Raw genomic sequence first — 57,996 nt, 5'->3', positions numbered from 1 at the left:
TCCTTTGGACACGCTCCAGTTTCTTAATGTCCTTTTTGAATTGTGGCGTCCAGAACTGGACACAATATTCCAGGTGGGGCCTGACCAGAGCAGAATAGAGTGGCACTATTACTTCCCTTGATCTAGACACTATACTTCTATTGATGCAGCCTAAAATCGCATTGGCCTTGTTAGCTGCCGCATCGCACTGTTGACTCATGTTCAACTTGTGGTCTACTTGGACTCCTAGATCCCTTTCACATGTTGTCTCCTTTAGCCAGGTGTCCCCCATCCTATATCTGTGCATTTCATTTTTTCGCCCTAAGTGCAGTACCTTACATTTCTCCCTGTTGAAGTTCATTCTGTTTGCTGTGGCCCAGCTTTCTAGTCTATTCAGGTCATTTTGAATGTTGATCCTGTCCTCTGGAGTATTAGCAATTCCTCCTAATTTGGTGTCATCTGCAAATTTGATAAGTATGCTTCCAATTCTGTCATCCAGGTCATTGATAAAGATGTTGAATAGCACTGGGCCCAGAACAGAGCCCTGTGGGACCCCACTGGTCACTTCTCTCCAGGATGAAAAGGAGCCATTGTTGAGCACCCTTTGGGTTCGTCCGGTCAACCAGTTGCAAATCCACTTAACAGTTGCCTTGTCTAGCCCACATTTTACAAGCTTGTTTGCAAGAATGTCATGGGGAACCCTGTCAAAGGCCTTACTGAAATCAAGATATACTATATCCACAGCATTCCCTTCATCTACCAAGCTGGTAATTTTATCAAAGGAAGAGATCAGGTTTGTCTGCCATGACTTGTTTCTCTGAAACCCATGTTGAGTTTTTGTGATTATGGCATTGGCTTCTAGATGTTCACAGATTCTCTGTTTAATGATCTGCTCCAGAATCTTTCCTGGTATGGATGTCAGACTAACTGGACGATAATTGTTGGGATCCTCTTTTTTCCCCTTTTTGAAGATGGGGACAACGTTTGCCCTCCGCCAGTCTGCTGGGATCTCTCCTGTTTTCCAGGAGTTTTCAAAGATTATTGCCAATGGCTCCGATATTACATTTGCCAGTTCTTTTAATACCCTTGGATGTAGCTCATCTGGTCCCGGAGACTTAAATTCGTTTAGATTAATAAGGTGTTCCTCTACTATCTCTTTACTTATTTTGTGCTGGAATTCCCCTATTCTGTCCTCTGCTCCATTATCCTCAGGTTGAGCACCCTTTGCCTTTTCTGAGAAGACGGAGGCAAAGAAAGTGTTGAGTAATTCTGCCTTTTCTCTGTCCTCTGTTAGCATTTTGCCATCTTCTGCACGCAGTGACCCTACTGTTTCCTTCTTCTTCCTTTTGCTGCGGACATATCCAAAAAAGCCCTTTTTGTTGTTCTTAACCTCTCTAGCAAGCCTGAGTTCATTCTGCGCTTTAGCTTTTCTGACCTTATCTCTACACTTGCTAGCTATTTGTTTGAATTCCTCTTTGGTGATTTCCCCCTTTTTCCATTTCTTATACATGTTCCGTTTAAAATTTAGCTGAGCTGAAAGTTCCTTGGTCATCCATCCTGGGTTCTTGCAACACCTCCCATTTTTCTTTCTCACTGGAACTGTTTTAATTTGTGCCTTTAGTATCTCCTTTTTTAGAAACTCCCATCCATCTTGAACTCCCTTCTCTTTTAGTATTCCTGACCATGGGATCGCCCCCAGTATTTCTCTAAGTTTACTGAAATCCGCTCTCCTAAAGTCTAGGATGCGTGTCTGACTATGCCTGGCTTCTCCTTTCCACTGTATAACAAACTCCAGGAGAACATGGTCACTTCCACCTAAGGATCCCACCACTTGCACCCCATTAACCAAGTCATCCTTGTTGGTTAGAATCAGATCTAAAATAGCTGATCCCCTTGTTGCGTCTTCCACCTTTTGGACCATGAAATTGTCTCCAAGGCAAGTGAGGAATTTACTAGACCTTGAGGATTTTGCTGAGTTTGACTTCCAACAAATATCAGTGTAGTTGAAGTCACCCATCACTACTACATCTCTCCTTTCTGAGTGTGTGGTCATCTGTTCTAGAAAGGCACCATCCAATTCCTCCGTCTGACTTGGGGGTCTATAGTAGACTCCCACCATAACATCCTTGTTGTTTCCCTGCCCTTTAATTTTTATCCAGATGCTCTCCACCTGGCTTCCAGGATTGATGTCCTGGATCTCTTCACTGGTGTAAATGTCCCTGACATATAGGGCTATTCCTCCTCCTTTCCTGTTTGGCCGGTTTCTCTTTAAAAGGTTATACCCCCCTATTTCCACATTCCAATCATGAGACTCATCCCACCAGGTTTCAGTGATGCCTATTATATCATATTTGCTTTGTAGTACTAGGAGTTGAAATTCATCTTGCTTATTTCCCATGCTCTGTGCATTAGTGTAGAGGCATCTAAGACCATGTGTTCCCTTTCCTTGCTGCCTGTCCAAGTTCTTTTTCTTCCCACTGTTGGGCCCTTGCACTATTTGTCTTATTCCCTCTCTGTCAGTTTGACTATCTTCTCCAGCCTTTTTGCCTTCCAGAATACTGTCTCCCTCCCCCACATAACTCAGTTTAAAGCCCTCCTGATCAAATTCTTGAGTGTATTGGCAAAAATGTTTTTGCCAACTGGCGTGAGATGCAACCCATCCCTTGCCAGAAGTCCCTCCTCATGGAACCGCAGCCCATTATCTGAAGTTATGTCATGTAGACGATGGAGTGAGCTTATTTTCTGCTGCTCCAGAGACTAGAACATGAAGCTTCAAATTACAAGAAAATATATTTCACCTAAATATTTGGAAGAACTTCCTTACTTTAAGAACTGCTCAACAATGGCTTGGGGAAGGGTGGATTTTCCATTTTTGGAGATCTCCAAGCAAAGGTTGGATGGGCAACTTTCAAGAGTGTTTTAGCTGTGTATTCCTGCATGGCAGAGGATTGATGGTCCACATGGTTTCTTCCAACTCTTAAGATTCAGTGATTCTGTATTTAAGATATAATGTGGTTATCGTTTGAGATGGTGCAAAGATTACCAGAGCACTCAGGTACTATTGTGCTTGCTTTGCTTTTATGAAACATTCTTTGGATGCAAGAATCCACAAATGGCGGTGTGCTTGTGTAGTCAAGTTATTCAACACTGATAGAAAAATGAGACAGTTTTGTAAAAATAGCCCTAGAGCAGATAATGTGTGCAAGCTTCAACAATTGCTTATGTCTATGTAGTTCCACTTAATGAAGTAACTCTTCTGAAGTTACTACAGTATATGTGATCCTACGTATTTTAAGTGTTAGGTTCAGAGAGACTTAATGCCTTTGTAAGAATCCTTATGACTGAAGCTTAACCGCTTCAACTTAGAAAACCACATTTACAAAGTAGAAAGCATTTCCATTTCAAAGCTGATTGTTTAAATGAAACACATGCAGAAAAAGGAGTGCTAAGTATATATCTGTACAAAGTAAAGGTAACTGTCTCTCAACCTGTTTTGAAACACTAGCTGCTCTGCAGAATGCAAGGCTCATGATATTATTCCCCATCCCCCAAACTTTAATTTTTGCAAGGAAATTCTTATTATTTCACGGCTCCATTTGTTTTGCTTCACCACATATTTATTATATTGTGTACAAGTCAACAGCCCAAGTCCTGACATGCTAAGAGAGCTTGGAAAGGTACTTTCAAAAAGCAGAATATTGTGACAAGCTGGAGGAGATCCAGCCAATCGTAACAAACCTAATTTATATTTGTCTCTGGCTGACATGAAGAGAAATGCAATATGTACCTGCTCCGAGACATTATATCTATTATTATTATTATTATTATTATTACTATTATTATTATTATTTGCAGGTCTATGACCATAAAAAGGTTAACAAGAACTTATTATTATTATTATTATTATTATTATTATTATTATTGTCATTGCCATCATCATCATCATCATCATTGTCGTCATCAATATCTCATGTGTTCAAAAATAGGTTCTGAAACTTAAAGAACCAAGTTTAAATTCAGATCAGGTTAAGACAAGTCAGTGTCCACAGAGTCTTTTGAAGCCGCCACAGTTGTCTATTTTTGGCTTCCACAGCAGCAAAGCATTACGGTTTTCAGCATTCAGCCTGGTTTCTTCATGAGATGCACCTCACAAAACAAATCAAGTGCTTTTGCCAGTCTGTCCTTGGTCTGATTAATAGCAGCACATTCAACACATACTCAGTCGCAGTGTTCTCACCTCAACATTATTTGGGTCAGAAACAAACCTGGATTCAAGGTTGGAGGGCTCTATCACACACACCAACTCACACCCTAATTTTTGATTGACGTCAGAGCCTCTGCTCTGATTTTACAGTTTCCCAAAAGATGCTACATTTAGCCTAAGCTATAATGATGACCCCTTTATTCCCCTCCCCAAGAAAAGGTTTATGAGAACAAGTTACGCAAATACACTGATTCCAAGTACAGAAGGTGGGCAGAGTGACAGCTGAAACTTACTTCAATACTGGTAGAAAGATGTCCTCCACTACACCTCAGCTTTGTCCTCCAACTTTCCATCTCTCAGCTCTGGCTAATGGCACAACCAGCCCTGGACAGATTAAGAAAGGTTGGGGACTGGAGAGTGCCCACCAAGTATATCAGCATTACTTTAAATGTCTGGGTAACCTTTAGGACCATTGGCACCTATGTAAACCAGTAATAACTGAGAACTCCAGGTTTGGATGAATCAAGAGGGTTTTATTTAGAAACCACACAGACACAATAGCAATTCCCAATGACACAACATTCAGAGCTAACCAAAATGGAAATATGGAAACTGGATAGCAGTCTGAAGGGCTTTTAAGAAGGACGATAATTTGAACTGGCAAAAAGCCAGCTTTTCCACCACCAGTGGAGCTTTGTGGCGTTCCTGCACTGTGCAGCATATAAATGCCATGCCGCCAGAACATCACAAAGCTGTCTGCTGTGTGGTTGGGCGGGCAGCTTCATGGCGGCTTCCTGCCAGACTGGGGGCATGTGTCATCTAAACAATACCCTCCCCCAAGCCACTGGGAAGCCTCTTCAAAGGAGCCGTCTGTTTTGCCCTTTAGTGTTCCTAAAGATTATTGTGATCTCTCAAGAACATGCTGGCTCCACATGTGAAATATGAAAATATGGAGACCCCAAATGTAGTGCAGGGTATGCAGAGTGTGGTAACACAGGGCAGAATAACTATTGCACTACTGTTGTTTGACATACAGTTCCTATCAGTCCTGACCATCATAGCCAATGAGGAGGGCTAATAGGAGTTCCAGTCTAAACACACTTAAGGACCACTGATGCTCAAGCCTAGACTAAAGAAACAATATCCAGCTCACTCTCTCTGTCACTAATTTCTGCAACTATTACCTTATAAAGCTCTAACAAGTACTACTTCTTCTTCTGTTCATTTGTATCCCATCTTTTGCCCAATAATGGGACTCAGAGCTGCTTATGGCATGCTAAATTCAGATTAAAACTATACAAAACCATCAATAAAAAGTATAAATAAAAAGATACTTACAGGATAATTTTTAAATTTTATGAAGTTAAAACCATTGCAATTCATTAAAGTACTACACACAAACCAACAAAAGAACACAGCATAACATTAAAAAGCCCGTTCCAGTCAGCTTCTGAAAGCCTGACAGCATAAGAATTTTTGTCTTGCTGGCAGACGGAAAGCAAGGAGATGTACATCCTAGCCTCCTTTGGGAGGGAGTTCCAAAGTCTGGGTATAGCCATCAAGAAGACCCTCTCCCTTATTCCCACCAAATGATCCTCAGATATGGAGAAGAGAGCATTTTAATAATGTTTAGTGGCCTTCCTGGGCCATTTTAGTCCAAGAAAAGCCAACAGGAAATGCCTCTCCTGGACCTACAGTGGACCCTCGATTTATGTGGGGGATCCCTTCCGGACCTTCCTCCGCATAAGAGAAATAAAGTGGGACCTCAAGTCCCATTGTTTTCAATGGTGGTGCACTCCTGCATGCACAAGCTGTAGGCACACATGCCAGGGGCTCATTTAACAGGGGCTCGCCATTTGTGTGACATCAAGTCCGCATATAGTGAGTCCATGTATGGTGCGGGCACGCTGTATATTGGCCAAAGGGCCCCCAAATGTGGTGGAAATGCCCTAGAGGGTATTCTGAGGCCAAAAGATTGGGGGAAATTTGCAAATTTTTGTTCACCAGGGGGCTCCAGTCATGAAGGAAATGCCCTCCATGCTCCATACCTTCTAGAGCAGCATTTGGCAATAGCACTTACATTTGTATACCGCTTCATAATGAACTCAGCACTCTCTAAGCAGTTCATAATCTGTAAACCCCTTCTGTTCTCTCTATACACACTGTCTCTAGGTAAACTCATCAGTTCTTTTGGTTTCTCCTATCATCTGTACGCTGACGACACTCAGCTGTATCTCTCCACCCCTGACCTTTTGACGGGGCTTGAACAGCAAGTTTCTTCTTGTCTGACTGCCATCTCTCAGTGGATGCGGCTTCGGTGCTTGAAGCTCAACATGTCTAAGACTGAGCTTCTCGTCTTTCCACCTAAACCCACCCTTCACTATTCCTTTTCTGTTTCTGTCGACGACACTTCTATTCAACCGGTTCATCAAGCCCGCAGTCTTGGCTTCATTTTTGACTCTTCTCTGTCATTTATTCCCCAGATCCAGGCCACCGCCAAGACCTGTAGATTCTTTCTCCACAACATTGCCAAGATCCGTCCATTCCTCTCAATCTCTACTGCCAAGACTCTAGTCCATGCCCTAGTGGTTTCGCGACTAGATTATTGTAACCTCCTTCTAACAGGGCTTCCTCTTTCACACCTCCATCCTTTAATATCTGTTCAGTATTCAGCTGCCCGTATTGTCACATCCGCTCGCCGCTTTGACCATGTTTCTCCTCTTTTATCCTCCCTTCATTGGCTCCCCTTCCCCTTTCGCATCCGGTACAAGCTTTTGTTACTGACTTTCAAAGCCCTCCATGGGTTGGCCCCTCCTTACTTATCTGACCTTCTTTCTCCTTACATTCCTACTCGCACCCTCAGCTCTGGTAGTCAGGGTCTCCTGTCACAATGTAGGACTACCACTGCCCCCTCCCGAATTCGTCCCTTCTCGCTTGCTGCCCCTTACTCCTGGAACCTTCTTCCCCCACATGCACACCTCATCACTTCTCTGCCCAGTTTCAAAACTGAATTAAAGACTATATTGTTTAGAGAAGCATTCCCAGAGGTGAGACCCTCTCTGACCCAGGAAGCCTCCTTCTAACCATCCATTAAGAAGCCAAGCCCTTCCTCCAGTCCATCTGCCTTGGTCCAGGCCTCGGAGGTGGAAAAGATCTGCTGGACCTGATCCTATTCCCCACCACCACTCCCTTCTCCTTTTGTGTCGTGTCTTTTAGATTGTAAGCCTGAGGGCAGGGAACCGTCTGACTAAAAAATTGATGTACAGCGCTGTGTAAACTTACAGTGCTTTATAAATAAAGGTTAATAATAAATAATAATAAATCAATTGTCCCCAACAGACTGGGTATTCATTTTACTGACCTCTGAAAGGATGGAAGGCTGAGTGGGCCTTGGAGCCCTGCCTGGGCTCAAACTCACAACCATGTGACTACAGTATTGACATTTAACCACAGTGCCACCAGGGCTCCTCTAAGAGAACATTTGGGGGAATACTGGAGCTAAAATACAAAGTTTTAATTTTTTTTAAAAAACTCCTAGGGGGCCCTTGAGGCCACAAAAATGGTCCTGCATCCTGCACTTTGCTCACAGGCTGCACTTTGCTCACCCCTGAGCTACGGGACTCTGTAGTCGCCTCTCTCTAAAGTATCATTCTGTCTGGTGCTAACATTTAGCACTTCACCCCAAAGTGAGAAACAGCAAAGGCAAAGACAAAAAAAGAGTGAGCAAGCGAGAAACTGCAAAGTTCTATCCTGGGCTGATCTCCCAGCGAGAGCAAGGCTGGGATGCCAAACCTGTAGGAGGAGGCCTTGTGTGTGGGTGTGCTAGGAGTGCTTTTGGACAGGGACTATAAGGGAGAAGGATGAAGAGAGACAGTCAGCCTGTGGATCAGACTCACTCTCACACACGCGTTCTTTCACGGGTGTATCAGTCAAGCTCAGAAGCTGAAGAATAACCAGATTCCAAAGCTCACACAGACACCGCAACCATCTGCTAGGTTACAGAAGGAGGGCTGGGAGCCAGGACATTGGGTTCCATCCCCAAATCTGGATGGGAGAGCAGTTTGAGTTGCTAGTTTAGAAGGGGTTTTTGATCCAGATCAAAGCTGCCAAAAACAGTTCCTCTGGATTCAGGACTTTGTGCTCCACACTTCTCTTGGAAAGAGAACAGACAGAACAAAGAGGAAGATGCTGCAGGGCGCAAAGATCTCTTCCATGGCTGGGACCAAGAGGTAAGAGAACTTCAGCGCCAAGGACAGGGTCACAGGTAAGACTCTGTTTTGTACTGGATGAAGAATAGCAGGATCAGGAGAGAACTCATTTCTCAAGAATTCTGTAGCTGAAGTCTGTAAGTGTCCTGGTGTAACAGAGAAATCAAAGGCAAAAACAAGTAATATGTACCCTTTGCTGAGATCATTTATACAGTAATTTCTCAAACGATGGAGCTATTCCATTTAAATTAAGGATGCAGTAGCATGGAGTCGTGGTTTGAGTGTTGGACTACAACTCCAGAAACCAGGGCTTGATTCCCAACGGCCATGAAACCTACTGGGTGATTTTGGGCAAGTCACACTTTCTCAACCTCAGGGGAAAGCAATGGCATACCTCCTTTGAACAAAACATCCCAAAAAACCCCATGATAGGTTTGCCTTAGGGTTGCCATAAGTCAGAAACGAAGGTGCACACAACAACAACAACAGCAACAGCATTCCACTATAATGTGGCTGCTGACATCTTGTTAAACAAAGTTGGAAAGTTTATCCTATGCTTTAATATGACATTGCATCACCTCTTCTGTATATATGTCTCAAATAATTTGCACTGTCCTTTTTGTTAATTTGGGGTGCACAAATTCTGGGCAGAGAGCTGGAAAGAGTACTGAGGTGGCTGAGGAATCAGGACTGAACCCCTGATATTCTTGAGGCACAGATGAAATGCTTTCTGGTTAGGACTGAGGTCACTATTTTTCAGCCCAACCCACTTTCTAAGATTGCGGTGCACAAATGAAATGTAAAGATAAAGCAAGGAATAAAATATTTTTTAAATTTCTAACATCATTTATATAACATAATTTATCACTTACATTTATAGCTCCTCCAATAACCTCAAGCAGGGTACATGGCCCTCTTCTTCTCCACTGCACCTTTGCAACAGCCCTGCAATGTAGGTCTATCTGAGAGACTGTGACTGTCCCAAGGTTGCTTTGTGAATTTCATGGCCCAGTTTATATCCATCATGTTTTATCATTTTTTTAAAAATCTATGCGTTGTGGAGCTTACAGTGCAAGTTTTAACACAGGATGGGGAGGCAGGAGGAGAGGAAAGATAAGGGGAAAGGACTAAGGATACTTTTAAAACCAGGATATTCCCAGATGATTTTTGTTTTAATGGCTCCTGGTTCATTCTCATTCTGCAGCTGCATAAGTCAAGAACATCAGGAGCCTGACTACATGAGAGTAAATTTTTATCTAGTCCAGTATTAGGTGCCCAGAGTAAATGTTAAGATGCTCAATGAAAGACGGTCTACAAATGGAGTACAAGGGCAAACAGTTTTCTCCTGCTGTTTTTCTGGAGGTGTCACAATCACGGCACTGAAGGCAATTGACAGACATTATGTCCAGTAGTCTTTAGACTTCTGTACATCATGCAAGTACCATCTCTCCCAAAAGGCCTTCCAGAATGTAGCAGAGCAAAAGAGAACATCAGATTGTGGCAGGGCTTGGATTTAATTAGTTACTTTTTGAGGTAACATAGACCCAATGTAATGTCATGACTAAGGAGAAAGTGACTTTATTGGAGCAACAAGGAACAGTCTTTAGTTAAGTACCAATGTTGCTTTTTAAAAGGTAATTTTCAAGGTATGTTAGCCAGAATTTTTCAAACTGAATACAATTCTCTTATCAATACTTTAGTTTTTTTTATTCTAGAAAAAAAATAAGTAATTGCATATAAAATGCAATATACAGCAGAACAAACAACACAGTGAGTTATAATTCCAACCCTACAACAAGTAATAGCAGTGAAGACTCTAATGAGAATGAATTGCCTTTCAAAGTAATTTTCTAAGCTCTGGGCTGCATGCAATGGGAGTGGGCAAATGTGCAAGGAGCCTGGGACAATCAATTTCCTTTGCACAGGACACACTGCTGTGTTGTGGTGCACTAAAAGTCACGGCTAATGTTTTAAAAAACGGGGGGGGGGGGGGGTCTGGGAGACTGCAGGAGTGGGGTTCAGGGACTATATACTGTATACAGCCCAGCCCTGGTGCATGGTAAAAATGTATATGATTGTTTAGCCATTAAAGCTATTGTGTTCCAGCCTTGCTGTCTACCTTGAAAATACAGTACATTTGTCCCTCCATATCCGCTAGGATTAGGGGCACAAGACCCCTGTGAATATGGAAAAACCCCAAATAACAAAAATACTATGTTTTTACATGACAGGACACCTCTCTAGGAATCTCTAGGTCCTCCTCCAGTGCATCTCTGCTTCAACGTCCGACAGACACTGACCATAGAACTGCCCTGGAGGAGCTACAAATGCCTAGTAGAGTATTCTCTCCAGGAATCTCTAAGTCTTTGGGTGCAACTTTTAGTTAAAGTTGACCATAGAATTACACTGGAGGATCTAGATATTCCTAGAGAGAACATATTAATCAAATCTGTGAATAATCAAATCCTCAAATATGAAGGAATGAGTGTACTTATATCCTCACATAGCTTGCTTTTTAGAGATACAAAGTATGAGAGCAAGCTGAGATATCTTAAACCACGGCTAATCTGTGTCAAGCAAGGCTACAGGATTCAGACACATGTTCATCAATTGTGGGGGGGGGGGGTGTCCTAAAATGAGTTAAGGGAAATTGTTTTTTAAAAATAACATTTCAGTGGCTAAATTCTTCATATTTTAAGATCCTGAATTAATCCATAATTTTAGATCTTGAGAAAACTATACTGCTGCGTAAGAACATAGGAAGTATTGTATCAGTTAGAAATGTATAAAGATGTCCAAATACAGTACAAAATTAATTCAAGGCCACTTCTCCAAGACACAAGGATGAGCATTACTAGGTAAATCAGTCAACCACATTTTATCCTGATGTGGCTTTCCTTCTCTCCTCTCCAGATCTATCACAATGTGCCATTCTGCTCCGATAATCTGGATTTGTGTTGCTCTATTGTGTCAAAGTATCTGTGCTCAGCAGTTCCCCATTCACAATCAGCTGCACCATCATGAGCGGTATTGGTACCAGACCGGAGTGGATCAAATCCCAGTTATCAGTGAGTTGCTTCTGAGGAATGTTGTTTTGGAACATATTGTACAAACAAGATCATAGAATTGTAGAGTTGGAAGGGACACTAAGGGCCATCCATTCCAACCCCATTCTGCCATGCAGGAACTCACAATCAAAGCACCCCTGACAGATGGCCATGCAGCCTCTGCTTAAAGACCTCCAAGGAAGGAGACTCCATCACTCTCTGAGGGAGTATGTTCCACTGTTGAACAGCTCTCACTGTCAGGAAGTTCCTCCTAATGTTGAGGTAGTCATTAAGGCCTGTTACAGACAGCCAAAATAAAGCTGCTTCGAGTCACAGTGGAGGTATGGTGTTTCAATGATGCATGCGTCCTAAGACTCCAGAAGCCACACCAAAGCCACGCTCCGGTCCTTAGGGCTGGAGCGTGGCTTTGGTGTGAGTTCTGGACTCTTAGGATGCATGCATCATTGAAACACCATACCTCCACTGTGACTCGAAGCAGCTTTATTTTGGCTGTCTGTAACAGGCCATAGAAAGCTGAATTAGGTCTAAAGTCTATTTCACATTTATTGTCGACACAACTGTAACACTTTAATACCACTTTACCAGAGGTACAACAATAATAATAACCACTTTACCTGGCATGCCTTCAGCCTACAGAATTCTGGGACTGTAGTTCAGTGGGGCATTTATGATTCTCTGTCAGAAAGCTGTAGTGCCTCACCAAACTACAAACCCTAGGAGTTCACAGTATGGTGCTGTGGCAGATAGTGTAGTAGGGTTGTATTGTGTTGGTGAAAGCTAAAGTAAATTCATCCATGTTAAGAAATGATGATAAGCCTACAGCAAATACATTGACACCACTGTGTCTTGCTTACTAAGCAGTTCCAGTACCAAAAACAAAAAAACACAGTATATGTTTTATGCACACAGAGCCAAACAGAATTTCTAGACACTGTCGGTAGTTCTGGGTTGCAGAACCTTTGGCTCTCAACACATTTTGGATTACAACTCTTTACATTTCTCCTAATATGGAGAGTCCTGTGGGGCTGCTTGGGGTAGTAGGCCAAGACACCAGGGAGCAAAAATTCCTTCTTGCTGCTTCAGCTCCTCTATTCTCCAAAGTGTAAGGATGGTCTCCTCTGTGCCAGAGATGTGAATATCTCCTATAGTAAATGAAAACCTTTCTTTCAGTTCCACAGAGTAGGACTGCCTGTGTTGCAACTCTTTACATAAGCACAGAAAACACAGTATTGGGAAAAGATAGCGAGGGCAAGATGGGACTAGGCCCTTAGTCTGCATAATAAGCCATTGGAGTAGCTGACTAAAGTGGAAAGTACCATTTCAAAATACTGTATATACTCATGTATAAGTCTAGAAATTGTAGTCAAAAATTGACCTCCATTTTTTGATGAGTTGACATATCTACAGGTCAATGTAAATACTGTGCTTTAACTCTTATTTAAAAAAGGAGCCATCCCCTGGTAAAAGGCAAGAGAGTAATCTGTCCTGGAAGCACTGTCCCCCTTCTACTCTCTCATCCATCCAGCCTTTAGTGCGGACACAAAAAGTTACACCTGCTGGAATTTTGTAAGCTTTTTGCATTGTTTTCCTTTGCTTCATCCTTTAGATCCTTTGTTACATGTTTGTAGGTTATACCCAAAAGTTTGGCCCCAAAACCTGCCCTTGACTTATACAGTACATGAAGTTGACTTATGGTTGAGTATATATTGTATGTGGAGATTTTCAGAGTCTCCCTTCTCCAACCTTTTTTCTCTGCTTGGTGCCCATCCTAGGTGGAGGGACTTGCAAGGTGATCGCTGTCCGTCGCTGTTGCAACCGCAACCACATTGAAGAACGGTCGCAAACCATCCAGTGTTCCTGCCTTCCAGGGAAAGTGGCTGGGACAACCAGGGGCAAGCCTTCTTGTGTGGATAGTAAGTGTATGCTTGGAGCCACTGACTTGTAGCCCCAGAAGAGAAGGAAACCCAAGAGGATCAAAGAACAGCTAGGATCATTTGGATTCCTTTCAAGGAGGGACGAATATAGGAGAAAAAGGAAAGGGTTCTAGAATGAGAATACTGAAGGTGTATGTTGTGTCCTTTCAAAGAGAAGAATTGATATTTGCATAAGGACAAGGGTAATCATGCTATAGGATTCAGGCAAGGATGGTTTAAGAGGTTGGTGATTGCAATTCCAATTAAGAAATGGGCATTGCGAGAAGTGTCTCCCCTGAACAAGACAGGCAACAGTGACAGACTCAGTTTTCTAAAGGAATCTCCAGTGGCCATAGGGACTGCCAGAAATACAATAAATATCTTTTTGAAAAATCAGGAAGTGACTACAAGTCAATTTCTGACTTTGGACAACAGGTATTTTGATGTTGAACAGTACATGAGGCAATCTATGTGAGAGATGAAATAGGCACTCTTTCAGGATTTTGTGGGGATCAGAAAAAAGGCAGTCGGGGGAAGTCTAGAGTGGTCAAAGGCTATAAAAACAGCCTTGGGGGCACATCCCCCTCCCAAAGATTTAAATGATATCCTTGTGGAATTTTGATACTATGATCTGCTTCAAGTGCTTAAGACAGAGGAAGTCAGTTTTTACAGACCCAGAAAGGCCCAGCTCCTTGTCCCTGCTCCCACCCTATAAGCTCATCATGCTGTGGTGTCTGGGTAAAGTGGAGATGCCTTTTGAGATCAGGTCAAAGACAAAGCCCCACACTACAGAGGTGGATCAATTTTTGCCTCAACCATTTGATGTCCACTAAGTGGCAAGCTAGAAGTGCCAGTAAAAAGCTGCAGGAACAAGCAGTGGTGAAGACAGATGTTTCTTTCTACTTTGCAGCCTCCATTGTGACAGGAAAGTGGTGGTGCGACATGGAGCCCTGCCTGGTTGGAGAAGAGTGCAAAGCATTGCCAGATAATTCAGGCTGGATGTGCTCACTAGGGAACCGTGTCAAAACTACCAAGGTACCAGTCCTCCCCATCCCTCTCAAAGGTGAAACCCCTGCAAGGCACAATTGGGTACACCTTCCTTCTTCCTTTTTAGGCAAACACATTTTTAACCTGCCTTACAGGCCTGTGTGGGTTTTAGCCAGTTGGCCCCAAAGGACAAGGAGATGAGGCTTACTCCATCCCATCCTCTATTAATCACTTGGCCTGGTTTCTTTTTCAGATCCACCCCAGACACTGATGAAGTCTGCAACCACAAATATGTCCTAGGAAAGGTGTTTGATAACGGCTGAAGACTTCACTATGGATACTAGTTGGAAATGCAACTTCCATTATAACCAATGGGGAAGGCAGAAACACCATGGGAAGCATAGAAGAAAGTTATCTTGTTGCTGTACTGCTCCAGAAAAGATCAAGCAATCTTGAGAGGTCAGAAGCTGGCTTACAGATTGGGCTTTGGATACCCTTTCAAACAGTGGTGCTCCTCTTGGCTGTGGGCAGTGGAATCAGAGATCTCCCACCCTTATGGGAGGAAAGTAGCAGTTTCTCACACTTCACTACCCACTCTTCAATCTACATTTTAGCAAATATCTAAGTAAGTTCTCCAGGACTGAAGCCAAAGAGCCCGTCTGTATTTACATGGCAACATGTAATATATGCATGTAATACACATATTTTTAAAAGATCCTGAAATATAAATCCAAAGACCAGGGAATTTGCAGCCTGGATAGCATGCCGTGTCAGGCTTGATTTTATATAAAATACATCTGTGCTCTCATTTTAATAAGCATCACAGCAAACACATTTTTTAAAAAAAAGTGTATGATATAGCCCTCTATATACACACCATGTTTGCAGCCTTCTATATTAATGATATGGATGTGGGACCTGCTGGGGACCAGCATTAGAGTGAGCCCTTGCTTTACGCAGGGATCTGTTCTAGATTCCCCTGCGTAAAGCAAATTCCGTGTATGCTTGAGCCCCATTTAAATGAATGGGGCTTGTGTATGCGGTGGCGCAGTGGCGTGCACGCACCATGGGCACACACCCCATTAGTCCCTATGGGACACGTTGCCCCTTCCTCCCTGTGCGGCTTTCAGCGTATGCTGAAAGCCGTGTATGATGTGGGCACACTGTATAAAAATATGGCAAACAAAACTCTTTTTGAGGATCACAGGCAGCTTGGATTACATGTGTAGGTTCACACCAACCTGGCTTACAACTGTTTGGATACAGAATGATCCAAAATGGAAGATTGTTTCAACAGTAGAAACTGCAGGCAGATGTGAGTCTCTCTTTCTGTCCCTCCAATCTATCTTTTTAGTAACTTGAAAGATGCAGAAAATGTACCCAACTATATTATCAGAATAAATCTTGGATCCAAGACAGGCCTAGTCTAAAGACAACCTGTGAGCCATATTCTTATTTGGACCTACCAGAATGTCCTTTCTGCAGACTCAAGCAAAAACAGTAAGGGCATTACTGAGGATCATGTATGGCAGCAGGGCTGCATTTGGCTTGATTACCTTAGAGATCAAAAGACTGACCAAGAGAGGTGTATGTGAAGATACTGTAATCTTAGAACTTGAGATTCTTGCTACACCGCCAGAGATACAAGCTTGCTGCAATCATTCATGCCCTTACCTACAAGAGATGGGGAAAAGGCAGACTGCTCTGCCTACAGATTTTTCAAGTCAGCATGGAGGGACTCCAATATACAGAAAAAAAAGGTGCATGCTCACACACACACACACACACACACACACACACACACACACACACAAAAGCAGGTAGCCAGAGACAGCCCTTTTAAAGTTCTTTGTTACAGTCAATGAACCATTACCACACCCCTGGGACCTACAAGATGAGAAATTATTTGGGAGTTGTCCCTGTGTAGGATACTGCAAGGAACTGATCTTGAGGTGCATCACTTCACTGACTCAAGGTGTCATCCTCCCCCTCCCTGAGTGGTAGATAGTTCACAGCATAAAAACTCCCTAATCCTTCCCACTCTTTCTCCTCCCTGAAGAAAATTCTAGGAATCAAATCCATCACGGGCTTTGTTTGCTTGTTTCCGCTGCTGTGTGAAAGTCTCAAGGAGTTTCAGGGGGAAATTCCTGCCCTGTCCCTGCAAAAATCAGAAAGATCTCTGGCTCCAAACTGTTTCACTGATAATGTCCATAGCCTGGGTATCCTGCTGACGGTGATCCGTCCTTGGGAGGCAGCTGGCTGGGATCTTCTCCAAAGGGGTTGGCTGAAAAGTAAAGGGGAAGGAATTGTGAGTGACAGGCAAAAGACATGGAAGCAATTCCTTATGGGGTTAGGCAGCTCAAGATGAAGCCTTTTGGCTCAGAAAGTGAGGGGTGGGTGCTAAAATCCGGCTGGAAGTAGAGAGAGGTGGCTTTAGGTAAGGATGACTCAGTAACAAAGAAGTGAGAAAGCCTGACTTTTGAATTTTCTTGTTGCAAAAACACCAGTGAAAAGGAAGGGGAAAGGTGTCAGACACTGTGGGAAGGCAATTCAGCTTCTATACACGTTTATACAACCACTACCAAAATGCCTGTCACTGTGAGAAGTGGGTTGGATAAGGAGAGTGTATAAATTGCACAAATTGTCAGGGGAGAAGAGCAAGCACTAATCAAGCCCTATCTGCACCACAATGCCCATTAATGTGTGTGTGTGTGTGTGTGTGTGTGTGTGTGTGTGTTTGTGGAAGAAGAAATGGATATGTATTTGGTGCAGGTGCATTGCTCAAATGCAATGGAATCCCGACAATAACTTTTCATGAAGACAAGAAAGAAAGGTCAAACACCACTGCCCCACAGCAAGATCCTACTAACTCCTCACCCCCTACCCTACCATCAATTAATTTAATCATTACAATTCTATGATTCTACTGAAAAAAATTAAAAGGGATGAAAGGCTGTCTATCAGGAAAGCTTAAGCTGTGGCTTCTTGTGTTGGCACTGGGTGGGCTAGGTGATCTGTGACGTCCTTTCCATCTCTAGCACTGTGTGTTTCTAATCCATATATAATTGTTATTTCAGGATACAGACAGCAGGAAATGACAAGGAGCTTCCTGAAAAGATGTCTGCGCTCAGTAAAGAAGTCCTCCAAATGCACCCTTTGAGGAGACTCTGCAGTTCCTTGATGTTCTCCCCTGCTTGCAAGCCATTTTCCCCACATTAAGACTTACGGTTCTGGAACTGCTGGGCTGTGTACCTCGTCAGCAAAATCCCAACACCTTCTATCAGAGCAAGTAAGATGCCTCCCATCATGGCTGACCCAACCATGGCCAGGGGCCCACCTGAGAGAAAGCACACTCTGTTACAAACCCACAGTTCAGATTCATGCCACAGATGATGAAGGGAAAGGGCTGAGGAGCTACCTTTCCAGGGACAAGGACCATCACTTACTGCGTGATGCTAATACTGCCCCAGTGAGTGCCCCGCTGGTGATGGAGTTCCAAGGATCCTCCTTTCCCCGCATCTTCACCAGGCCACAGTCAATGGTGGAGAACAGCCCACCCCATACAGCAAAGCTGCCTGTGAGGAGAAAGAGGGAGAGCATTTGGATTCAGAGCCAGTCCCCAGTGGGCACCCAAAGAGATTAATACCCTGAGCCACACAACATTTTGCTTTCCATCATAAATGTATTTGATACACATAGTGAATTGTACTGAAACTAGCCAGCAGCTTGAAACACACTGGCAAAGAATTAGGTGGCATAGAGAGGGGGGAATATACAGATGCATGAGGGATTTACAGGCAGGTGAGTAGAGCCTGAACTCCTGAGGATAAAAGCCACTGCAGAACACAGATATTTCACCCTACCAAATAATGGACTAAATTTCAGAAACATTGTCAAGAACAATTCTTTGTTTTTATCTACAAAGAAATCTGCCTCATGAATTCAAGTTCTGCATAGGTTCTTGGACATTTTAGGCAACCAGAAGCAAATGGTGTAAAGAGTTTTCAAGCTGTGATATCCACAGCTATGGCAACATGTTCCTACCTCTCAGTTATGGAACAATCATCTCCAAAGTGCAACGCTTTTCAGAAGCCCAACAAATATGTAGAGAGATCAGAGGTATGCATCTGAGGAAGTAGACTTTAGTTTATGAAAGCTCATGCTGCCAACTTCTTTCTTTCATTTAGTCACAAAGGTCCTGCAAGATCTCTCTACATACTGATTCTAAAGACTAACACAGCTATATCTTTGAATTCTACCAAGCAAAACCCAACAAGCATAGCTGGCTTTCCCAAAACATTAGCTTCAGTGGCATTTTTATTTATTGGGGCCATCTGCCTTACTAGGACATTTACTGCACTGAATTCAGTAGAGCTTACCAGACAGCAACAATATTCTAGGATTGCAATGTGATCCTCCAGGATGGGAACAGGCTATAAAAATAACTACACTTGTCCCTCCACGTTTGCAGCTTTGACTTTTGCGGATCTTATTCACAGATTTTATTAATATGTTCTCTCTAGGAATCTCTAGGTCCTCCAGTGCAACTCTATGATTAACTTTAACCAAAAGTCACACTGAAGGACCTAGAGATTCCTACAGGGAATACTGTGCTAGGCATTTGTAGCTCCTCCAGTGCAGTTCTATGGTCAATGTCTGGCAGATGTTGACCAGAGAGTTGCACTGGAGGGTCTAGAGATTCCTAGAGAGGTGTTCTCTCAGGTAAAAACATAGTGTTTTTGTTATTTGCACATTCATGGGGTTCCTGTGCCCCTAACTCCAGCAAATGTGGAGAGACGAGTGTTTATAGGACAGACTCCAAACCAGTACTCCACCCAACACTCCATCCCCCCTTCCTTTGGCCAGTAGTTTATTTATTTAAATACAGTGGTTAAATGCCTGTACTGCAGCCACTCACTCAAAACCATAAGATTGTGAGTTCAATACCAGTGAAAGGGCTCAAACTTAACTCAGGCTTGCATCCTTCCGAGGAGGTCGCTAAAATGAGTACCCAGCTTGTTGGGGGCAATTTTAGCATACAGTTGTAAACCGCTTAGACACTGTTAGTTCCGTATGAAGCGGTATATAAATGAAGCTGTTTGTTTTGTAAAGTAAATTAATTTATACCCCACATTTGCTCCAAAGAGCACATAGTTCCCTCTTGGAAGAGAAATAAAATGATTAACTCTAATTTTATCCTCATAGTAACACAGAGAGAAAGGATAGGCTCAGGTGTGGAAGAGAAGAAGACAGAGGTTGCTCTACTGTCATATGGGCTGTATCCGCACTGAAAAAAATAATCCAGCTTGACACCACTTTAACTGCCATGTCTCAATGCTATGGAATTCTGGGAACTGTAGCTTGTTGATGCACCAGATCTCCCTATCTTTATCCAGCCCATTAACTTTGACCCTGCCTGTTCCATAAAAACAAAGTACATTCCCATTCTCCCTCACTCCACAATCTGTCTGCCCATGTATAGATTCATACTGTTTCAACACACACACTGTCCAAGGAGCTGTGACCCTTCCCTTACCTCCAATCTGAGGTGCTCTGACCCTGATAGCATTAATACTGCCTTTGAACCGATGCCTGACACCCTAGAAATGAAGAGAAAGAAAATTCACTTGATTCATGGGGCTCCTTGACTTATACAGAGGGGTTAATAAACTCAAAAGAACTATAGGAGTGAGTTTCAACCACGTGTTGTTCAGGATATAGAAAATTGCAAAAAGGATGGATCAGTAGGGAACCAAGACAACCCAATATAATAACATCATGATCTCCAAGCCCTATGATACACGCCACAGTTTCCAAATACCAATGTTACTGTGGAGCTATAAACCAGTATTCCCCATGGGACTAAGCTCTGCACTGTTCACTGCTAGTTTTCAAGCCATCAATTGACCTCTGTTTCAGCTAACCAATGCAACTGCTCTCTCTTCCTGTGCTTCATGCTAGGAATGAGTATTCTACTCCCAACAATAAAGAATGATTGTCTAAAATGTTGTGAGTTAGTGACTTCCAAGATTTACTGATATATCAGGGACCAGTTTACAACTTCCAGTTTGACCAGAAGAATAATGTAATTTGCTTGCTTTCTTACATATACAGTGGTGCCTCGGGTTACGAAAATAATTCGTTCCGCGGCACCGTTCGTAACCCGAAAAGCCTTCGTAAGCCGAAAACCCATAGGCGCTAATGGGGAAAACAGCGCTGGAGTTTTTTCGTAACCCGAAAAAACTTTCGTAACCCGAAACAATAAATCCCTATGGGATTTATTCGTATCCTGAAAAATTCGTAACCTGGGTATTTCGTATCCCGAGGTACCACTGTAACATAAGGAGTGACTCAGTGAAATTAGTTTTAGAAAAGACAGCAAAACAAAACAATACAAAAAACTGCTTCACACAAAAGACATACTGTAATAATCTTACGAAATTCCTTGTCAAAATGATGAGGTATTAGCAGCTGCAGCTGTCCTGCAGAAATAATGCAGTTTGACAACACTTCAATTGCCAAGGCTCAATGCTATGGAATTCTAGGATTTGTAGTTTTGTGAGATATTTAAGCTTCTCTGTCAGAGCTCTGATGCCACAACACACTACAAATCCCAGAATTCCCTAGGATGTAGTCATGGCAGTTAAAGCAGTACCAAACTGCATTAATTCTGCAGTGCAGATGCAGCCAGCAACAGCTTGGAAAAGTAACTTCTTGGAGTACAATTCTTAAATCCCCAGTCAGTATGGCAACTGGCTGCAGGATTCTGGGAGTTATAGTCCAAAGAAAGCAATCTTCCAAGGTCTCCTTTTCTTCATTCAATATTGTTGTGTGAACTTCAATCAGTCTTGGGGCTATGACTGAGCCTGGGCCTTTCTGTTCATCTTTAAAATCATACAGTATGGGCTTCTCAGTTTTAATTTTATATAATTATTATTAACAGACTTATAAAAGTTTGTGTATACAGGTTTTTCAGTGTTAAACCCTGTGTTTTTAATTTTGATGTTGTTGTGACCATTGTTTATTGCTATATATATTTTTCTGGATTGTATTGCCTTACATTCTTTTTTGTATCCAAGAGCATGAACACACCGGCACAATATGTCAGCTTGGGCGTGGTGTTGGGGAATGGCATTTAGATGACACACGCACCAATGCCACCCCCAAGGCAGTGTCACGCCACCCCTTGACTAGACAGTGGACACTTGTGGCATGCTGCATGCCACAAGAGCACTAAAAAGCCGGCGCCGTGGCAGAAAAAACCGCCCTTTTTCTACCTTAAAAAGAAGTGGCATGTTGTCACTCCTTTCTGAGCTGTAAAACGCCAGATCGGGGCCATGGTGTGTGGATGCTGTGGCCCTAAAACAGCACTTAAAGGGGCAGTGTCAAGCCACCCCTTTAGGATTGTTTGTACTGGTCCAAAGTTACTGTTATGCCTGTTTATTGAAAGCTACTCCAAAAGTTAGTTTCTTGTGGAACAGCATACAAAAGCCAGTAAATAAATAAATATCCTCATCTTGTGTATTTAACAAAGAGCAGTGGAAGGATATCAGAGTTGACAAGGACTACCTATGGTTTTGCAGGAAGACAGGGGTGTCATGCAGAGTAGTGAAACATATAGTGTGAGCCTCTGAAGCTAGATATGCTGAGATGGCTAGTTCAGTGGAAGCTTGAAGCTGTCTCATACCAGTAGCACTTCCAGGGTTAGAATCAAAAAGCCAGATAGGACCGAATAATCTCAAAATATTAGATCTCCCCAATTTAATCAACAATAGCCATGGGGCGACACAAACAACAAAATTGTGGCTTATATACCATAATCTACACTACAGAATATCAGGAAAAAAGTAAAGGTATCTTGGAAATATCTAAAAAAACCCCTTTATCATAAACACACATGCATGCAGACAGACAAGTAGATTAACTAACAGAAGTAAAAAAATAAAACAAGCAAAACATGTGAGAACTCCTGTTGGTTTGTTTTTTAGTCATGTGTCTGTGTGTGTGAGTGTATTCAAAGATCATTTATGACATAAATTGGTTGTACAACACGAACCCTTTCTCAGTCATCCTTTCAATAAATCTGCAAGGTCTGTCAGAATTACCATCTTCATTTCTTTCCCTAAAACAGAACTGGGGGGACTTTAGCAGTACATGACCTACTTGCTTAAAAACCCCAAGAAGTTGGGACTTGAACTCACCACTGGAGCGTTGCGGAAGCCTTTCACAGCCTGGAAGACACCCCCACCAATCATCCCCATGGTGAAGGCGCCACCACAGTCATCCACAATCCGCCAGGGGCTGCCAGAGGGAAAGAGAAGGAAAGTTATGGCAGGCTGCTAAATAATCATATCAGCATGAAATGGGGGGGGGGGACACTAGGACTGGTACTGTGAGAAGAACATCCTTGGGGAACTGACAGCAACTAATCATATGGGAAACTGGATTAGATTCAAAGGAAGGTGGCGTGCAAACTGGAAAAACAAACACTAATAATTTAAGGTATGGAGATGACACCATACTATTAGCAGACATTAGCAAAGACTTGGAACAACTCGTGAGGAAAGCCAAGGATGAAAGTGCTAAAGCAGGCTGAACATTACAAGTGAACATTTAGCAAAACTAAATAAATGACCACACATGATTTACACCACTTTAAAGTGGGCAATGAAGACATAAAGTGGATCATGAAGACCTGCTGCAGCCAAGGAAGACTATGCCAGTGCCGCTTCTAAGCTATGGAATGACCTACCAAAAGAGATACGTCATATTACTACATTTGATGCCTTTAAGAAGGCTGTCAAGACAGATCTCTTCCGGCTGCCTTTCCCTGACTAACCATCCCGCTGTGTTGAGGTGGTTTGGCTTTGTTTGCCCTAAGATGCCGCATTTTAATTATGTTTATCAATTATGTTTATTGAATTAATGCTGTTTAGTTTTATAATAGGAGGGTAAGGGGATTGTGTGATTTTTAATTATGTCTGTATGTATGATATTTGTTGATGGTGTTTTTTATTGTTGTAACCCACCTCTTGATCCTTTTGGGAGAGGTGGGTTATGAATAAATTAGTTATTACGTGTTGTTGTTGTTGTTATAATAACAAAAATAGTCAAAGATTTCCTAACATTTACATTTGCCTCGACCTTGGCTCAGTCGTTGCAGTAATTAAAATGGAGAGTGCAGCCAAGACTTGGAAGGGCGGGGAGGAAGGGGCCTGACACAGTCTTCAAGCGTAAAGACCTTTCCTTGGATACCCAAGTCAGGATCATCTCTGTATGCCACCCTATTTCCAGTTATGGTTGTCAATTCATTCTCAATGTCCCTAAAGCAAACTGAGCCAGAACTCTCCCTAGGAATGGCCAAACTGAAGCTGTCGTACTTTGGACACACATCCTGAGAGGGCAGGTGGCTCGTTTAAAGAGAGCACAATGGTCCAAAGCACACTGCTGAAACAACCCAGTTTGAGACCGCTTTAACTGCCCTGGCTCAATGCTAGGGAATTCTGGGAACTGTAGTTTTGTGCGCCATTTAGCCTTCTCTGTCAGAGGGAGCTTTGGTGCCACAATGAACTACGATTCCCAGGATTCCCCAGCACTGAGCCAAGGCAGTTAAAGCGGCCTCAAAGTGGATTGTTTCTGCAATGCGGACGCCTCATAGGCTAAGAGCGAGCAAGCACCAGCCCCCGCTTTATTTGCAAGGGCAGGGCAACAATAGCAGCAGCAACGCCTCAATTCCCTTCCCACCGTCCGCTGTTACCAGGGTTCGCGGGCATATTCCTCCATAGCTCCGGCCGTAAGCAATGCGGGTCACGTGAGGAGGAGAGCTGCCTGTGATTGGCTGCTAGGGATCACGTGATGGAAGGCTCCTCCGCTTTAGGCCGTTGGTGCCGACCATAGAGATAGGAAAAGTAAAGAACGAACATACATTGTTGTATTATTTTTAATGGAAACCAAGACTGAAGAAGCCCGTTGAAATAGAAACGTTTCATATGTTGCGTTGGAAGTTATTGCGGTTGTTGTTTTGTGCCTTCAAATCGTTTCCGACTTATGGCGACCCTACCGTGGGCTTGTCTTTTCTTCAGACGGGCGTTTTACCATTGCCATCCTCTGAGGCGGAGGGAGTGTGATCCCTGCATTGGGAATTACAGGGGAGGAAACTGGGTCCGTTTGAAAAACGAATAGCAAAGGTAGACTCTGATAAGGGGTGTGTATGACTCTATATTTTTATCTCTATGGGAAAAAAGGCAGCCATTTCTTAGATTGCATCCAGCACCTCTTCCCTTCGGGAAAGAAAGCCCGTCTCTGATAGGCTAAGAGGAGCTTAAGGAGTGGGCTCACATACGAGACCTTCATTGTGATTGGTCAAGTTTCGCTCTATCATCAATTCTAATAAGGAGGGCGAGGGTGGACATTGATGCCGTAAGGCGAGCTCTGATAGGGTGAGGTTTGGGGTTGCGTCACGTGTCAGGGGAACGAGGTTGCCGTGTAAACTCTCGGGGACGGTGGCTGCGTAGGACCAAAACGGATTGGGTTTTGGGAAAGTCGGCTTGGTTAAGATAGAAACAAGGCATTCCGTTGCGGAACTCAGGAGTGGGCTTTTCCAAACAGTGAGGATTTGAGGTAGGAGGAGGCCCTGTTTTGCAGAAGGGTGGGAGTCCTGGAACTAAACCCCAGCAGAGACCAAGCAAGGGCCCGCTGTAATGGAGATTAGGTGCCAAAAATCTGGTTTTATAAGGAAAGCTTAAGTGCTTATAGATCTATCTCCTGTTTTTAAAAGGATGGGGACTGCAGTTAGTTTGGGGTTTACTGGTAGGTAGGTATCGTCATCTAGGTCGCACATGCCTTGTTCTTTGTTGTTCCGCAGTGCCACTGAATACAGATAGAAACACAACTACAAATAAAGCACAGTACAGCTTTGCCTGTGAGTAATAGGCTTAAGCAGTTATTACTGCAGTGTGATGCAGCAGCTAACAAGGCCAATGCGATTCTAGGCTGCATCAATAGAAGTATAGCGTCTAGATCCAGGGAAGTAATAGTGCCACTCTATTCTGCTTTAGCCAGGCCTCACCTGGAATATTGTGTCCAGTTCTGGGCACCACAATTCAGAAAAGAAGTTGAGAAACTGGAGCGTGTCCAAAGGAGGGTGACTAAAATGGTGAAGGGTCTAGAAACTATAAGGCCTATGAAAAGAGACTTAGGGAGCTGGCTATGTTTAGCTTGGAAGGTGAAGAGGTGATATGATGGCCCTGTTTAAATATTTGAAAGGATGTCATGTTGAGGAGGGAGCAAGCTTGTTTTCTGCTGCTCCAGAGACTAGGACCCGGAGCAATGGATGCAAGCTGCAGAAAAAGAGATGATGGAGTAGTGTCTGGTTCATTATGTAGATCCCAGCGAATGATAGCTGTGATGAAGGGAAGCTTCAATATGCAGAAGGGATGTATGCTCTCTTTCCTGTAGGTTTTATTGCTGCACTTGCATTTAACCAATGAATCATTTTGTTCTAACTGTGGCTTTCTTTTATTTTGACAGACCCTCAAGCCATTTAGCCTCGGATCAAGGCCCTGGAACTGTTACAGATTGCTGTGGATCCCCTGTAGAAGAGAAAATTCTCCATCTTCTCTAGGTTGAATTATCCTTGATGCCGTTGCCAGTGGCACTGCAGTCTCGCCTGGCTAGGAGAGGCCTGCTAAAGCATGTGGAGCCTGGTAACTATTGAAATATCCTTTGCTCGCAAGATAAGGCATGTGTAAAAAGGGCTCCAGGGTGGGAGGCCTATGGCCCTCCAGCTTTTATTGACTCCAGCACCCATCAGCCTAGCTGATAGTCAGAGTTGATTGGAATATTTGTCAGGAGAGCACACCTTTAGATTTAAAAGGCAATTTTAAATTTAGAGTTTAAAATAGTTATGATCAACTTGTAGTTTGGTAGAGTAGTCCTAATGCCAAGGCATTTCAGATTCTATATGGACTGCTAAAAAGACAAATAAATGGATCGTAGAACAAATTAAATCTGAACTTTCCCTGGAAACCATGATGACTGAACTGAAGCTGCTGTACTTTGGCCATAAGATGAGAAGACACAACTCACTATAAAATACATTAATGCTTAATATGGTGAAATGCAGCAGGAAAAGAGTAACACCACATTCCAGATGTCTAGACTAAGTCAATGAAGTCATGGCTGCCCTGAGTCTATAAGACCTGAGCAGAGTGGTTGATGAGAGCATCATTGAGGTCTCCCATGCTTAGTGTCTCCATAAGTCAACAACAAAATTAACAACAGCAACCAGAATGGATCTTTGGTTCTCTAGTAAAGTTGGCAGGTGTTCTGGCTCATAAAATTTAAACACGTGTTGCAAGTACATTTTTCTAAGCCTGACTCTCCTCCTTACCTGACCTTTTCTCCATCAGAACCAGAGGAGGAAATTATTGCAGAAGATTATGATGATGACCACATTGATTATGAAGCCACTAGGATTGAGAACTTGCCTCCAAACTGGTACAGAGTCATTGATCCTGTCTGGTAAGAACAGATGCTGTGTGGAGTTCAGTATCTCCTTCCTCAAATGTTTGGTTTGTGTGTTGTTGTTTTTTTAATCAGAATGCTTCTGGTTTATGTTTACAAGGTTGATACTAGTGTTCAGCAAAGTGAATATATCACCAGAGCTTGGAACAGTTACTTGTTTATTATTCTTCACTGAGGTCCAAAACACACTGCAGAAATAGTCCGGATTGAGACTACTTTAACTGCCCTGGCTCAATGCTAGGGAATTCTGGGACCTGTAGTTTTTTGAGACATTTAGCCTTCTGTGTCAGAGTGCTCTAGTGCCACAATAAACTACAGTTTCCAGGATTCCCTAGCATTGAGCCAGGGCAGTTAAAACAGTCTCAAACTGGATTCTGCAGTGTATTTTCGACCTAAATTATCCTGGGGTAGTTCTGTATTCCAGCCTTCCTTCACTCCCAATGCCTGTGCAGAAGATTTCCTGGCTTATCTTCCCAGCAGCCTTGTGAGGTAAGCTCACCCAGGGAGGTTTGTGACTGAACAGGGATTTAAACTTGTCTCTCCCCAGTCGAAGCCCAAAACAATAACCGTGATATCATACTATTCTTGTAATAATATCTTATTGATGTGTAGGGATTCTGATTTACATTTCCAGCTATGGGGCTGTTCACATCCGAGCTGCAGCCACTGCACACCGCAGCCCCGATCTGGCCTTTGCAGGACGCAAAAAGGAGTCACAAAAAGCAAAGGGTGCAATAGCTGTAGCGCCGTGGCTTTATGACACTCCTTTGGCGCTGCGTCATGTGGCCACTATGCCCCGACTCCGCCCCCAAGCTGGCCTTTAAGGCCAGTCTGGAAAGGGCCTATGACTGTTGGCACAAGAGCTGGTAAAAGTTACTTTTTGGACTACAACTCTCAGAAGCTGCTACCATGGATTTCCAGTCCAAAAAAATATTTCCCCTGATCTCTGGCCATCCCTCTTGTGGCTGGAAATGGAAGGTTCCTTCCCAAGAGTTGCTTTTATCCCCAGAGGCACCTGGAACAAATCTGGAATGTTTCACTATTCCCAAAGTACAGGGGTGCTCTTGATGTCTAGAAATATTAGCATGAAGCCATGGCATTAAATGTATGAACCCATCGTCTCCCCATAGCGGCCTCCCTTACTACTGGAACATAGAGAATGATCTGGTTTCATGGCTTTCACCCAATGATCCCAACTCTGTGGTGACCAAAGCAGCCAAAAAATTGAAGAACAATTTGGGTGAGTTTTTCTGTCTTTGCTTTTGGAAGCCATGTGCCAATTTGAGTGGGATGGCATAGGGGGTTGGGAACCAGCTTAAGAGGGCAGCATTGACTTCTTCAAGGGACACAAGACTGGGTTCTAATTCAGGAGTGGGAACCATATGGCCTTTTAGTTATGCTGGGTAAGATTGATAGAAGTTGCAATCTCAACATATTTGGAAAGCCCCAGGTTCCCCAGCCCTGTGATTATTGAGCTGACCTATGATGATTGGAGTGAACACATGATTAAGTTATGAGGTATATATTACTTTGCTGTTATCTGCATAAGAAGCCGCAGGGATAATATGAGGCATGGCTTTTTTGTGGCACAGTAAGTTTTTGTGTTGAGGAAAGGGTCATTTATTCTCACCTACTTTCCTAGTAATCTCAAAACTGTAAGGTATCAACTTATCTATCATTTTGCATTTTAAAAGAAATATTTGGCTGGTGTTTCTCTTTGTAAGTTATACAGTACTATTGAGCAAATTACTCAGACTTGTTGGTTGAGGAACAAGAGATAACTAGAGCCATATGATTAAAAATTGTAGACTCTAGACCAAGAGTGGGGAATATGGGGTCCTTAAATTGGACTGCAACGCCCACTACCCTTCAGCATTAGCTATGGTGGCTAAAGCTGTTGCAGGCTGCAATTCAACAGCATGTAGAATGCCTGATAAAACAGAAGGCTATTGGAATACTGTAGTTCCTTATCTGCTTTTGGAAGGGAAGAGAACTGTAAAGTGCCTGCTGAAGGATCATGGGAACTGTAGTGTGACAACACCTAGAGCAGTGATGGTGAACCTTTTACAGACCGAGTGCCCAAACTGCAATCCAGACCCCACTTATTTATTACAAAGTGCCATGTCCCCCTGGCTTTCTAGTAAGAAACTCTGGCAAACTCTGTGCTAGGGTGACAGCATGTGTGCCCACAGAGAGGGCTCTGAGTGCCACCTCTGACACGCGTGCCATAAGTTCGCCATCACTGACCTAGAGGGTCATATTTACCAGAAGATTTACATGATGAAACTCTCAAGTGAAGTAATATTAAATGGCACCTCAGCACATACCAGCTTAACCCATTTTAAAGATTCTTAAGTGTGGCAAATAACAACCTGCCAACACACTGGGTGATTTTCAAGACCGTGGACAAACATAAATTTGAGATCTCACCATGTTTATGAAGAAGGGGGGGGGGGTATAAGAATCTGCTTCAAGTCTGTAGGGTCAAGGGTAGGCTGAAAGCGAAGATCTTGGACCTAAAATGCAAACCACATTAATCTCTCAGATGCTGAGGAAAAAATAGAGCGCTCCCATGAGAAGGTGGAACGGGAAGATGTGAAGGAACGTCGGTACCACAGACGGGAGGAGCTAGCCCCTTACCCCAAGAGTAAGAAATGTAAGTGCAGCTGCCTTCTTGTGGTGAGATGCATCCAGCTGACTCCAAGATATTACTTGATCATTACATACCCTTTGAAGCAGAGTTTCTGGGGGCCCTTTGCCCTTGAGAACTTACTAAGACAAAAGTAGAGAACCTCTGAGGTTTAGGACATCAACTCGCATCAGCCACATCAATCATGACCAATGGTAAGGGACTGAGGGAATTGAAATCCAGAACATTAGAAGGGTCAAAGCTTCCCCAGCCCTGCAGTAGGTTAGAGGGAAAAGTTCGAAGCGATGAAGGGTGTCTTGCATTTATCTTGTCTGACCTTTGCAGCAAACCGGAAGGATGAGGAACTCGACCCCATGGACCCGAGTGCATACTCTGATGCTCCTCGGTGAGTCTGCTCAGCACCACAGGTTCAGGCTGTCCCATTTGAGCTCAATGCCCAGAAGAAAAATTAATAGAGGATAACTGGTAGATCACAAGCAGGCATCCTAGTGTGTCCAGTTTAAGTAGTATATTGCAGCTTCATACTTTTAACAGTGAAATGTGTTCAGGCACCTGGGACTCTCAAGTCAGCAGGCCTTCTCAGATTTTAACAAGTATTGCCATTACAGTTTCAAGTGTCTACAACCACTAGGCACTAGAAACTTGCTTTTTAATATGAAAACGCATAGTCTTAGAAAGTTGAATTCTGTCCTAGATATATTCCATAACATTGCACATGCCCATGTGTACAGCATTATTGCTGGGGGGTTTCTCCCCCCCCCCCCCCCCCCCGTTCATAGACTTTTTGAGTGTCTTGTGCCATTTCAAAAAGTCTTCAAACTCTAGGAATCTAGAAACCAAGCAAGAGAAATACTGCAATCCAAGCAGGAAAGGTCAAGAGAGACTTGGACTAAAGGGTTGTGATGATGGAATAGAAAACAGGCAAGACGGAGGGTCTGGTAGAGCCCATATATTGTTTCTAACTTCTTCTTTCTCTCTCTCAAGGGGAACTTGGTCCACTGGGCTGCCCAAGCGAAATGAGGCCAAGACTGGAGCAGATACCACTGCAGCTGGACCACTATTCCAGCAGCGTCCTTATCCAAGCCCCGGTGCTGTCTTGCGGGCAAATGCTGAAGCTTCCCGGGCCAAGCAGCAGGACTGAGAGACTCATCCCCCCACCTTCCCTAATATATTTTATAATAAAGCTATAGGAAAATCATGTTGGGGTAGAGTCAGTATGTGCCACAAGAATTTATTACAGAGATCAGAGAGGCTCTATGACAGTGATAGATAGCTGGCTTCCCAGTTGCTAGGGCTACTGGGAGTTGCAGTCCAACAACACCAGGGAGGCCCCATCATTTCCACCCCTGCTCTGCACTAACATACCTGCCTCTTCCAAGCAGGAGGTACTGCTGCAAGACAGAGTGGGATGAATTAGGACTGTTTTAGGATTTTGCCAGTCTCACTGATTTCTTCTTCTTCTTATTATTATTATTATTATTATAGCTTTTTACAAACATAGACCACACATTACACAGTACCCAATACAGCAATTCGACATATCTTCCCCATCTCCCTCTCCCCCTCCAACCCACCCTAGACACTCAAACAAATACAATACGTGTCCCTCTTACGAAACTATAAAAACATTTAACATATATCTTACTTCCTGCTCCTTGCCGCATTGCAAAAAGTTTTATCTCCTTTCCTTTCTTTTAGTTAATCATGAATTTTCCTTCTTATGTTCACTTCACATCATATAAGGTAATTCCTTCAAACTATAACATTCTACTTTCTGTCATTTTGATAATACCGCCTTTAGCATTCAGTTATTAAGTAATTTTGATCTTCCTTCTGGTAAGTGATGTTCATTATTCTTATTTACCATCACTTATATCCTGATTTTTTATTTAATCTCACTGTTCCCTTTTACGAGGTTACACCAGTATTGCATTCTTCCATTTTTCTCTTATAAATCTATAGAAAATTTCCCATTCTTTCCCCACATCTTCTTCTGTTTTGTTTTTAATCCAGCATGTCAATTTGTCAATTTCTGCAACCTCAAGGACTTTTATCATCCACTATTACATTGGGGGGGCTTCTTCCAACTTCCAGCGCCTTGCATAGGTTATTCTTGCACATGTGAAAAGATAAAATAACAATTTCCCCAATTCTTTATCCAACTGATTTCTTGACTTAACAGGCACCCTGAAAGGTGCCTCTATTTCTACCTGCAATTCTTTTTTTTTTCTTTCCCCACCTCACTTATAAATATAAAAAGCTGCCAGTGATTCCCAAACTCTGGCTTTCCAGGTGTTTTGGACTTCGGCTTCCAGAATCCCAGACTATTGGCCAAGATGACTGAGGCTTCAGGAGCTGAAGTCCAAAACAACTGGAGGACCAGAGCTTGGAAATCATTGCATCTAGGTCCTCTTCCATCAGTGTAATGTTTTTTCCCCCAAAGATTATTGCCAATATCCTACATCAACTACTTAGTTCCATATTTGTTGTTAAATAATGTCTCCTGCCCTGACCCCCTCCAAGCCCATCTTAAAAACCAGCAACTGCATTGAGCACATAAATAATAATAAGCTTTATTTGTATACTGCTTTTCCTTCTTGATCAAAGCGGTTAGTTAGTTCAGCTCCCAGTCAGGGTGCAAGGAGGAGGATGCTTCCAGATGCCTCCCACTAATGCAGGAAGTTTCACAAGGACTTGCTGTAGATGTCCTGTTTCTGATCATCACAGCCTTGCCTGCTGGCGGGAAGAGGCTGGAAACACATCTTCCTTGTGCGCTGATCAGCAGCTGAAAGTCCTCCTTTACTTCATGCAGATGATGGGTTTTGAGGGGGCATTTATGGTCATGGCAACAGTCATGTATATAGTCTTACAGAATATAGAGTGTGCAAATGAATCTTGTAGCACCTTTGACACTTAACTGAGAGAACAAAGTTGGCAGCATAAGCTTTGGTAGACTTAAGTCTACTTCCTCAGATGCATAGTGTGACGTGCCTAGCAACAGATTTCTATAAGCAGGCTCTATGTTTCAATAGCAATGGAAATGCAAAACTTGTGGGTATGGTGATGAAGTGACAAGTTCAGTTTTAAAGATGGGAAACAAAGGCAGAAGGAAGGATATTACTTAAAGCCAAAGTGAGTGAATAACCAGAGTAGAAAACCATATGAATGGTGGTGAGAGTTATTGGAATGTAGTGTGATGCTGACTGGGAATCAGAAAGGAGATCTGATAACCTGGCCAAGAGAGCACTCATGAGGCTGGGGTGTTAACTAGCATTATAATGTGTGTAGTGTGTCAGGAAACATTTGTCTCTGTTCAACCCACCATTGATAGGCTGGAGTTTGTGGATATATTCCAATTCTGCTGTTTCTCTTTATAATCTGTCTTTGTATTTTTTTGTTGTGGTTGCTCAAGGGCTGCTGTTCTGAGGTCCAAGATGTAGTGCCCAGGATTTGAGGTGTTCTGCAAGTGGTTTTTGCTTATTCCCATTCCTTATGACTGATTTATGTCTGAATATGGAGTAATTCTACATCTGTAATTCTGTGTTATTAATCTGTAAGTGCAGTACAGAATGCCACCCAGTGTAGAGGTGTAAGGGCTCCCATCGTGATGAACTGATCCATTATCTCCACCCAAACTCCTCTGTTTGATCATCATGATCACTAACCTATGAGCAAAAGGGTTTTTACTGGCTCCTGGCTTGTTTGATGTCATCCTTGTGTCCGGTCATAAAAGGCAAGGGAGAATGTCCAAGCCACAGTCAACTCCAAATATTTCAGTACCCACAGAAATTGTCCACAGCCATTCAGCTCAGAGTAAATGACCACATCACAGACAGTTTGCTTACAAAGCTGTATTAGTCTCTCTCAAAATAAAATGTGGAACAAGCAGTATCATGAGCATTGAAAATAGAATAGGCTTGCTTCCAAGCATGGAATACATTAAGTAGCTTCCTCAAAGAAAATTAATACTGAACATGATGCTATAGTTCTGCAGTGATGGCAGGGGAAGGGGGCAAGCTAGGACTGCAAGTCCTATTTAGTGCATAATATGGTTCCTCCCTCTACATGAGAGGTAAGGAGGCAAATAGGCCTACACAATGAGCTAAGGATGGTGAGGTAAGCGAAGCAGGACTTTTAGTGTCCTGCGGCTACATATAGCTGCTCAAAAGTCCTGCTACCCTTCCATCTCCTCTCTAGCACACAAGGCCTTAAACCTTTTGAGCCTAAACAATGCATAGATAGAACCCATGCTTTTAAATGAAAGCTGTCAAAACCCAAGTAGTGCTACTAAGGTAGGGATGTAGAAATGCCCAACCATTATTGGGCTACAGTTCTCATCAGCCATGGCTAATGGTGAGGGAATGAAGGAGCTGCAGGCTGGTAACATCTTGGAGGGCCACACATTTTTCATCTTTGAGTCAGGGTTTGCTTACTCCTTTTGATCTCAGCAGAGCAAAGCACAAAGGGTTTGGCACGTATTAGACATTGGTTTTTACCTTAGAGCTTCAACCGAGTTACCTCCAATGGGAAATTAATCCCCATTCATAGGTGCAAAAAGCATATAGCAGAGCGCATGAGTAAGAGTTTTGGCCTCCCAATATGCAACTCGCAGCATTCCTCACCATTTTTGATACTGGCTGAGATTGCTGTAGTTCAACAACCTCTGACTAGCCACAAGATCCCCAGGTTGTGGATGACAAAACATTCAAGTCCTCACAAACACAGTGCTATTCAGTGGACACTTGTGTCACAAACTGGTGTATTTCTTTGCCATCTTGCTTGTGGCTGGCATTGTGGAAATGACTCTGCTGAAAATCATTTGTCTGAGGTGATTTGAAAGTCTTGTTTCTGTCATTAGAGTTGTGACACCCTCCTCCCCAAATTGTTCCATTTTTTTTTAAACCAACCCAGTAAAAACCATGATCAGGCCTGCCCAAAATTTCACAAGATTTTGAGTTCTCTACAAGTAGTCTTTACCATGCTCAGCAAAATGGAGGATTGGAAACAGCCTCTTGCATTGTATAGAATGCTGTGGCCTGTAACAGTGTTTTATGTTGGAGTGCAGGAGGATTTCTGCAAATGTAAACTAGGGTGCAAGTAAACACAAGGTGCAAGTCAGAGTTCAGGGTGTTCAGACTGGCTGCCCCCATTTAAAAAAAACAACACCAAATTTGATAGTCCTTGAGTGATGGTCTAAAATCACAAACGGAAAGCCATTGCTTGGTGTCATTTGCTGCTTAGCATGAATTGTGTTTGTGCGAGCCAGGACTTAAAACAAAGGTAGTCTGAATGGAAAGCACATGGTTTCATCCTGAATATGCCAGACCACTGTTGAGGCACAGCCAAAGAGCTGCCATTACAAGGGAGATATCACTGTTGTTGTAAACATGAAGAGGCTCCTAGGAAGCACAGAGGACAGATCTTTAATCCGGAGTTCTTCACTCTCAGGTCTTGCAAGTAGTTTCTCCTGATGCTTTAAGATCCTTTTTCTTTAGACGAAATCCTAGGAGAAAACAGGTAAGCAAATAATTATTAAGGTACAACAATAATGAGATTTGCTGCTTGGTTGCCTGCCCCTCCGCATAAGCTAATGGTTTGTTATAAGCTCTACCTGCCCATAAAATAATTGGGTTATACCAAGATACATTTTTAGAATTAAAATGGAGCCTCTTTGGATGTTTACAATGGAACCTTTAAACTGAAATGTGCGTAACACAGTATCCCCCAGTCCTAAGGAGCTAGTTTTGGTGAGCTCTTGGACCAATCACTTTCTTTCAGCCTAACCTACCTTACAGGGCTATTGTGTGAGAAAAACAGGGAGCTGGGAATTATTTGCATTGGCTTTGATCTTCCTGGAAGAGAGGTAACAGATCAGGCATTCTCAATATATAAAAACAGTCTTCTTCTGGAGCACTGAACTATTGGGAATTCTCCCTGTCATGTACAGCAAGCAAAAGGTAGGTCTTCATCTACAGAGAGATCTTTGAGAGATCCCATTGTCTGTGAGATCTGCAGTACATCAGTAAGGAGATCTGATTTCCAGTTTTCTACCAATAGCAATTACACATCCCAACCTCCAATGCCCTTTGTGCTTCCAGCTGTTTTGGCTGCAAACTTCCATCACCCTCAAACAGTATGGCCAGTGGTTAGGGATTTTAGGATCTGGCGTTCAAGAATCTGGAGGTTCAAGGACTCCTCATCCTGGCCTCAAAAATTGTAATACAGAAATGAAAACCAATTGGGATAAATTAGAAGGGATGAGGGTTGAGCTACATTCAGGTTTGGTTTTTTGAATGCCTGGCTTCTTGTTCATAACAATATGTCCTTTTCACCAGGTTCTAGTTGGTGGATTGTCAGTGTCTGTCAAAACCCATCACTACAAAAGCTGATCCCATAAACCCGAAGTCTGTCCACACTAACATAGAGTTCACTTTCAAAAAACAGGAATTGAGGTAATAAAATGTCTTACAGTTAATGTGTAGTGGATTCAATGCCCACCCCGCACTTTACCCAAGTTTTATCAAACCCATTGCTAAGAATTCTTAATCTACAACTATGAGTATATCTGAAACACCCTGTTATAGCAGTTTGATACTACTTTAAGGGTTGGCAGAAGACTAGGGGCTGCATCTTCCACTACGCATGTTCCTGGGGGGAAAAAGAATCAATTTTTTGCCCAAAATTCTCTCTAGAGGACATGAAGATATGTATTTGGGCTTTCCTTGGACTCTAGAGGGCATTTTGGGGCAGAAAAAACCCTGTAAAATTTCATTTTGACCTGGGGAGTAGTTCAGATAGGCTCCAAATGTTGTGGAAATGCTCTCCACATTTTCACAAGAGATCATTTTTGAGGGGCAGTTTGGAGCAAAACAAACATTTTTATCTCTGGGCAGCCCCAGGGGCCATAGAAATAGCTCTGGGGGTCATATGCAGCCCATAGGCTTAGCTTTGTCCATACCAGATCTAAAGAAATCCTGGGTTTTGCAGTTTGTTGATGTCCTTTAAAAACATTCTGCAAGAGAGCCATAGTCCACATGCCCATAAGTTCAAGCAGAGAATTCTAAGCACCTCACCATAATACAAATCCCAGGATTCCATATGACAGATCCATGGCAGTTAAATTGGCTTGAAATAGCTATAACTAGGTCACACAGATCCCTTCTAAGCAGGCATGGGTTGCCATTTTTGGACTATGCTGTGGCATGACCAGTAGCTCCTAGACTTGGATCTTCCAATTGTTTTGGATTTCAGCTCCCAGAATTCCTGACTGTTGACCAAAATGGTTGGGGTTTCTGGGAGCTAAGGTCCAAAACCTCTGGAGGACCAAAATTTGGAACCACTGGGCATGGTGACAGTGTTTTAAGAGGTCTAATCTCTTTGTCACGGGGTGTTTGGTATGGGCCTAAACAAAAGCAGGGCTGCGTGGCATTCCATCATTGTGGAATCTGGCACTGGGAGCAGAATTCAGCACTCTCAACATTTCAGATTTCATTTAACAAGCAAACTGATGAACCAAACACCCCTAGCTCTTACAGCTGTAAGGATAGGCTCAGTGTGTGGACACAGTGAAATCTCCAGCGCAACAATAGGCACCAAGCTAGATTTCCAGTAGTCAAGGGTAGAACTTCAGTCATAGGTAATGGCGCATGTCTTCCCATGGCTACAAGATACAAAACGCATTCAACATGGTGTTTATTTTGGGTGCAATCAGGTTAGTCAGTCACTTGCTGCCTGAACTACCTCATAAAATAAAATATAGATGACCTCCGCTTTTTGGAGGGGGCTATAAAATGCAATCAGTTACTTACTTGCTAATTAGCTTACTTGCTGTTCACCGCTATGATCTTTGGAATAGCGGTATATAAATAAAACAAATTATTAATATTATTATTTAGTCACCCCTGCTATCCAAGAAACAGACTCATGAATGAGGTTAGCACAAATGGCACAGTCCACAAAGAGGAGCAATGTACAAACTTTTAGGTAATAACATGGAATCCCTAATTTCCACAGACTGCTACTACTCTTGGGTACAACCCCCCCCCCAATTGTGAGCACTACTGGCCTAGGTTTAAATTGTAAGGGATATGCTGAATTTGACATAGTAAGTGCCTTGGGGGTTGGTCCTCCCGTTAATATGTTCACTGTTGTTGTTAATGTCCTAAAGTCGGCCTCAACTCATGGTGACCCTGTGGATGAGACATCTCCAAGCCCTCTATCCTCAATCTCTCTGCTTAGGTCCTGCAGGCTCAGGTCCATGGCGTCTTTGAATGAATCTATTCATCTGGTGTGTGGTCTTCCTCTCTTTGTGCTTCCCTTCTTTTCTAGCATTATAGTCTTTTCTAATGAGGCTTTTCTCTCCCTTTTCCCCCTGTAGCTGGATCTATACATGGAGGAGAAGGAAAGGGGGGCAGCAAACTCTATTCCTTAACACGGAAGATGGTTCCCCCTGCTGGGCTTGCTTTTTAATTGACAGGAGCTTCATGTTGTGGTTAATGTGAGTCAGGGAAGCAAAGGGGTTTAATACTAATTTAGGTAGCTCTGGTAAATAAACCTGGCTACTTACTTACTTGCACACAGTTGCTCACTCTGTAGCCTGTATGATGGTTGCAATTAAAGGTTTAAATCCTTATTAAACTAAGGATAACTCCATTACAAGAAAACCAGCATGGTGTAGTGGCTTGAGCATTGGACTATGACTCTATAGAGACCAGGATCCAAATTCTGTCTCAGCCATGCAAACCCACTGGGTGACCTTGGGCAAGTCACACACTCTCTCAGCCTTGGAAGATGGCAATGGCAACCCCACTCTTGGCAAGAAACTTGCCAAGAAAACTCCATGATAGGTTTGCCTTAGGGTTGCCATAAGTTGGAAACAACTGGAAGGCACAAAACTTTGAAAATGTTGGCTAGCCTGCTAGTCAGGTTTTGAAATTTCAGGAGGCATTGTTAACAGCCTTTAAAGTCTTGCCAAACACAAGGAGTAAAACCTTTCTATTTTTATTTCTGGTCTGTGACCGAAGCAAATCGGTTCATTCGTCTTTTTAAAAGCAACAGCAATAGCAGCAATGCTAGTGTTAAATTCTGTGTCGATTATCATTTTTGTTACCACAAACTGCAGTTGTGATTATTGATAGAAAATGCACAACCATGGGAAAAATCTGGAATTATGATGCACCACGGCAAACAATTTCCAGATCTTGAGATTGGGTGGTGTGCATAATGTGACCCTTCCCCCCAAAATCTGTATTGCAAGCAGGAAGGTTCAAAGTCTGCTCAAGTGTACCATTATGGTGTACACTTTGCAGCATTTAGCTGGGCTTTGCAGCTGCAACTTTCAAAGAATCTGTTTCTTAGGCACAGATAGGGAGTGAGAAGATGGGACTGTCAATATGGAAAGGTATAGTGTTTGCACATAGGAAAATTAAAAGCCACACAGGAGTCAGGAGCCATGTCATTAAAGCTCTTCTCTTTTTTAAGTTCCTGAGCAATGCTACCAACTGCACATTTCCTAAACTATAATGATATCTGATTCTACACACAGCTATGCTTGGGCAATTAAGACATATTTCTGATGGCAGGTCCAGGAACGCTATTACATTCATAGAGTTTAATATTCTTCAGGAGTGGAACTGCTGGGTATTGGGAGTGCTGAACCCAATTTGTATTTGGCCTGGTTTTTTTTAATGTTATTGATGCTAGCCTATACTAAACTGCAGGAGGGAGGTGTAAATGGAAGCCTGAAATTTTGACACTTTTATCTTGCAGGGAAGTGTCTCCCTGCAAAGCAGAACAGCTATTTCAAGGACCCAAACTTGGTTCTGTTTCCCAGCAGTGCTGAAAATCAAAGAGGGTTTCAGCTCAAGTTCACTGTTCTATTCTTGGCCTTCCCCAGATAAAGCAGCTAGACCACAGCGAGTAACTGGGACAGGGGAGGATTATAACTTCCATACCATTATTGTCTTTGGGGCTTGTGGTAGTTGTAGTCCAAGCAGGTTAACCCTGTACCCTCCAATGTTCCACAGGTGGCCAAGCAATATCAGTGAGGTCAAGAATAAGATGCCAAAAACTATGAAAGAGGAAGAATTAAGAATGCATATGCTGGAAGAAGCGGCAGCAGTTGTCTTGAGCTTACAGGGCAAGCATGGTGTTTTCCCTCCTCTCCTCTCCCCCACGGAGTTAACTGAATGCAAACTATAATGGCCTCTTGGTATCTGCTGGGGTTTGGTTCCAGGACCCTCCATGAATACCAAAGTCTCTGAATGCTCAAGTCCCATTAAATACAATGGCGTAGTAAAATGGCTTCCCTTACATAAAAGTGCAAAATCAAGGTTTGGCTTTTGGAATTTATGTTTTTAAAATATTTGAAGTCATGGATGGCTGAATCAGTGGATAAAGAATCTGTAGATACAGAAGGCTGACTACCTGAACTCAGTTTGCAGTAACTGAAGTAAGCCGGAGATAAAAGGGGAAAATGGGAGGCAACAGAACCTGGGACATTGTAAAAGCTGTTGAAAAAGTGGGACAACAGAAGATTATTTGGTACTATCCCTGGCAATTCAGGACTTTTAGAGGGTATATAATGTCCAAGGTCTGAACGTGGACAGCACAAGTAGAGAGACCAGTCTTTTCGCTGTATGCGGCTTAGGCCATACCAAGTGCACATAGGCTGGTAGCCCTCATTTGGGAGTTTATTATACAGATGGTTGCTTCTTTTTTCTTACTTTGATAGCAACTTGTTTTAATTTGTAATTTTGAGCTGCCTTGGGGAAGAGGGCATGAAAGGTAACTGACAAATAGTTTCACTGAACTTGGAGGGTTTGTATGGCTGCAATCCATACTACTTTTCAAGAATATTATATAAAAAGCAAGTATATAGAACATGAGAGGCTGCTCTATATTATCAGTGAAAGTCTCCAGGATTGTACTGTCTGTGCTGACAGCAGCTCTCCCAGGGTTTCACTCTTTCCCAGTTCTTCAGGCAGATCCAGGGCACTCAACCTGGGCTTTTCTACATGAAAAGCCAGTGCTTTGTGAATGTGCTAGTCCTTCCCTGTCCGAAACCTAGACCAGACCTTTCTGAATCTCCCTTCCTGGTTGAAGGGAGTTTGCTGTGTGGAGGCTCAGTTCCATCATGTGCCCGCCTGGTATGGTCCAGACCATGGAATTGCCTTTCTTTGGACTATACCTCTCAGAATCCAGCCAGCCAGCACATGGTTATGCTTTTTCAAGCTTTGGTACAGTCAGAAGTGCAACTACATTGTGTCATCCATGCTCAAAAAATATCCTGTATTCTGTGGATGTGACGAGAGCCACCTTGTGAACTCTGGCTTGGACACTCCATATTAGCATTCCCTTCCTTTCCAATATTTCAAAGTTGTGGGCGAGGTATCTTTTGTAACTCTACTCTGATTTTACACCAAAGTCTGGTTCCCTTTTATACTTTCCTCTTCACCCCCTCCCCAACTTGACTTCCAAATTAACAATGCTGAAATCTTTAACCAAAACTTGGAAAATTTACTTTTTTATAACTCCCAGAATCTTTCAGGTGGTACAGCCTGCATCTGGACCTTCAAGTCACCATGAAAACCAATCCTGAAGGTTTGGAAAATGCACAGTAGGAAATACTGAAATCTGAAAAAGATGATCAGCTCTACACACTGCAAAAAAGGGTATCTAAAAAAACCCTCCATGGATAACATATGGTCAAGATAGCACCCAAAAAGACATTCTGTCATATTAAAAAGAACCCTTTGGAACATCTATCCAAAGGCCACTTACACCCCATCTTTCTGGGTCTGGCCCTTGATGCTGTGCCAGTTTCCATGGCTCTCGGTTGTCATTGCATGCTCCTTAATATTTTAAATAAAGAGTTGCTGGTCAGATCCTCTACCCCAAGAGTGCAATATTCATTCTATTAACCTCTTCATAAAGAGTGTCCCCAATTAATCACACAGAATTTGAATGGTTTCATCTCAGAAGAGCAGAGCTTCCCCCAAGAGGAATCTACTCCCTCCCCTGAAATTTTCCTTCAGTCCCCAAATTTTAAGCACTGCAGTAACTAAAAAATTCAGTTGAGCATTTGGAAATACATTCTTCGGAGATCTTGTAGCACCTTTGAAACTAACTGAAATAAAGATGGCAGCATGAGCTTCAGTAGACTTCAGTCTACTTCCTTAGATGCATATAGTGGAGAGAAATACAGTTTAGGCATCCAAAGAAAAGGGGCCAGTAAAGTGACCAAAAGAACGGAAACACAGCAAATATATGATTTTCCATCTCTCTCTCTGCAATGCTATACATTTGAGGACCGAAGTAAAATTTATCTGGACTCATTTTGCCCCCATAGCTACACCGCTGCAGAATAGGCATCCAAGTAGCTTAGTGTTTACATTAACTTTGCAAACTACAAACCTAGATTTATTTAACCAGGAGGCTACCCTATTTAATCCTAGTCTCGATGCTGGGTCTGATTGTGACTATTCCATCAGAGGAGCGAAAGGCCACCCAAAGCCAGTCAACAGTGACCAGGCTCTCTCTTATTTTTTGTGTGTTTAAAGAAAAAGAAAAACAACCTTGCAGGGACAGCAGGTTTTTGCACCAGAGCCTTGCAAGGCCCTGCCTCAGATACCACCCCGTCCCTCTTGCCTCTCATGATGCTTGACCCTGAGCCCAAACTCCCCCCTCCCACCCCCTTCCCAGTGTTAATAGGGTTAGACATGCAGTGAGTGAGACCAAGACCTGCCCCTTTCAAGGCTTCCTCAATCATTTAGCAATAAGGCTAAATAAATACACTCTCTTTATTCATCTGTGGTTTATGTACATTGGCAAACAGTACAGGTTCTTTTGTTTTGTTTTTATTTCCTTAAAAAAGCAGGATTTATAGAAAACAATCAACAGTTTAAAAAACCCACCCCATTTATGTACTCCGTGTTACCTTTGATTATCTTCTCACCACGCGCCAGCATAAAAAAAACAACCACTGCTGACACCAAACCATCTCCTGGCCCTGTAAGGGTTAGTGCTCCCCATACCACCACCACCACCCAAAATACAGCCCCCGTCAGTAGAGACTACATAATGATTTAGAATAAGGTAGACCACCCCCCGGCAATCCGCACCCTGCCATTAACAAAGTTGGGAAACTGAGGTACTTAGTGTGTACGGCCTGCCAGAAGTCTGACCTGCCTGCTCTTCAGTTGTGAAGCTTGAAGCTTAAGCCCCCAAGATGGCTAACCAACCAAACTGATTTACACACTGGCAGCCTACAAGGGATCTTGTGCTGGCTACTTAGATGTTCAAAGCCAAGGACATATATAAGTCACAGAGACATGGTTGCCTTCATTTTAGTGGCTCCTCTACAGAGCTCAAGGACATTACTATTTCGGACTACTACTCAGAATCCAATGACATACCGGCTAAAGAATTCTGGGAACCATAGTCTCAGAAAAATAACCTGTCCAAACTGTAGTGCATGGCTGTCAGCTGGCTAAGAATCCTGGTTGCAATTTACAAACATACTCAATCCTCATTTTACGAAAGAAACTGGTGAGTAGAGATATTTCTGCTATACAATAACCCCAGAGATGCCGTAAGGGTGCTACTGAGTGGAGATGTTCTGAAACAGAAACTTGAACATGTTTCTGAGCATCTCCACTCAGTAACAGCAAAGATGCAATCTGAAGAATTCCTGCCTAGCTTAGCTCTCCAGTGGATGGACATCTGGCTTCCACATCTGGCAACCCTGTGCGAACCAACCTGTTTCCTCAGATCTTTTGCAAGCTATTTCAAGTCAAATGTCTCAATGAGACAATCCATTTGTCCTTCACCCAATGTGAAATCTCAATTAGTAAATAATGATTCATGCTCCCCCACCCCACTCCAAGTGACCATCAAATGCTTATGGACACCAAACGAAGGCAGGCAAGAATTAAGGCTGCCTCAAATTCAGTTTACAGTCCACTATGATTCAACATATCCTACTACCCACCCAGAGCTGGAGAGTAGACTGAACCAAGTCTTCCAGCTGCCTTATTACCAGTTTCCTTATGCAACACGCAAAACCTATTCACCTTATCTTTTCTGCCTTACTTACACAAGCAGAGCCTGGTTCTATCTCACAATCCCTCTCTGCACTCAAAACCCTTCTCAATTAATTCTATCTGCCACAGAAGATAAATCTGACAAATTCCCAGTGACTAGCTTTAAGCAACAGAATTCCCTCCACTTCCAAAGACATGGTACCCACCCACCCACCCTCATACAGAATATTGATATACTGAAAATGGCAGATGAGACTTCCTTCCACCTTCATTTCCTTGTGTATAGCTGAGTACCTTCAAGGAAAGAAGGATATCCACTACCTCACATCTTCTATTCACATTCTAGCTGTACTTGATCCTTCAATTCAAAGCATTCATATAAAAATACATCTCTTTGTAAATGTGCCTCCTGCAAACAAGAGGGATAACTTTGAAAGTTTCAGGGTAAAGGCTGTGGGTGATCCCAAAGCCATCACAGCTGCTTCTGCTGGGGCAGACAGCGCTCTCAAACAGGGACAGTGGGAAAACAAGACATAAAGTGTAAGAAGCTGAGAAAAGTTGGATAGCTTCAGTTGGGCAACAGCAGAAGCAGCCAGTAGAGGGGATGTACAAATGAATTATACACAGTAGGTTCAGTGAATGAGAGACTAGTTAGCAGGCATAGCAAAGGGGGGAAAGGAAAGCACAAGGTCAAGGATTGGCGGGGGAAGCATGACAGAAAGAGAAAGGAGTAGAATGGGGGGGGGAATCAGATGCGAAACATAAGAAACTGTGAAAACTTCATAAAAAACCAAGGACAAGTATGCAGGATGTGGTCTGCTCTTCTCAATTGACCAGCACTGACTTGGTCAGGAAGCCATCTGTCGTCACGGAAGGAAGTTCTTTGCTTTGTGCTGCATGGCCCTGCTGCTGTGTAGCTGTCCCCATTAAGGACCGGCTGGTCAAAGGTCCCTTGGGCAAGCTGTATAGATAGACAGCCCCTATGACCAGCCCTGCTCCTAGAGCAAAGGGTAAGTTGAGATGGAAGTCAAAGAGGTAGATGGAAGCCACGGTGGACACCACGATGGAGAAGGAGGTGGCAAAGCCCTTCAGGATGTTGTCCGCATATTTCACAACTAATGCCACCAAAAGACCTCCAAAGGCCTGGTTCAGGATCACTCCCCACACCAGCGGGGTGTAGCCAAAGAAGAATCCATGCTCAGCCACGGCTGTTCCATCCGTGGACCACATGCCCAACAGCCCCAGCAAGGTCCCGAAGATGCCCAGTTGAACGTTACGTAGCCAGACAGAGGCTGCACTGCCTTTGAGGATCTTTTCAAAATAGACCCCAGCAAAGCCAGATGAGAGGCACGACACCACCACGGCCATCAGCCCCACAATGTAGGTCTGCTGCTGTTGTGCTCCCTGGCCCCCGGGGGTTCCTTTGCCCCCTGCCTGCTGTTGCTCCACCTGGACAATGGCTACACCAGCAAAAAGCAGCACAAGGGACAGCCACTGGAGACGGGACAGACTCTTGCGGAGCATCAGCACCGAGAAGACAGCTGTGGTGAGGATCTTCAGTTGGTAGGTGACCTGAGAAAGGAGTGCAGTTTAGTAGGCACCCCAACATGCCAAGGGACAGGACAGCTGCCAACCAGGGCAGGAGTATGGCTATGCTCTACCCTCAAAATTCTAGGTAGCTACAAAATTTGGACTCTGGGATCAAGTCAACACATCAGATGATGCAGTCTAGCATCCTACTTCTATTCATATCACATCTTGTTATCTATGTAACATATGAGAGTAAACTCTCAAAGAGACTTACACTGATTTAACAAAGCCATTAACACACCCAGTTCAACCCCTTAACCTCATGGAAGGGGAAGGAGAGACTGTTGAACTGAAAGAGGAACAGAAATACATTCCCAGGACTGTGTGCATACTGAGGTATCCAGAAAGGTAGCCATGTCAGTCTGTTCTAGCATAAAAAGACATAAAGGGATCTAGTAGCACCTTTAAGACTAACCGGGAAAAGGAAATTTCTAACATAAGTTGCAATGACCTCAGTCCATCAGATGCAATAGTTTGCTTGCATCTGATGAAATAGACTGAGTCTACAAAGGTTTATGCTAGAATTGTCTTCTTGGCACTACTGGATTCCTTTAAGTCTATGTTCATAATGTGATTCTAGGAAAAGGGGGGAGGCATACAGAATATAGAACTGGGGAGGGGGAGCAATTCCACTACTGACTATATTTGCATGCACTGCAATAAAGGGAACTAGTTTCTAGCACTTATGCTTGTCTAATCATATGCTTGAGAATAAATGGACAATACTGGCACAGACAGCTCTTCTTTCCAACTAGCAAAACCAGAATAAATTATGCAAAATGGTTTCAAACATTGCAGAATCATGCACAGTAATTCAGATTTTTTTAACTTTGCATAATTTATAAAATCACATAAGCCAGCTTTTCTGAGTGTAGAACACACTGTCCATCCATATATCCTGCCCCCAAATAAGTATGTTACTTCTATAGAACTGTTTTTTAAAAACACACACACACATAACAGCATGAAGTCCTTTGAAGGATACTTCTATACACATTGTATAAAAGGGAAACTACATCTCTAATGAATACTTTCTGTGGCAAACATTTCCACGGTGTAGGGACTGAGAGTTAAATAAAGAAACACACAGCAGAGGACATCTCTGTCTATGTCCTCGTGACTTTATTGACAGTTACTCCAGATGTGTTAAAGAATTAAGGGACCACAATTCAGGATACCCAGCATTCAACATGGGAGTAAGGGACTAGGGAATGGCTCGTGTACAATGTGAATGAAGAAAACTGAAGCAGATATTCATGAATAATTTGGCCCATGCCAGGGTAAACAATACCATAAAAGTACAGTTCCACAGCTGATGTCTCACCTGGAAGGTGGCTGCAGGCAGGTTGGAAATAGCCACATACTGGAGGTTGTTTTGGAGGGTGTAAATGAGAGAAGGCACTGCTAGTTTGAGTGTGTCCATGTACTGCACCACAATGGAGTCATACAAGGAGATGGCAAACTGTTTTAAGTTACCTGGAGAAGGAGAAGAAGCACAGAGAGTCTCCTGATGTGGTTGACAACAAACTTTTAACAAGAGCCAAGAAAAGTCTGAAAGGCTGGCAACACTGGCTCAGTAATGCACCCAGTGACCTCTCTCTCATACAAGATGAAAAGAGTTCTTTAATCTCATCCTTTTTATTCTGAACACCAGTGGTGGTACACAGAGGTCCTGCTCACTGATCCACAATGCACCCGCTTAATCCTGTCTACCTATGCCTTGATGAACACACATGAATAGGTAGATGAGGTGCAGATGGCCAGAGCCAGTGAGTCCTTTTGCCAAAGTCTTGGCTCAAAGTCTCCTAAAGTTCATACCAAGAGGGGGCACCACTAAGACAGCATAAGGTGGCTGTGCCAAGGAGATGATCCTGTATCCCAGATAGTTCTGTGGATTCCCAGGCCACTAGTCCAGATTTCCACACTTGATCAAGCCAAACTTTTTGTCTGGCAAACGTCAGGGAAGTTCACAAGTGGCTTATACTTATGCTATGGAGCCAATCCCCTTCCATGGGGAAAGGCATGCCACCTCTGTAATAAAACTTTATACTGTATTGTTGGCTATTGTGACTAATAATCAGAGGTATCTTCTACACTATCTCTTTTAAAAAGAACTTATGTTAGTGAACATCATACATTTTAGTTATAGATTACTATAAATAAAGATTTTCATTTTTTTTAAATCTGGGATTTACTTGTTTGAGTAGATAACGAATTTTTATATTCTGACAGAGATAAAACATATATTATTATTTATTACACAGAGAAAGAGAACACCATCACACCCTCATCTTTATATTACATCATTAAATTATAACAAACGAACTTGTTGTAATAATAATATATCTACATGATTAAATTTGAAAAATATCTAGATTTTTCAAGCAAGCCACTAAACTAAGAAGGCAAAAGCTCAAAAGAAATGCTGTTGACTATGAAACAAGAACTGAGAACAGGGTGCTTCTTGCACAGCCTGTGACCTGAGGGCCAAGGCACCTACCTTGTTTCTGAATGAAGATGAGGAGCAGGCAGGTGACTCCTTTAAGGACTTCAGCCATGACCACTGCTGATGTGGCAAAGAATCGGTCCCCAGGCAGCGTGCGTACATAGCGAATGCTGAGGATGAGAGAGGCATTCTGCACCACTAAGACAGCTAAACTGATGTACTTCAGTTGCCGATTGCCTGAGAAAGAAAGAGCAGGAATCATCTCAGTATCTCCCCCTTCAGAAACAGGCAGCAACCACCATAGCCTAGTCTTGAACAGAGTCATAAGTCAGAGGATACTCTTCCAGCAAAAAGAATGGGGACAACTGAGGAAGATCATGTAAAACTCTGTACAATGGGAACAGTCTGGTTTTTACAGATTTCTACATGCCAGAAGATGGACATCATTAATGGGATTCACTTCAACAGTCCATCCATTTCTTGGAATTGGCAACTCCCCCCACAGCCTCCAAACCAGAGTGGTAGCATTACATTTAGACAATTAAAATGGGGCAGGGAGAGGAGAGAGAGAAAATTGATCCCACCAATCTCCATCTCCTCTTAAGTGGCCTCATCCCAAAATGAGTTGCTGATCAGCATTTATGGAGGTAACATACCAAGGTTTTGTTTAACTCGAGCCAGGCATTGGTATATTCAAAATGTGACACCAAATGTCAAGACTTTTAGGATGCAGGCAAGACCAGCATTTATGAGAGGTAATATTGTTGTACATCAACTGCTACTAGAGACACATCCAGTGGCCTGACCACCTGAGGTCAAGTCAAATCATAGGATTTCAAATGTAACTGGAAAAGAAAATTACTGCAACAGTAGATTAAGAAAATGGTTCTGTCTGCCCAATCATGCATTCAGAACAAAATCCCCATGCATTTCTTCCCGTCTAGTGAGCCAGGTAACTTGGGTTCCAGTAATATGATAAAAGTCAAGGCCAGAGGTTTCCATCCTGCTTTGCTGACACTTAAACCGGATCCTAGAAAGAGCTGGCATCCTGCTCCACATGACTTTGTAAACAGTGTCTTGCACCTGCCAGAGCAGAAATACACCTAGCAGGAAATAGGAATAGAGAAATGGCACAGCCACATCTTATGAAACAACATTCCTTTCCTAGGAACAGTAGCCATAACCTACTTCCTGGAACAGAAAGGAGTCTGATGTAAAACGAGTACATGCTTAACAGTAAAGGGCTGGGCAGGCATCCAACAATTTAGAATTATAATTCAACATATGTCACTGAGGTCCTAACTGGTGTCTTCTCCATACCAATTATTTATCTTGGATTGCAACAGTAGCATTAAAATAAACACTCTTACTGTGTTATACCAACTTTACCCAGTATCTCACCACTCATTGTGGCTAACCTAAAGCTCATGAAGCAGGTATAATGATGACTGCAATCTCTTCAGGTTTATTCCCAGCATCTAATAGTCTAAACATATTGCCACTGAACATGGAGGCTACAGTCCTAGCCATCATGATAAACACAGATGACTTACCTTCCAGGTTTTTAAAAACCGAAGGAATGGCTGTTGCTTCACCCAGTGATGAGTTCTGCACAGCCACCATTGATCATATTGGTGAATATCACCAACATGAGAGCAAAATACCCACCACTGACTGGCTCACCAAAGCTTCTTAAGGTTTGACCCCAACGGCTTATTAGCCAATAAATACATAAATGAAAGGGAAGGTGCAAAGCAGATATATTGTAGAGAAGACTGACATTCAAAGCCACTTTACTACTTCAGCAATATCAACTGAAAGGATTTATATCCTTTCCTCATCTGCTAAATGCACCATCATGCTCCTTGTGGCGCCTCAGTTTTTGTCATTTTGGCTTCCAGGGAGATTTCAGGATTGGTCCGTTCAAGGCCTCATTTGTGTCTTTTTTGGCTATCTATGGTATCTTCTTCAACACCACATCTCAAATGAACTGATTTTCTTTTCTTTTTATCAGCTTTCTTCACTGTCCAGCTTTCACTTCCATACATGGTGATGGGGAATATGATCACTTGTATGGTTTTGACTTTAGTGCTCAGTTATATGTCTTTGCCCTTGAGGACCTTTTCTAATTCTTTCATAGCTGCCCTCCTCATTCCTAGTCTTCTTCTGATTTTTTTCACTGCAGTCTCCATTCTGATCAATATTTGATCCTAGGTACAGGAACTCTTAACTTTCAATTTCCTCATTGTCCAGTTTGAACGTATGCAGGTCCTCCTTGTTGTCTTTATGTTCAGTAATATGCCTGCCTCTGCACTTTCTTCTTTGACCTTCCTTAATAACTGTTCTGAATCTGTGATGTTGTCCACCAGTACTATAGTGTCATCCGTGTATCTTAGGTTGTTCCTGTTCCTTCCTCCTATCTTCAGTCTTGCTCCTTTTACAAGCTTAACAAGCATGGTGGTATTGGGGGGTCAAGGTTTGCTCACAGGGAGTTTGCCATTGCCTTCCTCGGAGGCTGAGACAGGCAGCATCAGGGGGGAAATGTCAACATAACCAAAAGCCTCCATATGCAATTTCCTCATAGTCTCGGCTGAATCTGCGCAGATCTTCCATGGTCGTTATTTTTGGGTTTTTTATGTTCAACAGTAAGGTTTCTTCTGATTTCTTGACTGCAGTCTTCGTTCTGATCCATGTTTGATCCAAAAGGAAGGGGAAATCTACCCTTGGAGGGGGAGAAGAATTGACAGTATCTGCTGGGCTTGGTCCCTTTCCCTGCTGCCATTCCCTTCTCCTTTTGTGTCATGTCTTGTTTACATTGTAAGTCTGAGGGATGGGAACGGTCAAATTAGCGACCAGTGCGGTCCCACAGGGCTCTGTCCTGGGCCCAGTGCTATTCAACATCTTTATCAGTCACTTGGATGACAGTACTGGGGGCATAATTATTAAATTTTCAGATGACATCAAACTAGGAGGAGTAGCTAATACCCCAGAGGACAGGATCAAGAGTCAAAATGACCTGAATAGACTTGAAAGCTGGGCCAAAGCTAACAAGATGAATTTCAACACTGAGAAATGCAGAGTACTGCACTTAGGGCAGAAAAATGAAACCTACAGATATAGGATGGAGGACACCTGGCTGAATGAAACTATGTGTGAAAGGGTTCTAAGAGTCCTCATAGACCCCAAGTTGAACATGAGTCAACAATGTGATGCAGCAGCTAACAAGGCCAATGCGATTTTATGCTGCATCAAGAGAAGTAATAGTGCCACTCTATTCTTCTCTGGTCAGGTCCCACCTGGAATATTGTGTCCAGTTCTGAGCGCCACAATTCAAAAAGGACATTGAGAAACTGGAATGTGTCCAAAGGAGGGTGACTAAAATGGTGAAGGGTCTGGAAACCAAGCCCTATGAGGAACGCCTTAGGGTGCTGGGGATGTTTAGCCTGGAGAAAAGAAGGTTAAGAGGTGATATGATAGCCCTGTTTAAATATTTGAAGGGATGTCATATTGAGGAGGGAGCAAGCTTGTTTTCTGCTGCTCCAGAGAACAGGACCCGGAGCAATGGATGCAAACTACAGGAAAAAAGATTCCACCTCAACATTAGGAAGAACTTCCTGACAATAAGGGCTGTTGGACAGTGGAACACACTTCCTCGGAGTGTAGTGGAGTCTCCTTCCTTGGAGGTCTTCAAGCAGAGGCTGGATGGCCATCTGTCGGGGATGCTTTGATTGGGATTTCCTGCATGGCAGATTGTGAGATCCTGCATGGCAGAAGGGGGTTGGACTGGATGGCCCTCCTTGGGTCCCTTCCACCTCTATGAAGGGCTCCTTTCCCCTCCCAGGCCCAGGCCCGGCCTCCCCGCTCCTTCCCGGCCCTCACCTCCGGAGGCCAACGCCGGGCTCCCTCCTCCGCCTCCGTTCCCGGGCCCCCCAGCCGCTGCCATGGTGGCAACCGCCGGGCAACCGAGCGACCCCGCCGCAGCCGGCACTTCCGCATCCCCAAGTCACCGCCGCACTTCCGCTTCCGGAGAAGGGGCGGAAAAGCCATAGAGTCGGAGTCCTAGATGGGACCGCTGCGCGAACCTAAGCCCATAGGGAAACAGGGCCCCGGTGTTATAGAGAGAGCGATTTCCTAGAGCGTCTTGAGGTCATTAAAGACTTACGAAAGGTGTAGAGTGACGCTCGCGGTCCAACTTTCGGGTTGATTCGGAGCCTTGTTTTGCTGGCTTTCCCAAAGAGGAAGAGCAAGGCTTGGTGCAGTTCAAAGGAAACAAAGCAAAGAGTAAATGTCAAATGACAAAAGAACGGTGAAATAATACATATTATTTATATGAATATGAATATTATATATTATAATATACTAAAATTATAATATTATAATATTATATTATAGTTAATAATAATAATAATAATAATAATAATAATAGTGAGAGAGCAATATTCATATTAGCATAAGGAACAACTTACTCAAAATTAATTAGAAGGGTACAATTTGATGCACATTTGTGTTTTTGCACCACCAGTTATTGGGAAAGGTTTGAAAAGTTGTCAGTCCTCTTGAGATGGTCATATTTCTGTTTCTTGCAAGCAGTGACCTGGAGGAAAAACTCAGGTTGCATCTACACTGTAGAAATTATGCAGTTTGACACCACTTTGACTGCCATGGCTCTATCCTCATACAGATTCCTGGGATTTGTAGTTTTGTGAGACATTATTAAAGAAGGTCTAGGAAGACAGTGTAAAGACAGGCTTATCGCTGAGCATAAAGACAACAAAAATGATGACCATGGAGGATCTGCACGAATTCAACCCAGACAAAGAGCAAATAAAAAAAGGAAAATAGTTCATGTACCTTGGATCAAACAGTGATCCACCAAACTCTGTGAAGACTGCAACCAAGAAATCAGAAGACTAGGAATGGGAAGTGAAGCTATGAAAGACATAGACAATATCCTAAAGTGTAAATTATTATTATTATTAATAATATCTTGCCTCAGATACAAAACTGAGCACTAAAATTAGAATGATCCAAGCCATTTTATTCCCCATCACCATGTAGAGTGCTGAGGATACGGTGGAAAGCCAAAAATACAAACAAATAGGGCCTTGAACAGATCAAGCCTGAAATCTCTCTGGAAGCCAAGATTAACCTTCTGACCAAAGCAGAATAGAGTGGCCCTATTACTTCCTTTGATCTACTGTACATCTGTTAATGCATCCTAGAATCACATTGGCCTTTTCAGCTGCCTCATCAACAGTGTGACACAGCAGCTAAAAAGTCAAGGCGATTCTAGGCTGCATCAATAGAAGTATAGTGTCTAGATCAAGGGAAGTAATAGTGCCACTCTATTCTGCTTTAGCCAGGCCTCACCTGCCAGTTCTGGGCACCACAATTTAAAAAGGAGGTTGAGAAGCTGGAGTGTGTCCAGAGGAGGGCGACCAAAATGGTGAACAATCTGAAAACCAAGCCTTAGGAGGAGAGATTTTGGGAGCTGGGGATGTTTCACCTGAAGAAGAGAAGGTTAAGAAGTGGTATGATAACCCTGTTTAAGTATTTGAAGGGATGTCATATTGCAAATGGAGCAAGGTTGTTTTCTGCTGCTTCATAGAATAGGATACAGGGCAATGGATTCAAACTACAGGAAAAGACATTCCACCTAAACATTAGGAGGAACTTACTTTTCAACAGTGGAAGATGCTGGCTTAGAAAGTGGTGGAGTCTCCTTCTTTGTTTGTTTTTTAAATAGAGCCTGGACGGCCATCTGTCAGAAGTGCTTTGATTCCGAGTTCCTGCATGGCAGGTGGTTGGACTGAATGGATCTTGAGATCTCTTCCAACTCTAGGATTCTATTATTCTATGTATTAGAAAGCTTTCGTGATTCTACCATGGACGGCCAAGAAGACAAAAAATTGGATCCTAGAACAGATAAAACCTGATGATTCCATGGAAGCCAAGCTGACAAAACTGAGGCTGTCGTACTTTGGACACATCATGAGAAGACACAATTGATTGGACAAACAATAATGCTGGGAAAGGTGGAGTAGAAAGAGAGAAAGGCTACATGCTAGATGGGTTGACTCTCTTAAGGAGGTCATGGGTATGAATGTACATGAACTAAGCAGAGTAGTGGAGGACAGGGGGTCTTGGAGATGTCTCATCCACAGGGTCGGCATGAGTCGAATCGAGGACAGTTAACAACAACAGGGCAACAGCATTCTGGCAGAGAAGGCTAAAGACCTTGTAAACCTACCAACCCCAGGATTCCATAAGCTACAGCACTTATTTCTACAGTGTAGATGCATCCTTACCTAGGGAAGATTATGAGCTCCAAACTTCCAAAGGTTTACTAGAGTAAGGCTGTTAGTATGTTTTGTTATCTGCAAAATAATCTGGGGCAGGGAGAGAGACTTCTAATAATTCCTCACCTAAACATGCAAATGTCCTTTGCTCTACAAACATTACCACTACTGCATATCCTCCAACATTTCCCTTATGAAAATCAGGACACATATGAACAGATAACATCAGAGTGTGGTCAAGATGGCAAAATCTATGAATAAGGAAGAACATACAAGCTTGGGCTGGTCCTACACTGCAAAATCAATGCAGTCGGACACTGCTTTAACTGCCATGGCGTAATGCTGTGGAATTTTGAGATTTGTAGTTTTTGTGAAATATTTAGCCTGCCTCTCAGAGAGCTCTGGTGCCACAACAAACTTCAAATCCCAAGAGTCCCAATTAAAGTGGTATCAGACTGCATTCATTCTCCAGTGTAGCAGCAGCCTGGGAAGGCTGCAGCAGTTTTGCTTTTGAGTTATTATAGTGCAGATTACTTTTGCATCTCATTTTGTCACTTCTGAAGCGAAGACAATGGTGGAAAGTGGGGAAAGGATGGAGAAACTGGGACCTTTTAAAAGCAGCTGAAAAAGTGAGATGAGAGAGGGCACTTAATAAAATTATATATACTGGCTCCGAGAGAGGAGTGCTTTTGAGGAGAACATTTTAAATAGACTGAGCTTAATTGCAACCTGACAAGTATTTGCAGGTAACTGTGGATGAAACTGTCCTCACCTCACCAAACAGCTTTGTCACACACACACACACACCTTTCATATTTCCCTATGTTTAAACTTCCTTTAAACACGAACACCAAAAGACTGAACATAAACACTGGGCTAAATTGCAGGGTTGCTCAACACTTCAATAGTAATAGTGGACTCCATCATAAGTGCCACTGTTTTTCAACCAGTACCCCATTCTTAATACGTAATGCGAGAGAAATAACATTGTTTACATCCTTTATGAAATGAGAAAAAATAATGTCAAAATAACCAGAAGGGTTAACTTCCAAATATGCTAAAATCTGCTTCATTCCTTCTCATTTAGAAAATACTTTGTTTCAAAGTATTTGTGATGTTGTAAAATCTTCCAGCACAGCAATATACTTGGCTACTGAGAAATCCATCCCCCTCCAAGTTTACACACCAGTGCAGTTGAAAGAGTGTCTCCCATGATGTTGTTGGATTGCAGCTCCCAACATTTTGCACCACCAGTTCTCCTACCTAAGGGTGATGGGAGGCACTGTGCAACAACATCTGGAGTGTGGCACTGTGTCCATCCCCGCTACATATTCAAATGTAGAAGCAGCTTCCATTGAAAGCATTAAGGCTTATCGTTGAATAGACCTGTGCAGGAGTGCAATGCTATTGATGTACAGCATAAAGTTTCACAGAGTAGAGAGGTCACTTTGCTAGGTGCATGAAAACCTAACTTATGCCACTATATGAATAGCTGTCTTAAAAGGTGCTACAAAACACATGGTTGTTTTTACTGCAGCTGGTTAACATCGCTACCATTCTGGAATCTGCTAATGTTGATAATTAGCATTTATATAATATTTGTCCAGAATTTGTTCAGATGAATAATAGATGTGAGCTGTTATATAAATGCTAATACATTATTTCAGTTGTGCTGCAGAGCCTTGCAGTTTGCAACACCATCCAACGTAATTGATTAATAAATTGTATACTTTGACTTTCTGCCACAAAAAAGCACTAAAAGGCCTAATAGTACTAAAACACAGAACTGAAAACAAACATCTGATTAAAACATAAGAGTCAATGGGTTGAAAGCACAATTAAAAACCAAGAGAGAAATAGCACTCAAGCATTTAAACTCCTTTCAACAACTGAATAATTTATATATCAAAGAATAGAAAGGTCTTTGCCTGCTTAAGGAGATTTTCACTGTCATTATCGTGCAATTGCACAGAGATTATCAGATGACATTACGATAATCGTGTCATTATCCCGTGAATAAAGATAAATTCTGCTGTTGCTTTTTATTCACAGGACTTTCCCATGGATAAAAAGTAACGCTAGAATTCCTCTTTATTCACGGGATAATGACATGATTATTGCAACGTCATGCGACATCATCTGATAATCTCCGCACAATTTTGCGATAGTGACGGGAACATCCCGCTATGCTCCTGTCAATTTTGTCCATGTGAAAATCTCCTTGACAGCAGAGAGAGGCCCAAACTAGTGCCAGGGAGTTCCAGCCAGGGAGCTACCACCAACAACACCTTCTTGTGTCAGCATCATGCACATATGTAATGTGTGGGCCAGGAAGAAAGCCTCCCCCAAAGATCTTTAAATACATGTTTATACTCTTGAATTCTTCAGGTTTGGCAGGAAGTATCCTGATTAATTCTGCCATCCCATTTTGTCAGCTGCTTTTAAAATGTCCCATGCTCTCTCTCTCTCTCTTCTCCCACTTTCCCCCTTCATCCTCAGCTTATTTTAGTCACTGCAAACTCAGTTCAAAGTGCAGAAGCAGTTTGTTGTTGCTGGGTGCCTTCAAGTTACTTCTGACCTATGGTGACCCTAAGGCAAACCTAGCAAAGGGTTTTCTTGCCTATAATTTGTTCAGCTGTATAATGTATGTGTGGTATTACATAAATGCTAATTATTGAACATTAGCAGATTCCAGAAGGATGTTGACAAGCTGGAGCATGTCCAGAGGACAGTGACCAAAATGGTGAAAGAGCTGGAAGCCATGCCTAATGAGGAGCAACTTAGGGAGCTGGCTGTGTAAGTTTAGCCTGGAGAAGAGAGCGTTAAGAGGTGACATGATAGCCATGCTTCAATATTTGAAAGGATGTCATATTGAAAAAGGAGCAAGCTTGTTTCCTTCTGCTCCAGAGACTAGGACCCGGAGCAGTGGATGCAAACTACAGGAAAAGAGATTCCACCTCAACGTTAGGAGGAACCTCCTGATAGAAAGAGCTGTTCAACAGTGGAATATGCTGCCTCAGAGTGTGGTGGAGCCTCCTTCTTTGGAGGGTTTTTAAAGGATAATCATCTGTCAAGAGTGCTTTGACTGTGCCTGCATAGCAGGGGGTTGGACTAGATGGTTCTTGTGGTCTCTTCCAATGTTATGATTCTAGGATTCCACTAAGGCTGAGAGAGTGTGACTTGTCCAAGATCACCTAGTGAGCTGAGTGGGGTCTCCCAAGGTCCTACACTATGCTGGCTCTCAACAAGTAGTTTGTACTTGATTAATTCAGCTGGAAGGACAGAAGATATAGTCTTGTTCTTCCCTATAGGCTCAGGCAAGAGCAAAAGCAAACAACCTCTCCTAGCTTTCTCATTTATAACTCTTGCCATCTTGATCACATTCTGATATTGCTTGGCCACATGTGTGACAGTTTCATCTGTGAAATGTTAGAAGTTATGCATGTTTATTCAGAAAATCTTCTGAGCTCAGTAAGGCTTATTCCCAGATATTTAAGAACAGGATTGCAGTCAATATTATCCTCACATTACAAATGGGATAGCAATGGATCCTGAGAGATATAGGGCCATATAACCACCTTAAATCATTTGTAAGGAAAAGGAGCTGTCATCTCCCAAAAGAACTGGTTGTGAATGTTGAGAGTGGGAGCCAAACCTATTTGGAGGACATCAAAGGTTGAGGAAGCCTATGTTGTTGTGTGCCTTCAAGTCGTTTCTGACTTATGGCAACCCTAATGTGAACATATCATGGGATTTTCTTGGCAAAATTTGTTGGGTGGTGAGTTTGACTTCCTCTGAGGCTGAGAGAGTGGGTTTCTATGGCTAAGCAGGAATTTGAACTCTAGTCATAATCCATTCTTCAAACCACTACACACACTGGCTCTCTAGTGTGCATTTATAGTCCTGTAATAATAGACCAGTGGTTGTCAGTCACCTCTCCCTTACTTGGCTTTGTGACAGAGTCTCTTCCTCGAACCCTTAATTCCTACCTCCTCCAAAGCTTCCTGTGACCCATTTTCCTGGCCCTGCTACTAATTTCTAGGACAGCAACCTCTGATAGGATGTTGCAACAGGAAAGGCCCAAG

At 42.9% G+C, this 57,996-nt stretch overlaps 4 protein-coding genes across 5 annotated transcripts; 2 read left to right on the top strand and 2 right to left on the bottom strand.

Moving 5' to 3' along the window:
• The first annotated feature begins 8,362 nt into the window (after positions 1 to 8,362).
• Positions 8,363 to 14,703, top strand: LOC121920904 (chemokine-like protein TAFA-1). Of its 2 annotated transcripts, XM_042448183.1 has the most exons (5): positions 8,363 to 8,412; positions 11,305 to 11,459; positions 13,232 to 13,372; positions 14,283 to 14,407; positions 14,613 to 14,703. In XM_042448183.1, the coding sequence occupies exons 1-5, from the start codon at positions 8,369 to 8,371 to the stop codon at positions 14,628 to 14,630; spliced, it is 483 nt and encodes a 160-aa protein (XP_042304117.1). In that variant the 5' UTR covers positions 8,363 to 8,368; the 3' UTR covers positions 14,631 to 14,703. The 2 variants fall into 2 exon arrangements, with proteins under 2 accessions (XP_042304117.1, XP_042304116.1); XM_042448182.1 differs by lacking the exon at positions 14,613 to 14,703 and having other exon boundaries at positions 14,283 to 14,600.
• A 1,242-nt stretch (positions 14,704 to 15,945) lies between these two features.
• Positions 15,946 to 24,257, bottom strand: TIMM17B (translocase of inner mitochondrial membrane 17B). Its single transcript, XM_042448184.1, has 6 exons — positions 24,117 to 24,257; positions 22,561 to 22,660; positions 19,896 to 19,959; positions 17,806 to 17,934; positions 17,586 to 17,696; positions 15,946 to 16,643 (listed from the first exon to the last, which is right to left on the bottom strand). Exons 1-6 carry the CDS (start codon positions 24,140 to 24,142, stop codon positions 16,555 to 16,557), a joined length of 519 nt encoding a protein of 172 aa, XP_042304118.1. The 5' UTR covers positions 24,143 to 24,257; the 3' UTR covers positions 15,946 to 16,554.
• Positions 24,258 to 24,823: 566 nt separating this feature from the next.
• PQBP1 (polyglutamine binding protein 1) lies at positions 24,824 to 30,732 on the top strand. Its single transcript, XM_042448181.1, has 7 exons — positions 24,824 to 24,979; positions 25,889 to 26,064; positions 26,770 to 26,881; positions 28,015 to 28,124; positions 29,430 to 29,540; positions 29,859 to 29,919; positions 30,519 to 30,732. Exons 2-7 carry the CDS (start codon positions 25,998 to 26,000, stop codon positions 30,673 to 30,675), a joined length of 618 nt encoding a protein of 205 aa, XP_042304115.1. The 5' UTR covers positions 24,824 to 24,979; positions 25,889 to 25,997; the 3' UTR covers positions 30,676 to 30,732.
• Positions 30,733 to 33,358: 2,626 nt separating this feature from the next.
• On the bottom strand, positions 33,359 to 51,626 carry SLC35A2 (solute carrier family 35 member A2). Its single transcript, XM_042448180.1, has 5 exons — positions 51,492 to 51,626; positions 47,667 to 47,849; positions 46,491 to 46,642; positions 44,421 to 45,148; positions 33,359 to 35,037 (listed from the first exon to the last, which is right to left on the bottom strand). Exons 1-5 carry the CDS (start codon positions 51,553 to 51,555, stop codon positions 35,010 to 35,012), a joined length of 1,155 nt encoding a protein of 384 aa, XP_042304114.1. The 5' UTR covers positions 51,556 to 51,626; the 3' UTR covers positions 33,359 to 35,009.
• Positions 51,627 to 57,996: the final 6,370 nt, after the last annotated feature.

This window comes from Sceloporus undulatus, chromosome 2 (assembly GCF_019175285.1).
Source record: "Sceloporus undulatus isolate JIND9_A2432 ecotype Alabama chromosome 2, SceUnd_v1.1, whole genome shotgun sequence".
NCBI classification, from domain to species: Eukaryota; Metazoa; Chordata; class Lepidosauria; order Squamata; family Phrynosomatidae; genus Sceloporus; species Sceloporus undulatus.
Note: the sequence above shows the minus strand (reverse complement) of the source record. Positions and strands in the feature narration are given on the sequence as shown.

Coding starts and splice junctions, on each gene's coding strand:
- LOC121920904 (XM_042448182.1), top strand. CDS start 8,369: ATGCTGCAGGGCGCAAAGATCTCTTCCATGGCTGGGACCAAGAG. Junction 8,413..11,304: donor TCCATGGCTGGGACCAAGAG/GTAAGAGAACTT, acceptor TCTCCTCTCCAG/ATCTATCACAATGTGCCATT. Junction 11,460..13,231: donor GGATCAAATCCCAGTTATCA/GTGAGTTGCTTC, acceptor TGCCCATCCTAG/GTGGAGGGACTTGCAAGGTG.
- TIMM17B (XM_042448184.1), bottom strand. CDS start 24,142: ATGGAGGAATATGCCCGCGAACCCTG. Junction 22,661..24,116: donor GAATATGCCCGCGAACCCTG/GTAACAGCGGAC, acceptor TCCCTCTGGCAG/CCCCTGGCGGATTGTGGATG. Junction 17,935..19,895: donor CAGAGCACCTCAGATTGGAG/GTAAGGGAAGGG, acceptor TTCTCCTCACAG/GCAGCTTTGCTGTATGGGGT.
- SLC35A2 (XM_042448180.1), bottom strand. CDS start 51,555: ATGGCAGCGGCTGGGGGGCCCGGGAACGGAGGCGGAGGAGGGAGCCCG. Junction 46,643..47,666: donor CATCTTCATTCAGAAACAAG/GTAGGTGCCTTG, acceptor CTCCTTCTCCAG/GTAACTTAAAACAGTTTGCC. Junction 35,038..44,420: donor ACAGATGGCTTCCTGACCAA/GTCAGTGCTGGT, acceptor GTTTTCTCCTAG/GATTTCGTCTAAAGAAAAAG.
- PQBP1 (XM_042448181.1), top strand. CDS start 25,998: ATGCCGTTGCCAGTGGCACTGCAGTCTCGCCTGGCTAGGAGAGGCCTG. Junction 29,541..29,858: donor TTACCCCAAGAGTAAGAAAT/GTAAGTGCAGCT, acceptor TGACCTTTGCAG/CAAACCGGAAGGATGAGGAA. Junction 29,920..30,518: donor GCATACTCTGATGCTCCTCG/GTGAGTCTGCTC, acceptor CTCTCTCTCAAG/GGGAACTTGGTCCACTGGGC.